General features: G+C 37.9%; 2 protein-coding genes across 5 annotated transcripts; one reads left to right on the plus strand and one right to left on the minus strand.

Annotated features, from left to right (window-relative positions):
• Nucleotides 1-25,328: 25,328 nt before the first annotated feature.
• LOC122031484 (protein root UVB sensitive 6-like) lies at nucleotides 25,329-45,452 on the minus strand. Its single transcript, XM_042590595.1, has 4 exons — nucleotides 45,329-45,452; nucleotides 35,863-36,221; nucleotides 25,628-25,726; nucleotides 25,329-25,504 (listed from the first exon to the last, which is right to left on the minus strand). Exons 1-4 carry the CDS (start codon nucleotides 45,450-45,452, stop codon nucleotides 25,346-25,348), a joined length of 741 nt encoding a protein of 246 aa, XP_042446529.1. The 3' UTR covers nucleotides 25,329-25,345.
• A 4,855-nt stretch (nucleotides 45,453-50,307) lies between these two features.
• Nucleotides 50,308-54,011, plus strand: LOC122032331 (sphingoid long-chain bases kinase 1-like). 4 transcript variants are annotated; one of them, XM_042591611.1, is made up of 5 exons: nucleotides 50,308-50,743; nucleotides 51,332-51,912; nucleotides 52,511-52,604; nucleotides 52,685-52,722; nucleotides 53,771-54,011. In XM_042591611.1, exons 2-5 carry the CDS (start codon nucleotides 51,595-51,597, stop codon nucleotides 53,882-53,884), a joined length of 564 nt encoding a protein of 187 aa, XP_042447545.1. In that variant the 5' UTR covers nucleotides 50,308-50,743; nucleotides 51,332-51,594; the 3' UTR covers nucleotides 53,885-54,011. The 4 variants fall into 4 exon arrangements, 3 of the variants coding, with proteins under 3 accessions (XP_042447545.1, XP_042447544.1, XP_042447543.1); XM_042591610.1 differs by having other exon boundaries at nucleotides 51,339-51,912; XR_006126045.1 differs by having other exon boundaries at nucleotides 50,308-51,912; nucleotides 52,134-52,604.
• The last annotated feature ends 18,078 nt before the right edge of the window (nucleotides 54,012-72,089 follow it).

The raw sequence follows: 72,089 nt of genomic DNA on the forward strand, positions 1-72,089 counted from the left end.
TGGCTATTTGCCACCTCATTTGTGAGTTGGCATTAGGAGGACTAATGATGATGTGCCACATCATCATGTTTAACACATGTGTGTGCCACCTCATGGAGGTTACAAATCTCCTCTTTAATGGCCACATTAAAGATAATGGAGGTTAGAACTCTAAGAGGTGGTCGGCCACTTATTGTGTGGAATGGAATTGATTTTTTCATTCAAGGCATTCATTCCATCTTCTTCCTCTTGCTCTCAATTTTCTTCTCCCTCTCCTTCCTTGGCCGAACACTTCATAGGTGCTAGCACACCTTTGTTTAGTCTTCTCCACCTAGTTTGTTCATGTGGATACTTCTAGAGGATCGTACACTTGACGATCTCGAGATCCGGCGAACCGTTGGACGAGCGGGATTGCGAAGGGCATCACATCAAATCATTCCTCTAGTGTTAGAGCTTTAGGCTAAAGTAAACCATGAAATTTTATTTTGTTTTCTATCCGGTTGGCTTGAGACCTTAAGGGGGAGCATTTAACCATAAATATAACCTCATGAGCGCTAAGTAAAGGTTACCTTCATTTCATCTCACAATGAACTGCACTCTATTTCTAAACATAAATGTGAGATGAAAGGATGATACTAATAATCACTTATGCTTATAGAATTTTGATGAATTATGAAATATATCAATTTTTAGTGATCAAGGCCAACTATGGGGAAATCAAATATTTAATTAATGGACATCTTGCCCATAGATCATAGTTAGATATTTTAAATGTTTTAAAAATAATTCTATATTTTATTTACTGTGGTATAGCTATTTTGAAACATATAATTGCAAAACTAGGTTTCAAATTGATACACAATTATATGTTTTCAAGGTTTTTAAGTTTTCAGCAAAACTTCAAAATACTTAAAATTTTTCATGCATACATATTTTTTCTAGTTGGAGGACATTAAAAAAAATATGTTTTCAAAATTTCATGAATTTTTGAATTTTTTTATAATTTTTTATGCATTTTTGAAGTTGACTTTAGAAGGCTAAAAATTTGAATTGGCAAGTGTCAGTTGACTGCAATAGTTTGCAGTCGACTGGTACCTATTTTCCAGCACCTTCAAAAGCTGGTTTTGGGTATTTTTAAGTCAACATTGATACCATAGTGTACTTGAAATAAAGGTACAATCTTTTTGGTGGTGTCAAAGGGGGAGAAATGGGAAGATTTATGTTAGAAACTTTTATTTCTCTATTTTGTGCAAAACTTGAAAATTGAGTGATAGAGCATATGTTAAGGGGGAGCTTGGATTTACACTTCATGTTTCCATATTTCTTGTAATTTTCAAGTTGTTATTATTTGTGCCTAACTTAAACATATTTCCACACATCAAAAATGGGGAGATTGTTGGTGCAATGGACCTAGGTTTGATTGGTACGATCATGATTTTGATGTGTGTGTTGAAGAGTTTAAGTTAGACTTTCATATGTATTTGATATGTGTTTGAGTCTTGCAAGACTTGGTGAAGCACATGAGGAACTTGATGCGACCAAGTTTGGGAAGCTTATCCAAGGGCTCGGATCCTTGAGTTGGTGGAGGATGGTGTGGAAGACATCCGAGGGACCACCGGATGAGGAGCAATGCAGTGGAGCCGAGGGAAGTAGACTTCAAGGCAACATGAAGGATGACACGAAGAGGAGCCGTGAGCTCGAGTGCATCTGAGGGATGAAGGCCAAGGAAGACGGCTTCAAAGGGCGACTCTGGAAAAGATGAGTATGTGTAATCGGGACCAGTCGACTGATGGAAGTTGCAGTCGATTGGTTCAGTTGACTGCTAAGTCAACTGGGAGCGAACAGAAGTATTCTGTTCGCTTAGCCAGCAGCTATCAGTCGACTGGTACTTTTACCAGCCGACTGGTAAGTGGTCATTGCCGACCGTTGGCAGAAACCCTGCTTTTACCAAGTAGCAGTTGGCTGTGTCCAATGGTTGCACTAGTCGACTTATGAAAGTGCTAGTTGACTGGTGTGTAGGAAATGAGTTGTATTGTGATCAACTCTTTCCTCTCTATATATTGGAAGCTTGGGGCATTGAAGGAGGTCACTGATCTTGTTGAAACACTCCTAGTCTTGGCCTCTAAGCTTCCAAAGCCTAACACTCTTCTTCCAATTCCTACTCTCAATCTTGTAAAGAATAAGAGTGCCTTGTGAGAGATTGTACTCCACTGAGAAGGAGTGAGCTTTAGTCGAAGATTTCTGGGGACTAATCCATTGAAGGATTAAGGGTTCGTCCACTCAAGGATAAGCCGTGGGGTAGGAGCAAGCAATCTCCGAACCACGTAAAAGGAATTGTGTTAGCATTTGGTATTCTTTCTCTACATTAATTTTTTCATTAGTTAGTTGTATTTCCACTTGCGCACTAACCTTGTAGAAAAGAAATCAAGGGGGTAACCTAGCTTATTCAACCCCCTTCTAACCAGTCACGAGATCCCTTACAACTAGTACTTATAACCAGTCCATGTGAGTTTGATAATCTTTTATATTACTGACGACATAGCCATGCACTTATGGGAGCATAACCATGTGACATAGTCAACTTAGTGGGGATTGACACATAGACTATGTCCTAAATCAAGTGGATATAAGATGAGTAAAAGGAATATACACACAAATTACTATAGCTACTGAAGGGTTCAGAAATAGTTCTGAAATCAATTATGATTTTTTTTTTATTAATTGGGGATTATGATATACTACTAGGTGTCACTCATGATCGATTCAAAATTAATAGTTAATTATGAACAACCAATATAAATTGGGAATCTATTGGGCCACACAAACTATGAGCATATTTAAAATACTTAAAATGAGTTTGAGAATTGGATTCTCACATTGAGGAGAGAGAAAGTTTGGTAAGACCAATGAGGAGCAAATATAGAAGGTGTTTGGTGCAGCGGCAATGGTGGGCCATGCCTCTTGTAGGCAATGTTAGATTCATTATGGTTTAATAATAAACCAAAAAAGTTTGGTTTAGTTATGAACCAAGATGATTTAATGATGAACTAAGAGGGTTTGGTTTAGTTGTGAATCAAGATAGTCTGATTTTGAACTAAACTTAATGGTAATGGATCGGGTTGCAATTGATTATTAGGTTTAGGTGATGATTTTCTCCACAAGTCATGATGAGGTGTATAAATATATCCCTCCATGAGGCTGAATGAGGATATGATTTGGATTTTGGAGAAAAACCTAAATTGTTTTAGGAAATTCTCTTCTATTTGTAGGCACAGGTAGATCGGAAAGGGAAAGGGGGGGGGTGATTTGCTTGTAAAATAAAAATAACCTTTCTTAATCTTTTAACTCAGATTAGCAGCATAATTAAATTAAAGCAATTTAACAACTAATTAAATAAAAGAGGTAGAAAATTACTTGGTTATAACTTAGGTGGTTCTTAATCTAAGATAAATGAAAAGCATTAGAAAATCTCCTTTGTTGAAGGCGTTGAAGTCTCTTACACTTGTTGGACGCTCAAAAATAAACTAGGAAATTAATATAGGAGTTGTTGAATATTTCCTAGGTCCATGAGTCTTTTTATAGCCCCTAGAAAATGTTATCCGCGGCTTTAAGACGCCTTCAAAGTGGTTGAAGGCGCCTTCCATTGGATAAATTTTATCTCCCGAGGATAAAACTTTATCATCGGGTAATGGCTAGGGAAGACGCCTTCAAAGGATGGAAGATGCCTTCCATGAAAAATTGTCGGCGCCTTCTAACCCATGGAAGGTACCTTCCACAAGGTAAAATCAGTTCAATAACTAATCTCTTTGTGTAGGTGATTCTTTGGTTAATCAGAGTTGAACTCACCCAAACCCAACTTTGACCTTCTCCTCGAGCAGGCTTCCTCCAAGGCTTCTCGTCCCTTAAACACGACACATATTCTTCTTGTCCACCGGTATACTTTTCCGTAGCATCTAGTCCCTTAGATGCACCGAGCTCGTTGATTTCTTTTATCATGCCATCCTTCTCACTAGCTACATCTTCTATTTGACTTCTTGTGTTCCTAAGCTCCTGCATACTTTGACATAAGGATCAAATACACAAGACCTAACTTAACTTGATTAGCTATATCAAAATTACAACGAGGTACTTACACTATCCTCTTATCTTCCTCCTCTCTTTTCCGTCGGCCAAAGGAGCAATAACCACCGCTGCTCTTGCTGCCCCGGTGACCTGCTATTACTGGTCAACCTTTGGCCATCGTCCTTGATGCCTTTTATTGGCCACCAAGCTATCGGAAAGGACCAACAACTGTCGGACAACAAGAAGACCTTGCTGCCTTCTTGTTGTTACTGCCTAAAACAACCACCACTGACAGCTCTTGGAGCTATCGAACCTTCTGACCAACCAATTGTTGGCCATTGACCATCCTCTGGATGCCAAACAACAAGTAAGGAACTGCTATGCCACTGGAACTACAACCATAAAAGTGGAAAATAACAACTAATAAGTTATTGTCCTCTTACCCCTTGTGTTGGCCAAATAGTTGGCCAAAACATGCTTTGTGCCATTGGGGTGTCCTTTCCATTAGGTACAAAGTCAAGCCGGAGATCTCTCTCTAGGATCGCTTTGTCTCCATTCTTGGCTAGTACTGATCGAAGATGGAGAATTTGTGTCTTATAGAAGCTGTCTTGAAGATATCTCAATGTGGATATTAATAGAGGAAAGCTTCATTAAGCTTGCTCGTTGAGAGGCTAGCTTTGTGAGGCTAGCAAACACTCTCTATAAGATTCGATTATGAACTCATAGGTATTATTGCTAAATGAACACCTTGATCTATGGCTATGTCTAGCGCATGTGTGTATCATGTATGTGTGTGGTGCGTGTGATGTAATAATTTAGTTTATTATTTTACTTTTGCTGTTTGTTTATCAAAATAAAACAATTTAAAATACGTATCTAGAAATCCAATAGTAGTATCAAGCCACTCACACTTCAACATAGATTGTAGATTTATGTTCTCATGTGTAGGTTGTAGTAAATATCATTTATGGAAATTTAAGAATTTTCAGATATAGAAATTATTTCCTAATCTGATATGAAAATTTCCAATTTTGGAGGTTATTTCATAACGTGTTAGGGAAAAAAATCTATCTTTTTTTTTGAAAGAATTTCCTAATTTGTTAGGAAATTTACAATCTTGGAAAGAATTTCCTAATTTGTTAAGAACATTCTAATTTTAGAATATATTCCTAATGTGTTAGGAAAAACCAATTTTATAATTATTTATTAAATTAATTATGAATTTCCTAATTTGGAATGGTTTCCTAATTTGTTAGGAAAAATTAATTTTAAAATTATTTATTAAATTAATTCTAAATTTTTTAACTTAGAAATTATTTCCTAATTTGTTCGGAAATCTAAATTAGAATTTATTTTCTAATGTTTTAGGAAATTTATTAAAAAATATTTCCTAATTTATTAGGAATTCTAATTTTGGAAATTGATTCCTAATTTAATTAAGAATTTACTAACTTAGAAAATTATTTCCTAATCAAATATTGAATTAAATTTGAAAATTATTTACTAATCTAATTAAGGGATCTTGGTTTATGGAAATCAAACCCTTTATAATATTTAATTTCCTAATTGATGACAACTATGCCATGATGGAATTTCATAATTGATGTTATGATGATGCAATGGGTATGCTGTGTTATACCATGTAAATAGCTTACATTTTTTTTTACCTTAAATATTTTTGTAAATACATATTTTTGTACAAAGTCTTTATAAAAAATTTTAAAGTTTACACTTTCTATTAATATGGTAAGAGCCATAATTTAATTCCATGTTTGGATTGTTAGATTTTCTTCAAGCTAAACTTGAAATTAGATATATTCAAATCATTGAGATATGATCTTATGATTACTGGGTCAACTTTAACTTGAAACATTGATTTATTGGACTTTCTCTAAGGTTAATGTGGATAGAAGTGATGTTGGGTGATATATATATATGTTAATGAGTTGACAACCCGATGCTTATGATCAATCAATTGATAGTATAATGTGATAGTTATATATATGCAATATATAACTTGTATAGTCGATACCTACTGTAAGTACCCAATGATAGTTTTAATATGATCAACCAAGTTAAGTAAGTCCTATTATATTTTGATGTCTTATATTTAAGTGTGCAGAAACTTAGGAGCACAGAAAGTCAAGCGAAAGATGTAGAGCACAGGAAGTCGAGTTAAAGACACAGTTAGTAAGAAGGACAACATGAGAGAGAGTCGACAAGCTCAGTGCGTCCAAGGGATGAGGTGTTGTGGAAGAGTACGTTGACAGACGATAAGAAAGCATGCAATGGTTCCGAGGGATGTGAAGTCAGAGCGAAAGGTTACTCGAGAAGGCTAGAAAATGGGTTTGGATGAGCCCTATTCCGGATAGCCGAAATCACTCAAGCGAGCGGAGTCGGAGCGGAAGATCCGGATGAAAAGTCAACTAGATGTTGACTTTGGTCTGAGCACTTGGACCAAGTCCAAGGGCCCGGATGGTTCAGGCGCTCGGATCACCTAGGCACCCCCGGGGCGCCTCGCCCAGCGGGGGCTGTATCGATACCGTCCGGGCGCCTAGAACCCTTCCAGGCACTCGGACCAGAATGTTTATCACAACTCAACGTGTTGCAATCTATTATGACCTGGATAAAATTTTATCCACGCCCAAGTGCTTGGAACCCTTCTAAGCACCCCGATCAAGGCTATAAATGCGACCCTAATCCTAAAAGCTAAACACAACACTTGTAATAAATTCTTTTCCTGTTTAGCTTTGTAATTCAATGTTTCAACTACTGTAAGAGACTTCTCCACCCGAAGGAGACTTTAGTGAGCTTTCAACGTATTGGATTAGTAATCTCCTGAATGTAAACCAAGTAAACATCGGTGCCTCTTTCTCTCTTTAATTAGTTTCTTAATTCCTTTTATGCAAGTGTTAGTTTTAATCAAGCTATAAAGATCGAGAAGGATGTTCATTTTTTGTGCAGGGTAATTCACCCCCTCTTACTAGCCTCCAAGGGACGAATAAGTGGTATCAGAGTGAGGATGCTTCAGAAGGACTAACCGCCGACCAAAACTCAAGAGATGGTCGGACCAAGTATTTATCCACCAAAGTTCGAGGGGGAGTTCGCGATATAGAAAAGAAAGATAGAGGTATTCTTCAAAACGGACTTTGAGTTATTACTAATATTGAAATATGATTTTGTAGCACCAAAGGACAAAGAAGAATGTTAATGGACTAAGAAGGAGCAAGCAAACTTCATAGCAAATGGATGAGTCGAATTCCATCTATTGAGCGTGCTACCTCTGCAAGAAGTCAATAGAATTAGTGCCTACAAATCAGCAAAGGAACTTTAGGAGAAGTTCCTAGAGCTACACGAAGGTGCGTTCGAAGCCAAACTTGAGAGACACAACCTCCTCCAAAACCATATCTGAAACTCTGATTGGAAGAAGGAGAAACCATCACACACCTCCACTCATGAATCAAGGAGCTTATCATCAGACTCGTGAATCTCAGATAAAAGATAACCAATCGAGATTTACTAAAGTACGCACTTAACGCATTTCCTAGGACTCCAGAATGGTCAACCCTAGTAGATGCATATTTCATCTCTAGGGACTTAGAGGTAAGTGATTTGGAGGAATTATTTTCAACATTTGAGATTCACAAATCTAGAAATATAGTTCTAAGAACGAAGACAATGCAAAACACTCCCCTTAAGGAAAAAAATGATGAACAAGAGTTCGAAACATCCCTTGATGATGATGAAACAACATTCATGGTAAGGAAATTTAAAAAGTTATTTAAAACTAATAAGTTTAATCAAGTGCAGGGAAAAAGAAGGAAAAGAAGAGTAAGATGCTACCATTCCAATAAAGAAGGGCGCATGAAAGATAACTATCCAAAACTAAAGAACAAGGATAAGGACAAGGAGAAAAGCAAAGATAAGAGACCAACCCATAAAAGGCACAAGAACCTAAAGGCGACGTGGGTCGAAACTTCATCAGAATCAGAAATCGAAGCCTATGTTGGACTTGCACTGATGGTGAGTTACCGAGAAGATAAAGATGAAGCAAGTTCATTAGAAGTGAGCATTAAGAGTATCAATGAAAGGGTAGCAATGTCAGAGGAAAGCAGCTCTTCAGGGGGAGAGTCATAGATCGACAAGGTAAGTCAGGTACGATCTTTACTTCCAGATAAATTGTTTAAATTTATAAAAATGTTATCAAAAAGTTCTTGCAAATTAGAAATAGGGAATAAAAAATTATTAAAAGAAAATAATAATTTATAAGGAACTCTAACAACATCTTGTCGATTGGATGATTTCGACAAACTAAAAATAGAAAATAAAAATTTAAAAGAACAAATATAAAATTTTTAAAATTTTGCTTGTTCAACTTTTATTCTTTTAAAATTTAGAAATAATTTAGGACTAAATTAATATTTTAGATATCATAAGGGCTAAATTAGAAAGTTATCACCAAAATATATCCCTAAAAAAATTTTAATTAATCTAGTAGGAAGGAACCTATTTTTTATTCCAAAATCATACATGGATTAAATTTTTATGCACGTCTTACATTTGAATTGATTGAATACATTTCTTCTTACTTAAAATTGACTAAATAATTTTTTTGCATAATTTATGTTAAAAATTAATTTGATCCAAATTTTTTTTGAGAAAAAAGATTTCATTACTCATCTATAGAAAAAAATTTTTAATTTTTTTTTACCGTTGTATTATTTTTCTAAAAAATTTTCAACAAAATCCTATTTTTTAATTTAAAACTATGTCAATGAGTTAACTTTTGAAAAACTTATCTTTCTGTGAAATATTATCATTTTCTCTATCTCTGAAAATTTTTAACTGTTAATGAATTTTCTATGAATTATTTATCCAAAAATAAATTTTTAATATTGAAAATTCTTGAAAAGTTATTTTTTAAAAATTTATTTTCTCTACAAAACTACTTGCTATATTACATACTTAGAAATTTTCTCAAAATTTTTCAAACTTAAAATCTATTTTTAAGAATTTCTTTTGAAAATTCAACTATAAGTTATAAAAATCATGATTTTCAAAATCTAAGCTTAATGATTTATTTTTTGGATGTTAGTCACATTATTTTTATCCCTTAAACTCTTTTTACACTCTTTCAAGTTATTTTCATGGAATATCCTATTTTTAATGTGATCAAAGGGGGAGAACTAGAGGTTAAGTCTAGGGGGAGGGTACATTTTTAATCTTTGCATATTTTTCTAAAATACAAAATATGTACTTGCTAGTTTTCTATTATTTATTTTTTGGTTAATCCTAACTTAATTTGGATTGCTTACATCAAAAAGGGGGAGATTGTGAGTACCCCATGGTAGTTTTTGATGCGATCAACTAAGTCAAGTTAGATCCTATTATGTTTTGATGCCCTGTGTTTAAGTGTGCAGAAACTTAGGAGCACAGGAAGTCGAGCAAAAGACATAGATCATAAGAAGTCGAGCGAAAAACATAGCTAGCGAGAAGAATGACACGAGAGAGAGTCAACAGGCTCGGTGCGTTCGAGGGATGAGGTGCGGTAAAAGAGTATGCTGGCGGATGAGAAGGAAGTGCGCGGTGGTTCCGAGGGACGAGAAGTAAGAGCGAAAGGTTGCTCGAGAAGGCTGAAAAATGGGTTCGGGTGAGCCCTATTTTGGATGGCCGAAATCACCCGAGCGAGTAGAGTCAGAGCGGAAGACTTGGACAAAAAGTCAACTAGATGTTGACTTTGGTCCGAGAGCCCAGATCACCTAGGTACCTTCGGGTCGCCTTGCCAAGCGGGGGCCGTATCAACACTGCCAGGCGTCCGAAACCCTTCCGGGTACTCGGACCAGAAAGTTTATTGAAACTCAATGTGTCATGATCCGTTGCAACCTGAATAAAATTTTATCCACGTCCAGGCACCTAAAACATTTTTAGGTGCCTCGATCAGAGCTATAAATATAGTCTTGATCACAGAAGCTAAACACAACACTTGTAATCAATTCTTTTTTTGTTTGGCTTTGTAATTCAGTGTTTCAACTATTGTAAGAGGCTTCTCCACTCGAATGAGACTTTAGTGAGCTTTTAACGACTTGGATTAACAATCTTTTGTTTGCAAACCAAGTAAACCTTAGTGCCTCTTTCTCTCTTTAATTAGTTTCTTAATTCCTTTTATGCAAGTGTTAGTTTTAATTAAGCTGTAAAGATCGAGAAGGGTGTTCATTTTTTATGCAGTGCAATTTACCCCCTCTTGCCGGCCTCCAAGGGACCAACGCCTACCACTAGAGCTAAGAATGACTTGTTGGACTCTTTCCGAGGTTATTCTTATCTATAGTGGATATCAACCCACTTGTAGAAAATCTACTATCTTCTGAATTCAAAGTAAGGGCTCTTGAATTCAACAAGCAAGTGGATCCCTCTTTATCTATGCGAATTGTTTGTATTATATAATTAATTTACCTCTCTTATGTACTTAATTTTATGTTTTTATTTTTAATAGAATCAAAGCGTTTTCTTTAAATTTGCGCTCAATTATGGAAACAACTAAACTAATAGGGCTAAACTTCTTAAAGTGACTTCAAAACTTTAGAGTTGTTCTCAAGGCCATGAAAGAATAACTGACTCCAAAGGACACATGTTTCCATTGTGGTAAGATGGGATATTAGAGAAGAAATGAAAATATTTATCTTGAGTTCACAAAGAAGAGAAAGGCATCTGATGTCTTATCTCCTTCAGATATCTTCGAGATTAAAAGTCATAATATTTCTTCAAACACTTGGGTATTGGATAACGGATATGGCTCACATATATGTAATGACATAAGTTGTCTTAAAGAATAGTAGATGACAAGATGATCAATTATGTCCTATGTGGCATTGTCGCCTAGTCCATATAAGTAAGAAACACATGTTTGAATTACACAAGTGTGGAATTTTGGAATTATTTTAATTGGATTCATTTGATATATGTGCTTCATGCTTAAAAGACAAGATGACTAAGTTACCTTTTATGGGACAAGGTGAGTGAGAGAATGACGTATTGGCCCTTATACATACCAATGTATGTGGACCCATGTCACTCAAGCATGAGGAGGCATAGCTACTTCATTACCTTTATCGATAATCACTCATGATTCGGGTATGTGTATCTATTCAGATACAAGTCTGAAGCCTTTGAAAAGTTTAAAAAAAATTTAGACATGGAGTAGAGAAATAACTTTGCAAAAGTACTAAAAATACTTCGATCCGATTGAGATGATGAATACTTATGTTAAGAATTTTAAGATTATCTCAGAGACAATGTCATATTATCTCAGTGGACTTTGTCTTACACATAATGGTATGTCAGAGACACAAAACCAAACCTATTAGATATGATTAGGTCGATGATGAATCATACAAGTCTTCCCAAATCCTTTTGTGATTACACAATCGAGATAAGTATTTACTTGTTAAACAAACTCCCGAATAAGACAATCTCTACTACTACATATGAGATATGGAATGATAACAAACCTCATCTATCTTATTTGAAGATATGTGATTGTCCTACTTATGTGAAGAGGATTATATCAAACAAGTTGGATGCTAAGTTTAATAAGTGTTTATTTATTAATTACTCTAAGGAAACTAGGGGTTATCAATTCTATCATCTCTTGGAATAAAAGGAGTTTGTTTCAAGACATGTTATATTCCTAGAGAAAGAGTTTCTCTTGCAGGAAAATAGTGGGAGTGAGGTTGAACTTGAGAAAGTTCAAGATACTCCAATAGACACAGAAGAGACACCTAATTAGGAACCTTAGCCGATGACTCATGAATATGAGGTAATAGTTGAACCTATTATTACATTGTCTCTTCGAGAGATGGATTTCTCATAAGTGAATCGAAAGACATGTTACTCATTAAGGATGAGGAGCCTACTAATTATGAAGAAGTTTTAAATAGTTCAGAAAAAGATTCATGGTTAGAAGCCATGAAATCGAAAATGGATTCCATGTATGAAAATCAAGTTTGGAACTTAGTGGACCCACCCGAAGGTATAACACCTATTGGGTACAAGTGGATTTTCAAGAAGAAAATTGACATGATTGATAATTTGATTACCTACAAAGCAAGATTGGTGGTGAAAAGCTATTGTTAAAAATATAGTATTGACTATGACGAAACCTTATCACTAATAGTCATACTTAAATCCATTCGGATACTCCTGGCCATAACAGCTTATCATGATTATGAGATATAGCAAATGGATGTAAAAATAGATTTTCTTAATGGGAATCTATTTAAGGATGTGTATATGATACAACCCTGATAAAATAAAGTATGCAAGCTTAAACAATCTATTTATGAACTCAAGAAAAATCAAGAGTTGGAATATCCATTTTGATAAGGTAATCAAAAAGTTTGATTCTCATAAAAAATCTAGATGAACCTATGTGTACATGAAGGTTAGTGGGAATACGGTCATGTTCCTAGTATTATATGTTGTTAACATATTACTTATAAAAAATGATATGCTCATTTTATAGTCAATTAAAGTTTAGTTTTCTAAGATATTTTCTATGAAAGACATGAGAGAAGCAACCTATATCCTTGGGACTAAGATCTATAGAGATAGTTCAAAAAAGTTATTTATTCTTTCACAATCTACATACCTTGATAAAGTGCTAAAATAGTCTAACATGGAAAAATTTGAGAAAGGTTTTCATCCCATGAGACATGGGATATACCGTTCGAAGTCTATGTGCCCAAGCACACAAGATGAGAGGATTCACATGAGTTAGATTCCATATGTGTCAGTTATATGATTAATCATGTATGCTATGTTATGTATGAGGCCCGAAATATCATACGCTCTAATTGTCATGAGAAGATATCAATCAAATCTAGGTATGGGTCGTTGGGTGACTGTCAAGACAAATTTTACGTGGATATATTGATGCTAGTTTTTAGACGACAAGGATAATTCTACGTCATAGTCTAGATACGTATTCACCTTAAATGGAGGCATAATAAGTTGGAAAGATTTGAAGAAAGAAACCATTACAAATTCTACCAATGAGGCAGAATACATTGTAGCTTTTAAAGCAGCAAAAGAAGCGGTTTGGATAGAAAAGTTCGTCACTGAACTTGGATGGGAGCATTGTTAAAGCAATACTAGTTTACTATGACAATAATGAGACATTACTCAGGCCAAGGAGCCCAAGTCTCACAAACGATCTAAACATGTGTTTCACCACTATCATATGATCAGGGGGATCATAGGTAGGAATAAAATACAAATTGAGAAATTTTCCACCGAAATAAACCTAGTTGATCCTTTGATGAAACCTCTACCTTAAAATGAGTTTGAGAGTGATGTAGAGACCTATGGTATTGGATACTAAGGAAATTGATATTAGGCTAAGTGAGAATATGTTATATTTCAGAGGTGTCATAAGACAATCGCCTTAGATATGATATTATTTATTGAATAAATAAATTTACTATTTGAGTGTACATTCTCAATATATATGATTGGATCTTAAACTCATTTACTAAATATTTATAATATAATTCATAGCATGGGAGAACTTGTGATTGTATCACAACTAGTGATCATCTTTATATGTGTAATTATAAATATATTGAAATATTTCCTAGTCGATAAATTGATGAATCTGGACATCATTGATTCTGAGAGACTAGCATGTGGTATACTCAATTTATCTAAGCATTTGCTCCTTACTATTTAGAGATATTAAGATGTCGAGAGTTAAACGTAGATGCTAGTTAAGGGTAACTAGTTTATTGGATGTGGCCTTCTATGAGATTTCATATGGTTCTTTATATGTCTATAAAGATCTCATTGCAACTTGAGTGCAAACTTCCTTATACTTGAGGTATTCAAGTTATCATGGTCATGGAAGCTTATATTTTGACATCTTAGGCATGCATCTCAGAGGAGGTATGGATCCGGAATGATCATGTATAAGTCGAAGTGTCCGAAGGTGATTAAGTAGCCCACAAAGGATTCATCACTCCTTTTATTAGGAGATGTATACCCTATGAACACTTGTCATAATTATTACTAGTAAGCCTTTAGCCAAAGAAGAATACATCAAGAGGATGGTCTTTCAATGAATTTGAGTAATTTAAATTTGCAGGACAAGGAACTACTACTTGGGCTAGATGTGAGGTAGCCAGCATAGTGAGGACTAAAACATAGACCATTTTATGAACCAAGTGGTATAAGATGAGTGAAAGGAATAGACACACAAATTACTATAGTTGCTAAAGAGCTCATAAATGATTCTGGAATCAACTATGATTTTCTGATTAATTGAGGATCATGAAGTATTACTAGCTGTCACTCATGGTCGATTCATAATAATGGTTAATTATGATCGACCAACATATACTGAGAACCTATTGAGTCACATTCACTATGAGTATATCCGAAAGACTTAAAACAAGTTTGAGAATTAGATTCTCAGATTGAGAGAGACTAAGTTTAGTAGGACCAAATGAGGCACAAATATAGAAGGTGTTTGGAGTAATGGAAACAATGGTGGATCATGTCTCTTGTAGGCAAAGTTAGATTCATTATGGTTTAATAATAAACCAAAAGGGTTAGGTTTAGGTATGAACCAAGATGGTTTAATGATAAACCAAAAAGGTTTGGTTTAGTTGTGAATCAAGATGGTTTAGTTTTGAACCAAACTAAATGGTAATGGATCAAGTTGCAACTAGTTATTGGGTTTGAGAGATGACTTACTCTTTAAGTTATGATGAGGTGTATAAATATATCCCTCTATGAGAAGAGAATGAGGATGTGATATGGATTTTGGAGGAAAACCTAAAATTGTTTTAGGAAATTCTCTTCTCTCCTCTTCTCTTCATCCTCTCTTTTTCGATAGTGAAAGGAGCAACAACTGCTGCTGCCCTTCCTGCCTCGAGGAGTTGCTATTACTAGACAACCTTCGACCTTCTTCCTTGTTGCCTTCCATTGGCCACCAAACTGCCAGAAAGGAGCAATAGCCACTGGACAACAAAAAGCCCTTGCTGCCTTCTTACTGTTGCCACCCAAAATAGCCTCCACCGACAACTCTTGGAAGAGCTGCCAAATCTTTCAGCCAGCCAAGTGTTGGCCGCTAGCCATCCTCCATATACCAAACAGTAGGTAAGGACTTGTTGTGCCATTGGAACAATAGCCACAAAAATGGTAGACAACAACTAATAAATTGCTACCCTCTTCTCCCTTGTGTTGGCCTAATAGTTGGTTGAACCTTACTTTGTGTCGTCGGGTTGCCCTCCCTGCTAGGGACAAAGTCGAGTTGGAGATCTCTCTCTCAGATCGCTTTAATTCAATGCTTAACTAGTGCTGATAAGAGTCAGAGAACTTGTGGCTTAGAGAAGTTGTCTTGACGTGGATATCAATAGAGGTAAGCTTCGTTAAGCTTGCTCATTGATTTCAATATAGGCTAACTTTGTGAGGCTAGCAAAACTCTCTATAAGGTTTGATTACGAGCTCGCAGGTATAATTCCTAAACAAACACTTTTATCTATGGTTATGTCTAATGCATGTGTGTATCTTGTATATGTGTGTAGTATGTGTGATATAATAATTTAGATTATTATTTCTCTTCTGCTGTTTGTTTATCAAAACAAAAAAAATTTAAAATACACATCCGAAAACTCAACACTTCCTTCACTACCAAATAATTTTCTCTCTCATTCATGAGATAGTATTTCATCCTATTTTGTTTAATAGAAAAAAGTGTTGCCATTGAAGAGCGACAAACAGGTTATGTTGAATCCTTCCTGTAAAGACATTTCCCAAGATAAAAAATTGTTCAAATTATATTAAAGTCTAGGATAAGATATTAGGTTTGGTATGGTTGTAGTTGTTGGTGCAGTCGTCCTTAGGTTAATGTTAATCAGTTTGACTAAACTTGAGTTAGCGCAATCTTGAGTTTCGATATTTGGATAATATGTGTGAATGATAAATCAAGTAAATCAAGATTGATAAGAGGCTTGACTGGCAAAGTCCTAACTAGAAGTTAGGAAAATGAGAAATCCTAACTAGAGGTTAGACAAATGGAAGTCCTAGTGGGACTAAGTAAACCTAGTTGGGAACTAGTTTATGCCCAAGGTGGGTTATTTGGGAGTTAAATACTTAGCACAAGTGAAATCCTAGTGGGACTAGGTAAACCTAGTTGAGAACTAGGTTAAGAAGGTAGGTTAGCTGAGAGCTAAACACTTGGCACAAGTGAAGTCTTAGTGAGACTAGGCAAACCTTGTTGGGAACTAGGTTAAGTCTAAGGTGGGTTAGTTGGGAGCTAAGCACTTGGCATAGGTGAAATCCTAGTGGGACTAGGCAAACCTAGTTGGGAACTAGGTTAAGTCGAAGGTGGGTTAGTCGGGAGCTAAGCCCTTGGCACAAGTGAAGTCCTAGTGAGACTAGGCAAATATAGTTGGGAACTAGGTTAAGTCCAAGCTAGGTTAGCTAGGAGCTAAACACTTGGCACGAGTGAAGTCCTAGTGGGACTAGGCAAACCTAGTTGGAAACTAGGTTAAGTCCAAAGTGAATTAGCTGGGAGCTAAACACCTGGCACGAGAGAAATCCTACTTGGGAACTAGGTAATGGAAAGTCTAAGTTGGTCAAGGGTTGATTGAACACTTGGTAAAGAAGTCCTAGTAGCTCAAAGTTAATCATATGCTAGGTAACGGGAAGTCCCAACAAGTTATGGAAGGCTTCGGGTTGGACAAAAGAACCCTAAAAGCAGGTTTAGGGGATTAGGGTTGGGCAATCAATTAGGTTAATTGATTAGTCTAAAACCAATCGATCAAAACTTTCCTTGCAAAATAGAAGGGCAATTGGGTAATTGATTAAGAGCATCTCTAATCGATTGGGTAATCGATTGAGAGGTATTTTTCACAAAAATAGAAGCTTGGTGAATCAATTAGGTAATTGATTCAGCCTGAGAAATCACAAATGAACAGTAGCTTCCCAAATCGATTGGGTAATCGATTGGGAAGGAGCTTCTTCACGGACAAAAGCGTTTTAATCGATTAGCTGATCGATTGGAAGTTATTCAATTAATTCTGATAGGTCTTAATCAATTGGGAAAAGTAAAAAAGAGTCATTGCGAGGTTTAAAAGATTGGTTTCAAACTAATCTGAGGTGGTAATCGATTGGGAACCCTAAATCAGTCGATATAAAGGATATTCACGAAGGATTAAAGCTCAGTTCTTGGCTGCCAATTCTTGAGATCTTAGAGTCAAGTGTTGCTGCACTTTTCAGGCTTCAAGAGGCATTTTCCAAGCAAGATGAAAGCAAGCTAGGCAAGATTCAAGTATTGCAAAATTGTTTTCGATTTCCATTTGTATTTGCTTCTTCTCTTCTTGATGTATTCTCATATTTGTGCTTGTATGAGGTTTCTTTGTCTCCAAGAAGGAGCTATTCATAGTGCATCTGTGAGTGAGGAGAGTGAACCCTTGAATTAGTCACCTTAAAAAGGTGGATACCAAGTAAAGTGAAGGTGTTATGATTGCTTTGAGTTTTGCAGTGAAGAAGTGAAAGAAGCTATTCACCCCTCCCCTCTAGCTTTCAAAGTGACCTAACTTAGGGTTTGGATTTTGATATGGTCAACACTCGGATTATTAATTAATTTAATTGTTTGTTCCTGACTCAAAGCAAAAAGTTTGTCTTATATTAGATTCAAGTTTTGCTTTGGGCTAACTGAGAAAGAGTTTTCAAAATTAGCTTCTAGGTAATGGCGAGACATAGAGGTCTTCTTGAGTATCAAAACAATGACCACTTACTAAAACAAAGTTAATTTAAGAATCTAGAGCTAAATCAACTTTAATCCAATGCCCTAGTCTAACTAATTTAGAATGAAGTGAGTTAGGTTCTTCTAGTTCCACTTGACTAGATGCACTAGGTAGGGTACTCCTTGCCTAGTCTAGACATTCACCTAACCAAGATTTCCTAGAGTACTATCAGCTCAACCCACTATGATACTAAATTGTAGGATCAAACTCGATGCTAGAGAGGGGTTAATAACATTATAAATTTTAAAATGGGAATATAGTAAAACCATTGAACCAAGTAGAGTAGAATAGTGAAAATAAAAATTACAAACTCATTTAATCAAGTAAGACAAGGCAATATATACATGTAATAAATTTAGCTAACAATTTAAATATGCAATCAGTTGATCAATCAAACCATAAGTAGACACACGCAGCAATAATAATAATATGATTCTTATTTCTAAAATTATCTTAGGTAGAAAAAACCTTACAGAAAAAGGATCTAAAAATTAAGAACAATAAAAAAATGACACAACACAACAAAAATAAAACTGTACTCAAGGTGTTGTCGATCAGAAATGAAGCACAATTTGCATCTAGAGAAGTATTGATGAATTGCAACTATTATCCATTCGATAAAGTCAATGAAGCTCTTCGATCACCTGTAATCCCTCCGGTCGACTGGAGAGGGGGGTAAATATGATCTTGACTTGACTTGCTTGGATTACTGATTTGCTTGAATTGCTAATAATGTCACCTCCTAGTCACTTGGAAGCTGCTCTAGTCGCCCATATCATCTGGTCGCCCTAACCTGATATGATCTCCTAGACCCTCAAAAATCCCTTCTTTGAAAGTTATCACTAACTAGTTGCCCCCGAATTCTATCTGGCTACTTGGAACTGTTGAACATGATTCCCTATAGTGGTTACACTTAATGAGTAGGATGAGAAATTTAAAGTTACCTGCACTTATGTTGGGTCTAGACGTTCAACCTCCAGCTGATTGATCTAGACTGAGGTGTCAAGCCATAGCTCTTAATTTCTTCCACTTGGACTTGTTTATATAGCCCTCAACTCTGAACTTGTTAGTATCAACCCTAAGAGCTAATTTTGAGATGATTGACAAGGAACCTATTGTATCATATTTTATTAGTAAAAGATAATATTTATGATTATTATATTTACTTCAGATCTGTACCAATTGAATAAGAATAATAATGTCTTAGGGTAGTAGCTTTTACAACGTATTAATTTATTAAATTGATAATGGGAGGCTATAAATATATATAGAACACTACTCTTAACTATTTCTAGTCAAGCATTAATATATTAGGACGATATTAATACGTTGAGACTAGTATGTAGGTCAACTGATGACTTACTCTCACAAGTCATGGATACAAGATATTAAGTTGACACATGGGTATATATTAGAGAATATGTATTGAATTGACCAACTATGAGAATATTTCATGGATCGTTATATGAGTGTCATAAACATTCTCATAGTAACTATTAGTATAAATATTCCTTAGACTCGAAGTCACTATGATTCCCTACATAATGAGTTGTGTACTTTGATTTTGACAAATATCACCTATAATAAGGTAGACTATAAAATCAATTACCGAGTATGCAATAATTTATGCAGAGGGATGTGAGCAATGTAGATGGAATCTATCCCTTCCATATGACAGAACTAATATCTATGAGCTCCTTAATTAAGTAGGACTACTAAAATGAATGACCACACTCAAATAAGTCAATATAAGATAGTGAGTATATTTGGTTAAGTGAATTTACTTAGAGATCAAGAAACATAAAGATTGATAAGAGGATGACACGATTAATGCCTCATAGATCAATCTAGATATCATAAATAGAAGGATTGAGTTATATAAAATAATAAACACAAAAAGGTTAGGTTAGATCTTGACATTTTTATCACTTGGATAGCAATAATGCATTGCTAAATGCCACTCATTGCTCATGTATCTAAAATGATTTTAGGAATACTGCCAACATTACAAAAACCTATTGGGTCACACATAAATAGCATGTTGACTTGAAGATTGATTTATTTTAGTTTGACTAAAATTGTATGTGTTTGAGACTTAATTCTAAAATTGGTTTAGGATCTTATTAAGTCCCAACCTAACTATAGAGCCCACTAAGATAAACACTAATAGTCATCGGAGAAGATGAAGAGTCATCGAAGACGATGAAAAGTTCATCGGATAAGTTGAAGAGTTAGTGTTTTCTCCTCTTTTAATATTACCTTAAATAGCCATAAAGATGCCAAGAAGGTGAAGAGGTGTATGTGTCTCTTGGATTGCCATGGTATATATCATTTCTGGCAAGATGATGAGTCACATGTGACTATTCATTCTTATTCTTCTATTTTCATGTGAAGAGAGAGAGAGAGAGAGAGAGCGCACTATAATTTCTGAAGTTCTTAGAGAAGAACTTAGGGACTTGCTTGTGTGGATATTGTAGAGGCGCAAATATTCTGATCATGCATAGATCTGCTGAAGCATCAGTGCTGCAAGGATTATTCCGTTCATATAACAAAGGTAATAATTTGATTAAAACGTGTATTCTACATTCGGTTGGATCTCTGGAGAGATCCTTTTTCCATTGTGTATATATGTTATTTTTCGTAAAAGATCCCTACACAACTAACTCCACCTGGACTTGATTCACCTAGAACCCAACTAGGACTTTTGTCTACCGAGCCTTAACTACTTGGGCTTGATTTACCTAGCCTCCAATAGAAATTTATCTATCAAGCCTTAACCACTTGAACTTAATTCACTGAGTCTCCATTTAAGAATTTATCTGGCAATCCTTAATCACTTAAACTTAATTCACCTAGCCTCCAGTTAGGATTTTTTTTGTTAGGCCTCCAACCAAGACTTAACTCATGCCTAACTTAATTAAGACTTTAATTACCTAGATCTACTAGGACTTAGTCACTTCCTTTTACATAAACAGGACTTTACCACGTGTTAAGTAACTTGCACTTGCATACTTGACATAACTGGTTAGATCACAACTAACCTAACTTTAACATTCATCATACATAAAAATTCTGGGTTAAATGTTGTGCACCCAACACCAACAAAGAACAAATGCAACTTTAGTCAAAATTTGATCATACGATTATAACTTTTGGGTTGAGCATGATAAAGAGGCTAAATGAGAATGCATGGTTCTTAATGAGATTGTGGTTTTATGTTGTGCAAGGGAACTTTACCGAAGGTGTTACAACCTTTGCCTTTCCTCTCAAAGGACACAAGGACACTCAACTAGGCATGATCATCTACAGTGATCAAGAGAGAGAATATAGGATATTGCTCAAGGAATGTTTCTTAAGGAAGAACAACATCCATTAATCGACTATATCATACTCACCTCAATCTAACAATGTTGTGGAACATGAGAACTATACATTAAGGAGATGATAAACACTATGTTGATAATGTTGTTGTAATTTATACCAATGATCAAACCTAAGTTTTGATAAATAAAAAATGGATTAAAGTTAGGTGCGGTGTGTTCTAACCTTCTACCAAGTGTGTAGGACTTGATGGGTTTAACACTAGGCTGAAATTCAGCTAGGTCTAGAGAACCTGATAGCTGGTGTAGAAGTCCAGATAAGTCAAGGAGTGATCCGATATCTGGTGGGAAGTCTGGCTGGGTTTGCAAGACCTGACAACTAGCTGAGATCCAGTTGGGTCTGCCGACTTGACAACTGGTGGGAAGATCTGATGGACTAAAAGGGAGGCAAGTGATTCTGCGTGGTAAGGTAAGTCACTAGAGGAGAGTGTTTTAGTAAGAATGAGTCCCAATTCAGGACTTTAGGCGTTGGTCCAGTTTAAGTCCATTTTAGATGCCTAAACTGAGACCATGACTAGATCTTAATCTCAGACAGACAGGATCTAATTAATAATGCTTATAAATTATGCTAACTCTGTTTTATAGGGTATAGTTTGGACTAACACTTTTTTACAGGGTAAAAATATATTTTAAGCCACAGATGAATATTGTTAGAGGTGCGCTAGATAGACTAAAGGTGCCCTTGTGCATTGGCTAAAGGCACCCTTGAGTGTTGGCCAAAGACCGCTCGCTGAAAGGCACGGAGGTGCCTCCCATGTGGTCGGACACACTCTGGAGCATGGCACGGAAGGGCCTTGAAGCACCTGGAAGGTTCCCTAGAGCGAATAAAGAGTGCAGTCTATGGAGCTTATCAATACCAAAATTTTCAAGATTATTTTTTGCTATTGGAAGCACCCTCATTGAGCTTGGAGGCGCCCTCAATGCTCAATAAAAGGACTACTTGTCTAAGCATTCAACACAACTTCTATATGCTATCTTTCGAGTTTCCGGCTGCTCTAACTTCATCCTCCCACTATGTTGTGATGCTGCTACACTCTACTACTGCTGAGAAGTTGTCTGACACCGAACTCGATTTGATATTCTTTACGTGTTGGGTAATAAAATTATCAATTAAGTTTTTAATTATTACATAAAGGAAAGTGTAGATTGTTACACTTGTCCTTAATTTACTATTGTATTCGATTATCTCTTTTGGTGGTTCTGGAAGAGGTTTATAATGGATTTCCTATTGATATGGTCCGATGGATCGTGGGTCTTAGAGTAGGAGTCACCGAAGGTTTCGAATCAAGTAACTCCTCATGTTCTTTTCATTTTTGTTTCTGCTTTATTCCACCATACACTTTGATTTTAAAATGAAAAAGATAGTTTTTTTAAAAGACATATGATTCACCTTCCTCTCACGTGCACACCAATCTTACAAATAAGTTATGGTATTATCCTAAAAATTGGGGGGGGGGGGGGGTTCCTCGTGGCAAACCACAAGCATTAGTGAGATAAAAATTAAAAAAAATCTCCAAGTCAGTGAAAGGTCATGAACATTCTAATGGAGCTAATAAATATGAGAGTGATTTAATAATTCTGAGAGTATTTGGCTAAGGTGCAAATACATAGTTTAGGTCCGAAAGAATTAATTTCATAAAATGCATCAATATGTGTCAATAGATATGATACATTATAATATCTAAGAAGTTATGAGAAGGGCATTAGTGTAAAATGATAAGTCTTGAAATAATTGTCAAAAACTTAATAGCCTTAAAGTAGTAGATACCTAGTGATGAAATTTTCTTTAAATATGAAGACTTATGTCAATCCACTAGTTAAAAATGTTTGTTGAGAGATTAAATATACTGCATGTCTAAAAGAATGAGTGTAAAACACAATATGTAAATTGAGTAGTGACAATCCAACTATACTGACAGGAGATTTTAAGATTATGGTTTAAAAGGGACAACTAAACTATAAAATTCGATGAGTAATTGCTCTAACTCATTCTTAGGTACAAAAAGATGTGACCTACAAAATGGAAAGAGGGTGAGCAAAAACTCTTAATGATTCTTATATTATATTTATATTATATTGCAGAAGACATAATGGACTATTACAGGATACTCTTATTAGGAGATATCTCCTATATAATTGTGAAGTGAGGGTTGCACTTCAAATATGTAATTACTTATTAATCTCAAGTATTGTTCATGGTCAAAATAAATACAACAGAGAACCAGTAGAAGCCTAGGGGCTATTGTGTGGACTTGATTGTTTTGGTTTATACTACGGTTGAACATTTCAAAACATAGTTTATTGGATAACACTACAAAAAATAAGGCATTTTGGGACAAAATTGGGGACGAATTTTAAAAAAAAAAATCGTTGCAAAAATTTTTGGGACAAAATTTGGGACGAAAATGTTTTCGTCCCAAAATAGTTGATGGCAACTTTTGGAACGAATTATGGATTGTTGCAAATTTGGGAACAAATTTGGGGACGAATTTGGCGACGAATAAAATTTTCGTCCCCAAATTCGTTACAAAAAAGTATACGAATTTGCAACGAAAATTATTTTTGTTGCAAACTTAGGAACGAATTTGGGGACGAATTCACATAAAGTTTCCGCCAAATTTGTCTCTATTTTTGCAACAAATTTAGGGACGAATTCGGTGACAAATTATATTTTGTTGCCAAGTTTGTCCCTAATATTGCAACGAATTTGGGGACAAATTCGGTGACAAAATTTTTTTTGTTGTCATTTTTGTTCCTAAGTTTGCAACGAATAATAAATTTGTTGCAAAACTGGCAACGAATTTGAGATAAATTTTCGTCCCAGAATTCGTCCCAAATTCTGGGATGAAATTTGGGACGAATTTTGTGGATTCGTCCCAGAATCTGGGACGAATTCTGGGACGAAATAATTTTGTCTCATATTAAAATAGAATTGGGACAAATCATTTTCGTTGCCAAATTCGTCCCTATATCAAATATTTTTTTCCAGCTTCACTTTATTTCTACAATACAATCCAAATACATAAAAACCAAATTCAAATAACAAATAATATGCATTCAACACATCCTAATTTAACATTCAACACATCCTAATTTAACATTCAACACATCAACTCATAATTCAAGAAATATAAAGATTTCAACAAAGTTTACAAGATCCATCTTGTTCAAGCTGCTAGAAAATATGATACAAAGTTCAACAACCCAATGTTTTATAAGTCCATCATCCATCCAACAACACTAAGAATACATATAGTCATCTTCGTGTGCCACAAAATCTTTGATCTCCATCAAATCTCCTTTGCCTACATAACAACAAACAAATAAACTAGATAATGTGTAACAAGAAAGATTATAAATATTATACGATATGACCATGTAAAAAGAATAATTGGAAACAAAATATAAATGTGAAATTCCTTAAACATTCTAATAAAAGCCCTAATTCTAAAAAAAGTCATATTTACCAACGATATGAATCATCCATGTCATAGCAACGGTAAATAAAATTATAAGAATTATTTTGAAGCTAAGTACATGTATCGTAACTATGATACAACCTAATATAATTGGCACATCATATAGAGAGAAAGAGAGAGAGATCTTGTGAAGTATGGTATTAGGGTTCAAATTTTCTCACTTAGTTAACTTTATTTTTCATTTTAATTTGCTGAATTTATAATTTTGTCTTTGGTTGGTATTTAATGTAAACTAAAGGATGTTTAAAATAATTGTTCCTTTCATTGTGTTAACTAGTTGACAATTTCATATGAATAACTTTGGCACATTTTTAACAACTCTTTGCAAAATATTAAGGTAGGAGGATGCATCGTTATCTAGTAAAGAATTTTAGAATAGTGTGATGTAATTCTAGATGAAATATAGAACTTTTATGTATCTATATAGTTTTGAGACTGTACATAGATCAAATTCAGAACTTTTATGCATCATTATCATTGAAGACAAAACAAGAAAGAGCAACTTATCAAAAAGAAGGAGCACAATTAAACAACTATTTAAAGCCAACTTTAACATAATTATTTAAACTTAACTTTATATAATTAAACAACTATAACATAATTATTTAAGTCAAGATCATTACATAAGCAATAAGTGAATTCAACATAGACTACTAATTTTTCTGGGAAAAAAAAAAGAATTTACCTTGAGTATCCAATTGATGGCAACAGCACCTGATGCAGCTGTATTTTTGGATACTCCTACAGAGTTTAACAGTGTCCGTGTTGTGAAAACACCCATGGCTCCACCAAAGAAATGCTGAACAACAAAAAGAAACACTAGTGAGGAACTCAAAACAAAAAAGAAATAACAATTTCCTTCATTGCTATAAGAATAAAGTAACAAATGGATTCACACTACTTCAGATAAACTAGTATTTACCTTCAAAGCCCTCCATCTCATATATGGGACATAAGAAGGTGTCACACTGTCAGGAAAACCTTCAGGCACTACATACGATCTTACGAATGACATCAACTCCTGCGTGTGAATGCGTATTTTAGCAATTCAGCATGGATCTACAATAGCCATCTTAAATACACAAAATATAAGTCGTCACTTGCCTTAGGAGTCACAGGAAAAAAATCAACAATACGTTCAGGAATTTAAGCATAAATAACTTATCTTGATCATCACAGAGGTACGTAGGTGAACAAGATGATCCACATTATAGGGGGCAAAAATGAACTAGGACAGCATGGTGAAAGACTAAGGGCAAGCTTCCTCATTTCACAGGATGCATATTGTTCAATATCCGATTTTAGTTTCTACAAAGCCAAGATATTGTTTTGACAAACATTTCTAGGGAAAGCAACCTTGAAAACATCTTCAGTATAATGATTTATGATCTGTCATCTTCCTTAACCTACTGAAGGCAGAGTCTTTCTTTAGAACATCAGAGAACAAGAGACAGTGCCATATAAAAGACATATATAGTCTTGCTTCGTTTCACCAAAAGAGATTGTAAAATACTGGAAAAATGACGAATATTAATAAGGGAATTTTCCAGAATTTTTAGATAATTGGAGATACCTAATCCATTGTAGTTGTGGAAAGGGTTAGGGTTAGTGAGTTAACTCTAATTGAATAATGAAATTATGATTTGGTTTAGTTAATGAAGGCATGATAGAATTAACTAAATTAAATATGGACACAGGACTTTGACGCGAGACGAGTATCTCGGAGTCAGGATTTGGACCATTTTATCGGAGGCGGGTACTTTTGACTTATTGTCTTTGATATGCTTAGTAATGAAAATAATATGTTGCGTTAATTGTGTTCCCTATTTACTTCGGTTAGTCACTGCCCAATACATGTTACCTGTTTGATTGATTGTTTGATTGCATCTCGTATTGGTCTTGTACCTGATCTATCATGCTCATGGGTAGTGATATAACCACGTTTCACATGTTCAGGACCTAGGTTTGATACCTTATTGATCAGTATATCTTGATATGATTCATTCGCTTTTGTGCACATTATGATATGTCCAGAGGTTGGATTAGTATATTACCATGTTTAGTGACATGCACCATTTGCATGATCGCATCGTGCGCGATAGATTGCTCCATTATTGTGAGCACATTGCGGCCATCATTCGGTGCTCCGTTGCGCTCATGGGTAGCGAGATATAGCGTGGTAGCACGTCGCTTGACTCTTCGTGCTCGTTGATCCGCTGGGTAGTGTGGCCAGTGTAGCACGTTAGAGATCCCTCCCGCACGTCACAGTAGGGAGTTGAGAGCATTGCGCTCCCCATTTATGATTTGGGGTAGAGTACGTATGTACTCCGATAGCATCCGTCCACTCGATCACTCATCGGGAGTAGTGTTGCTGAGTGCACGGTTGTCACCCTACCCACTCGGTCCCCTGTTGTTGTGAGTCGGTGGGCGCGAGGGTGACCATGACATTGGCATCATATGCATGATGCATTTCTTTTGTGTTTGTGTTTGTTGCACTTATATGCTGACATTGCTTGGATACCTTGATTGACATGCATATGGTCTTCTATACCTTTCTGACTTTTACCGGGTCCTGGTTAGTACAGATTCTCTCCTGTCTTCTTCGGTTTGTAGTTACCTTTATCTTTATCAGGAGACTGTACGCATGATTAGTGCTAGGTGTTATTTCTTTACTTTGCATATCAATTGTACCTGCTGAGTGTTGGACTCACCCCGCCTCCATTGTTGTTATTTTCAGGTTGATGCTGTCAGGAGGGAGTTCCAGTCGCTAGTCCCCACAGCACGTAGTGCTAGTCCTCTGCTGGGTTGAGTTGTTATTTTATTTTAGTTTTTTTTTATTCTCTATCAGACTTTGTTTTAGTCTTGTTTTGGATTTTTCATATGGATATTGTATGGAATCCTTTCGTTTGATGGACCTTTGATATGATTTGGATTTTATTCTACTATATGCCTGCCTGGACGGCAGAAGAGGTGGGTTCGTCGGTTTTGAGCTTTACGAGTGTAGTGGAGTAGGGTGGATTTCGAGTCAGAGTTTTATTGTTTTGTTTACTATTTTATTAACTGCGTGGTTGTGACAGCCAGAGGCTGAATACTTATATAAACTGCGTGGTGATTGATTTTATTTACTGTTTTTATTCCAGCCGCCTGTGGCTGAGGTATTTATGTATGTAGAAAGTTTCAGATTGTCCGTCGTACAGGGGAGATGCTGCCGAAATTTCTTCGGACAGGGACTCCTCTGGGGCGTGACAATTTAGTGGTATCAGAGCACAGTTATACGATCTTTTGTTTCGTATTTTGGATTTTCGGGATTTATCTGATACCAATTTATTGGTATCAGAGCAGGTTATGGATACCTGCTTTTGGTTTCTGGAGATTTATCGGATACCGGTTGTTGGTATTCTGGATATTTGGGTTAGCCAGGTTTGCGAGTCAAACTTGGCATTATCGGATTTTCGATATGGTTATGTTTCGGATTTCTGTTTCGGATTTATTTGGATTTCCGACGATATGTACGTTCGGAATTTTGAGGTCAAATTGGGGACTGGACAGCGACGGAACATCTCCAGACAGCAAATAGGTATGTTGTTATTTTATGTTGGTTATATTGGTATTGATATCTGTAATTTAATTTAACAGATATGAGACGATCTACTCGTATTGCTGCGAGACGTGGTGCTGGACGACCACGTGCGAGGACCACGGGATCTCTGGATATGCCAGAGATGCCCACTGTTAGTGAGCCTGTCAGTCAGGGACAGACTCAGGATGCAGCGGGAGCATCGGGCTCTCAAATCCCGATAGCTCCTGTAGAGATACCTACTTTGGACACACCGACGGTATCCACTCCTACCTTATTTACAGTACCATCAGGGGTACCATTGGTGTACCCGACATTTGCTCCCAGCACTCTCACCGTATTCGGATGTCACCACCACTTGGATCTGTGTATCCTATACCGATGCTTTGTGCCCCGGTCCTCAGAGGCAGATTGCACCACATGCGGTACCTTTTCCTGTACCATTCCACCACTTTTATTCCCAGGCGGTACCACCACGGCCTATGCTCCGTATATCTGACCTGGAGTTCTTCCTCCGGTTTATTCCGGTACCACCAGTAGTATTCGCTCCATGTTTCCATCGGTTCCTGCGGTACCGTCACACGGATCATCGATATTGTGCATTTGCACGAGCTAGGATTCCAATCGCCGAGTCGATGAAGACTCGTTTCACTCTTTTCCGCGGAGATCTCGATCCGAGTATGGCTTTGTCGTGGATAGAGACTATGGAGCGGACTTTCTTTTATATGGCTTGCTCGTGGGAGAAAGCAGTATGCCTATCATTTACGGATGAAGCAAATGCGTGGATTTCTCATTGTTTATTATTGGCTTAGCGTCTACATGGACCGAGTTCGAGAGGCTTTTGAGAGCCGTTTCTTTCCACCCTATCGGATGGCTCTCGAGCAGATTTTATGAGTCGAGGCGAATAATCGCCCTGTGACCGAGTATATCTTGAATTCCTCCGGTTGGCTCGTTTTGTCGAGTTAGTTGCGGAGGAGAACTCGCATGATGCAGTTTATTCAGGATTGGATGGTTATCTGCATGTATAAACTTGCCGGATTAGGGATTACATCTTACTCGATGCATTGAATCGAGCTTTGATGATAGAGTTAGCTCACAGCATATCCGACAGGAAAGAAAGCATACTGGGCGACTGTCCGAGATCCACGTGACAGGCGCAGAGCGACCTCAGAGGCGCGATGACGGTTAGGTCGAGGTACTTGGGCGCCTCGTAAGGCCTCTAAATCGGCGGTCTTCTTCGTGACGCCCGGTTTTTCCAAGAAGCAACCACCTTCCGGTGATACTCGTGTTTCCGATGTGGTTCGAGACCACATCACTTACTGCACTGAGCAATCGGTTTGTTTTATTGCAACCGCCTGGGCACCAGAGCCGAGATTGTCGGTGAAGGCTCGGCACACCACGGCTCTGAGGGTCGAGGCGAGAGGGGTCTAGTCGGTCAATGTCTCGACGAGGAGGGCGGAGATTCACACCCTCACAGCGTCGGCAGGGAGCAGCTCCGCGGCATTTGGCATGCTTGGGCGAGTACTCGGTGCCTGTAGCACCCAGTTATGCACGGACCTTATTATCCGACTCGGGCGATGTCGAACTCGAGACATCGGCGAGTCAGTCACCATCCTCTCGGTCTTCTCGGCTCATTATCCGGACCACTGGCGACCGCCTGCCCGCAGCCCTCCTCCTCCTCGCCGAGAGGCCGGACGAGTTCATGCTATTACAGAGAGGATGCTCAGGGCCGACGGATCCGTTTTCCGTGACGATTTTCATTTATGCATTCTTCACCGATATTTTGATTGATCTTGGTAGTTCGCATTCTTTTATATCCGTACCTTTATGCGGAGATTGGTAGATTACCCTCTCAGTTAGGTTCGCGATTATTGACTCTCTTTACCGTCCGGTGATACTTTAGACGTCACCAGAGATCGAGAGGTTGCCGTTAGACTTTGGCAACATGGTACTTACGGTAGATCTTCTAGTATTGGAGATGGTCGAGTTTGATATCATTCTTGGCATGGATTGGTGTCTCAATATATCATGCTACCGTTGATTGCCGACGAGGGTGGTCACCTTCCAGCCTTCGAACCAACCCTCGTGGAGTTTCACTGCATCGAGGAGGCATCTCGATTATTTCGCGATTCCAGGAGTTGGCTCTCACTGTCATGGTTTTCTGTTATCGTTGATCGATGCGACGAGAGGATAGTAGTTCAGCCTCTCGACGCGTTCTGTGTCTCGGAGTACCCGGATGTATTTCGGAGGAGCTGCAGTTTGCCTCGGAAGGCGTGGAGTTCGCTATTGAGTGATTCCGGAACCGCAGCCGACATCAAGCTCCGTATCGTATGGCACCAAAAGAGTTGAACGAGTGAAGGTTCAACTCCGTGAGCTTTAGACAGAGGATTCATTCGCCCTAGCGTTTCACCATGGGGTTCTCCAATTCTATTTGTCAAGAAGAAAGGCGGCACCATGAGGTTATGTATTGACTACGGGGAATTCAGTGACCATCGAAATAAATATCCATTACCACGGATCGAGGATTTGTTTGATCAGCTCAGAGGTACTTCAGTGTATTCTAAGATTGATCTGCGATCCGGATATCATCAGGAGAGTCGAGATTCCGATATCCAGAAGATGACTTTCCGTACCGGATACGGTCATTATGAGTTTTTGGTAATGCCATTTGGGCTTACCAATGCTCCAGCCGTGTTTATGGATTTGATGAACCGCATCTTTCTGGAGTATCTGGATCAGTTTGTTATCGTTTTCATTGATGACATATTGGTCTACTCTCGTTCCGAGGAGGAGCATGCACAGCATCTTATCTTCGCATCTTGGAGATTCTTCGACGACATCAACTGTACGTGAAGTTCAGCAAGTGTGCATTCGCTATCCTCAGTTGGGTTTTTGGGACACGTGGTTTCTAGAGGTATTTCGGTTGATCCTCGAAGATCGAGGTCATCACCGGTTGGGAGCAAGAAGTCGCCTTCAGAGATCCCAGCATTTAGGATTGGCTGGATATTACCGACGTTTTGTTGAGGGTTTCTCGCGTATTGCTATGCCACTGACACGTCTTACCCGGAAAGGCGTGAAATTCATATGGTCCGAGGATTGCGAGACCAGCTTTCAGGAGCTGAAGCGGAGATTAGTGTCGGCTCCAGTTTTGGTTTTACCTTCTGGAGAGGATGGATTTGTACTTTACACCGACGCGTCTCTACAGGGTTTGGGCGCTGTTCTGATGCAGCACGGCAGAGTAGTCTCTTATGCTTCTCGTCAGTTGAAGGAGCATGAGAAGAACTACCCAGTTCATGACTTGGAGTTAGCTGCCATCATCTTTGCTCTGAAGTTATGGCGACATCATTTATACGGTATCACATTTGAGATTCTCACTGATCATAAGAGTCTCAAATACATTTTTACTCAGAAGGAGCTTAATCTCCGACAGAGGAGATGGATGGAGTTCCTGAAGGACTACGATTGTACCATTAGCTACCACCCGGGGAAAGCTAATGTGGTTGCAGATGCACTCAGCAGGAAGTCCAGAGGGACTTTGGCTTGCCACCGGACTTCAGTCACGGACTTGATTCAGAGTTTCTCGGAGTTAGATCTTGAGGAGCAGGGACCGACAGAGCAGGGTATTCTTGTTACCATGGTTGCTCAGTCGTCGATCAGGACGAGGATCCGAGAGGCACAGGCCAGTGATCAGCATTTGCAGTTTATTAGCAGTCAGATAGCTTCCGGGCAGCAGACCGAGTTCACACGAGACGAGGAGGGTGTTATATACTTCCGAGGCAGATTATGCGTACCTCAGTCTCATCCGGTCTTACAGGAGCTATTACAGGAGGCACACCGTTCTCGATTTGCGATCCATCCAGGTGGGACCCGTATGTATCGAGACTTGAGGCGTTCCTATTGGTGGAACAGTATGAAGAAAGACATCGCGGATTTCGTAGCTAGATGTCTTGTCTGTCAGCAGGTGAAGGCTGAACACCAGAGACCTGCAGGGTTACTTCAGCGGATTCCTATTCCTGAGTGGAAGTGGGATCACATTACCATGGACTTTGTGGTAGGGTTGCCGAGGACACGACGAGGCCATGACGCGATTTGGGTAATCGTTGATCGATTAACCAAATCCGCGCACTTCTTAGCGATTCGGAGGACTGATCCCCTGGATCGATTGGCAGATCTGTATTGTCGGGAGATTATCAGACTACATGGTGTTCCGTTGAGTATCATTTCGGATAGAGATCCACGGTTTACGTCTCGTTTCTGGCAGAGTCTGCAGCAGGCCTTGGGCACACAGCTCCGTTTCAGTACAACTTTCCATCCACAGACAGATGGACAGTCAGAGCGGACCATTCAGACTTTAGAGGACCTGCTGAGGTCATGTGTTATGGATTTCGGAGGCAGTTGGGAGGACCATCTGCCATTAGTAGAGTTTGCCTACAACAACAGCTTCCATTCGGCTATCCAGATGGCACCGTTCGAGGCGTTGTATGGTAGACCTTGTCGGACACCCGTCCTTTGGGATGAGGTTGGAGAGGCTCAGTTGTTGGGACCTCATAGAGTTCAGCAGGATGCAGAGTTGGTCCGTACTATCAGACGGAGGATGTCAGAGGCGCAGGATCGTCAGAAGAGTTATGCTGATCGGAGACGCAGACCACTAGAGTTCTCTGTTGGCGACCATGTATTTCTACGAGTTTCACCCACGAAAGGGGTGAAGAGATTTGGCCTCAGAGGTAAGCTAGCTCCGCGGTACATTGGTCCCTTCGAGATCTTGGAGAGGATCGGAGCAGTAGCTTACCGACTGGCACTACCACCGTCCCTGTCAGGCGTGCACGATGTATTTCATGTATCCATGCTGAGGAGATATGTACCCGATCCGACGCATGTGCTGGCAGATATCCCAGTTCCAGTTCAGCCTGACATTACATATGAGGAGGTTCCGGTACGGATTCTCGACCGGAAAGAGCGTCAGTTGCGGAACAAGACTATCCGGCTGGTTAAAGTCGGATGGCAGCATCACTCGGACGAGGAGGCTACTTGGGAGCTCGAGGATACTATCCGAGCTCGATATCCCCATCTTTTCACTTGAGGTATGTGATTTATTTACCGTTCAGCATTTATACACTATGTATGTTGTTTGTACTTGCTGATGGTAGATATTGAAATTTGGGGACCAAATTTTTATTAGTGGGGGAGAATGTAAAATACTGGAAAAATGACGAATATTAATAAGGGAATTTTCCAGAATTTTTAGATAATTGGAGATACCTAATCCATTGTAGTTGTGGAAAGGGTTAGGGTTAGTGAGTTAACTCTAATTGAATAATGAAATTATGATTTGGTTTAGTTAATGAAGGCATGATAGAATTAACTAAATTAAATATGGACACAGGACTTTGACGCGAGACGAGTATCTCTTACTTTTGACTTATTGTCTTTGATATGCTTAGTAATGAAAATAATATGTTGCATTAATTGTGTTCCCTATTTACTTCGGTTAGTCACTGCCCAATACATGTTACCTGTTTGATTGATTGTTTGATTGCATCTCGTATTGGTCTTGTACCTGATCTATCATGCTCATGGGTAGTGATATAACCACGTTTCACATGTTCAGGACCTAGGTTTGATACCTTATTGATCAGTATATCTTGATATGATTCATTCGCTTTTGTGCACATTATGATATGTCCAGAGGTTGGATTAGTATATTACCATGTTTAGTGACATGCACCATTTGCATGATCGCATGCTGTGCGATAGATTGCTCCATTATTGTCGAGCACATTGCCAGTTTCATCACTGTTCGGTGCTCCGTTGTGACGCTCATGGGTAGCGAGATATAGCGTGGTAGCACGTCGGTTTGACTCTTCCGCTCGTTGATCCGCTCGGGGTAGTGTGTGTGCAGAGCACGTTAGAGATCCCTCACGAGTTGAGAGCATTCGCTCCCCATTTATGATTTGGGGTAGAAGTATGTGTCAGCATCCGTCCACTCGATCACTCATGAGTAGTGGCGGCTGGAGCGTGCCACTTGTCCTGTCTTGTGACTGGCGTCAGGGGTGACCATGACATTGGCATCATATGCATGATGCATTTTTTGTGTTTGTGTTTGTTGCACTTATATGCTGCACATTGCTTGGATACCTTGATTGACATGCATACAGGTCTTCTATACCTTTCTACCGGGTCCTTGTTAGTACAGATTCTCTCCTGTCTTCTTTGGTTTGTAGTTACCTTTATCTTTATCGAGACGCATGATTAGTGCTAGGTGTTATTTCTTTACTTTGCATATCAATTGTACTGCTGAGTGTTGGACTCACCCGCCTCCATTGTTGTTATTTTCAGTTGATGTTGTCGGAGGGAGTTCCAGTCGCTAGTCCCCACAGCACGTAGTGCTAGTCCTCTGCTGGGTTGAGTTGTTATTTTATTTTAGTTTTTTTTTATTCTCTATCAGACTTTGTTTTAGTCTTGTTTTGGATTTTTCATATGGATATTGTATGGAATCCTTTCGTTTGATGGACCTTTGATATGATTTGGATTTTATTCTACTATATGCCTGCCTGGACGGCAGAAGAGGTGGGTTCGTCGGTTTTGAGCTTTACGAGTGTAGTGGAGTAGGGTGGATTTCGAGTCAGAGTTTTATTGTTTTGTTTACTATTTTATTAACTGCGTGGTCGTGGCAGCCAGAGGCTGAATACTTATATAAACTGCGTGGTGATTGATTTTATTTACTGTTTTTATTCCAGCCGCCTGTGGCTGAGGTATTTATGTATGTAGAAAGTTTCAGATTGTCCGTCGTACAGGGGAGATGCTGCCGAAATTTCTTCGGACAGGGACTCCTCTGGGGCGTGACAGAGCAGGGCCGGTCAGCTTCCTCCTTTCTCCCAAGTCCGATTTCTCTGTGCCCTTCTTCCTCTCTGCCGCGTCTTGGCACAGCGCCGATCGCCTCTCCCTCCGCCCGGAGCAGCGCTGCCGCCGGCCTTCCTCAGCCCTAGAGCTTTCCCTCCGATCGTCGAGCAGAGCTTCTGCCCTAGCCGAGCGCCTTCGATTACTGCCGCCGGCACCTCTTTCATTCCGAGCAGTGCAGATTTGATCTAGGGCTCGAGTTCGGTGGCACATCTCTCCCCTTTTGTCAATTCAGTCACGTACGTTTACTGTGATAGTGCTGAATTGGGATTACCGGTGGCCGGATTTGGAGGTAGATTTTCCTTGTATATTTGGATTTAGTAGTAGGGTGTTATCCTTGCTAAATCTGCCAACCAAACTGAGTTGTGCAGGGATATCGTCACTTCCGGCCAGATTCGAGGAAAAACTGTAGCTTGTTGCTGGAATCAATACTGTCCCACTGTTTCTTGGTGAGTTTTGGATAGAAGTAAGAGCATTGTTATTAGAATAAATATAGATTACATGGTTAGGTATCAAGTTCATGTATTAATCTGACACAATTTGATTGTAGAAAGTTTCAGATTGTCCGTCGTACAGGGGAGATGCTGCCGAAATTTCTTCGGACAGGGACTCCTCTGGGGCGTGACAGAGATTAAAATCAATGCAGAGACGAATTGAAGCAAAAGAATGCTCAGAGATGTCACCTCCAAGGGATCCACGGGGCTCTGCATCGGGACGGCGCGCAGAGACGGTCCCTTCCGCGCCTTAGTTCCGGGCGGGCATTCCACGTCGTCCAGCACATAACTCCACCTCCTCCCGTCGATCTCCTCGCAGCAGAGGACCCTGAGCGCGGCGAGGGTGAGGTCGAGGCTAGGGTCGACTGTCGCCCCGAACTTGACCTCGGTCTGGATCCGGTCGTCCCGCAGCGGCAGAGCGGTGGGTGAGGCGAGGGTGGCGACAAGTTGGCGCAGACGGCGTCGCGGACGATGTCGCGGGCCTCGAGGCTGGGCGAGGGCTTCAATGGAACCGGAGCCATGGTCAGATCGAGGCGGCGGATTGGGCGCTAGAAGAGTGAGGAAGGGGGGATTTAGAGGGCGAGAGTAGAGGGGTCGCCTCGGTTGTGTCACCGGCGATTTTGGGGACGAATTCCTGGATTCGTCCCTGATTTTGGGACGAATCCTGGATTCGTCCCAGGTTTAAGAAAAATTAAAATTAAAATAAAATCATTCGGAAGGCCTAAATATTGATCTAACGATCTCGGAATTTCATGAAACAAGTTTCTTTGGGTTCCTAATTTTCTCATGATCTTAAAAATATCCTCATCCATAATTTTAATCTCATATATTTAGTGTAGTGATTTTTTAACCCGAATTTGACCTAATTCAGGTAAAAAAAAAATACGAAACTCAATATATTATTTTAAAATTAAGGATGATGATATATTTATGATTAAGGGGAAGTTAGAAACTTATAGACTCTTGTTTCATAAAATTCTGACATCTGTAGACTAATATTTTAAGTTTTAAACACATATTCAAACATGCCTTAAACGCTAACATATTTAATTAATACTAAACTATCTATGTTTCACTAAATATGGACCTAACGATCTCGGAATTTCATGAAACAAGTTTCTACGGGTTCCTAATTTTCTTGTGATCTTAAAAATATCCTCATCCATAATTTTAACATATTATATTAAGTGCGGTAAATTTTTTATTACGAATTAGGTCATATTCATGTTAAAAAATCACCACACTCAATATATTAGGTTAAAATTTAGATTTAGGATATTTTTAAGATCACGAGAAAATTAGAAACCCATAGAAACTTGTTTCATGAAATTCGGAGATCGTTAAGTCCATATTTAGGCCTTCCGAATGATTTTTATTTTAATTTTAATTTTTTTTAAATCTGGGACGAATCCAGGATTTGTCCCAAATTTTGGGACGAATTCCTGGATTCGTCCCTGATTTTGGGACGAATCCAGGTTTCGTCCCAGATTTAAGAAAAATTAAAATTAAAATAAAAGTCATTCGGAAGGCCTAAATATGGACCTAACAATCTCGGAATTTCATGAAACAAGTTTCTTTGGGTTCCTAATTTTCTCATGATCCTAAAAATATCCTCATCCATAATTTTAATATATTATATTCAGTGCGGTAAATTTTTTATTACGAATTAGGTCATATTCATGTTAAAAAATCACCACACTCAATATATTAGGTTAAAATTTAGATTTAGGATATTTTTAAGATCATGAGAAAATTAGGAACCCAAAGAAACTTGTTTCATGAAATTCCGAGATCGTTAGGTCCATATTTAGTGAAACATAGATATTTTAATTTTAATTAATATTTTAGCGTTTAACGCATGTTCGAATACGGATTCGTCCCTGATTTTGGGACGAATCCAGGATTCGTCCCTGATTTTGGGACGAATCCAGGATTCGTCCCAAAGTTTGGGACGAATCATGGATTCGTCCCAGATTTAAGAAAAATTAAAATAAAAATAAAAGTCATTCGGAAGGCCTAAATATTGATCTAACGATCTCGGAATTTCATGAAATAAGTTTCTTTGGGTTCCTAATTTTCTCATGATCTTAAAAATATCCTCATCCATAATTTTAATCTCATATATTTAGTGTGGTGATTTTTTAACCCGAATTTGACCTAATTCAGGTAAAAAAAAACACGAAACTCAATATATTATTTTAAAATTAAGGATGAGAATATATTTATGATTAAGGGGAAGTTAGAAACTTATAAACTCTTGTTTCATGAAATTCTGACTTCTGTAGACCTATATTTTAAGTTTTAAACACATATTCAAACATGCCTTAAACGCTAACATAGCTTAATTAATACTAAACTATCTATGTTTCACTAAATATGGACCTAACGATCTCGGAATTTCATGAAACAAGTTTCTACGGGTTCTAATTTTCTCATGATCTTAAAAATATCCTCATCCATAATTTTAACATATTATATTAAGTGCGGTAAATTTTTTATTATGAATTAGGTCATATTCATGTTAAAAAATCACCACACTCAATATATTAGGTTAAAAATTAGATTTAGGATATTTTTAAGATCACGAGAAAATTAGGAACCTATAGAAACTTGTTTCATGAAATTCGGAGATCGTTAGGTCCATATTTAGCCCTTCCGAATGATTTTTATTTTCTTTTTAATTTTTCTTAAATCTGGGACGAATCCAGGATTCTTCCCTGATTTTGGGACGAATTTTGGGACGAATCCTGGATTCGTCCCAGATTTAAGAAAAATTAAAAAGAAAATAAAAATCATTCAGAAGGCCTAAATATGGACCTAACGATCTCCGAATTTCATGAAATAAGTTTGTATGGGTTCCTAATTTTCTCGTGATCTTAAAAATATCCTCATCCATAATTTTAATATATTATATTCAGTTCGGTAAATTTTTTATTATGAATTAGGTCATATTCATGTTAAAAAATCACCATACTCAATATATTAGGTTAAAATTTAGATTTAGAATATTTTTAAGATCATGAGAAAATTAGGAACCCAAAGAAACTTATTTCATAAAATTCAGAGATTGTTAGGTCCATATTTAGGCCTTCCGAATGATTTTTATTTTTATTTTAATTTTTCTTAAATCTGGGACGAATCCAGGATTCGTCCCAAATTTTGGGATGAATTTCTGGATTCGTCCCTGATTTTGGGACGAATCCAGGATTTGTCCCAAATTTTGGGACGAATCCTGGATTCGTCCCAGATTTAAGAAAAATTAAAATTAAAATAAAAATTATTCGGAAGGCCTAAATATGGACCTGACGATCTCGGAATTTCATGAAACAAGTTTTTTTGGGTTTCTAATTTTCTCATGATCTTAAAAATATCCTCATCCATAATTTTAATCTCATATATTTAGTGTGGTGATTTTTTAACCCGAATTTGACCTAATTCAGGTAAAAAAAAACACGAAACTCAATATATTATTTTAAAATTAAGGATGAGGATATATTTATGATTAAGGGGAAGTTAGAAACTTATAAACTCTTGTTTCATGAAATTCTGACTTCTGTAGACCTATATTTTAAGTTTTAAACACATATTCAAACATGCCTTAAACGCTAACATAGCTTAATTAATACTAAACTATCTATGTTTCACTAAATATGGACCTAACGATCTCGGAATTTCATGAAACAAGTTTCTACGGGTTCTAATTTTCTCATGATCTTAAAAATATCCTCATCCATAATTTTAACATATTATATTAAGTGCGGTAAATTTTTTATTACGAATTAGGTCATATTCATGTTAAAAAATCACCACACTCAATATATTAGGTTAAAATTTAGATTTAGGATATTTTTAAGATCACGAGAAAATTAAGAACCCATAGAAACTTGTTTCATGAAATTCGGAGATCGTTAGGTCCATATTTAGCCCTTCCGAAATATTTTTATTTTCTTTTTAATTTTTCTTAAATCTGGGACGAATCCAGGATTCGTCCCAAAGTTCGTCCCAAAATTTGGGACGAATCCTGGATTCGTCCCAGATTTAAGAAAAATAAAAAATAAAATAAAAATCATTCGGAAGGCCTAATATGGACCTAACGATCTCGGAATTTTATGAAACAAGTTTTTTTGGGTTTCTAATTTTCTCGTGATCTTAAAAATATCCTCATCCATAATTTTAATATATTATATTCAGTGCGGTAAATTTTTTATTACGAATTAGGTCATATTCATGTTAAAAAATCACCACACTCAATATATTAAGTTAAAATTTAGATTTAGGATATTTTTAAGATCATGAAAAAATTAGGAACCCATAGAAACTTGTTTCATAAAATTCCGAGATCGTTAGGTACATATTTAGGCCTTCCGAATGATTTTTATTTTATTTTTTATTTTTCTTAAATTTGGGACGAATCTTGGATTCGTCCCTAAATCTGGGACGAATCCAGAAGTTCATCCCAGAATTTGGGACGAATCCAGGATTCGTCCCAGAATTTGGGACGAATCCAGGATTCGTCCCAAATTTAAGAAAAATAAAAAATAAAAGAAAATTTATTTTGGAAGGCTTAAATATGGACCTAACGATCTCGGAATTCTATGAAACAAGTTTCTATGGATTTCTAATTTTCTCATGATCTTAGAAATATCTTCATCCATAATTTTAACATACTATATAAAAGCGGTGAATTTTTTATTATGAATTAGGTCAACTTCGGGTTAAAAAATCACCCTACTAAATATATGAGGTTAAAATTATGGATGGAGATATTTTTAAGATCATGAGAAAATTAGAAACTCATAGAAACTTGTTTCATAAAATTCTGAGATCGTTAGACCCATATTTAGGCCTTCCAAATGATTTGTCTTTTATTTTTTATTTTTCTTAAATCTGGGATGAATCCTGGATTCGTCCCAAAATCTGGGACGAATCCTAGATTCGTCCCAAAATCTGGGACGAATCCTGGATTCGTCCCAAAATCTGGGACGAATCCTGGATTCGTTCCAAAATCTGGGACGAATTCTAGATTCGTCCCAGATTTTGGGACGAATTTTGCAACGAAAATAATATTCGTTGGAAATATGCGACGAAAATGTTTGTTGCAGATTTCGTTTCTAATTTGGATCAAATTTTTTTTTTGTTGCCAAAATTGTTGCGATTTTGGGACGAAAATTTTTTGTCCCAAACTTTCGTCCCTAAATTATTATTTTTTTGTAGTGTAACCAAGTAAATTTGATTGTATTCCACTATAGAAGATTCAAAGTCATAAATTACCTCTCTCGGTTGAAACTCTTATTTGAGACTTGAAACTTATTTATAATTTTTATTTATGTAGGAGATGGTTGAAAAATTAATTTTCGTAATCAATAAATTAAATAGAGATAGGATAACTATTTTGTGAGTAGATCGTCGTAAACTAATATTTTAAGTGAATGAGAAATTAATATTTAAAATTATTTGAGTAATGAAGGATTGATTTAATATGATTAAATAAAAATTTTAGCTCGCACATGAGTTGAGTCATATGTGAAAACACGGACGCTAACTTGTTATGCATGAATGATGCATGAATGTTCTGCAGGAAACCATCCAGGAATGTGAAATAAAAATTAATTTTTAAAATTTGACTACAGAAGAATTCATTAATAAATATATTAATTGACTAATTAAAAGATTATTTTATTAATAAAAAGATTAATCCATTCAAGGTTGTAATATTAATTTATCATTTGATTAATTAAATTAAAATTTGATTAATTTAATTTATTAAATAATTATTCATGTCTTTTCACTACTTAAGAGTGCTCTTCATCTTTTTGATAATCTTTAATCCCTAAAAACAATAAGGAACAACTCTAGTCAATTTTAAGTTATAAAATCTTATGTTGAGCGTTTTTTTTTTTTTAAGACTTCTAAAGTTCTAAAGTTCACCCTAAATGCTAGGTACAATGGTAACATGCTTCCACAATTAATTTTAAGACATCTAAAATTCACCTTAAATGCTACAATGGTAACATGCTTCCACAATTAATTTTAAAACATCTAAAGTTCACCTTAAATACTAGGTACAATGGTAACATGCTTTCACAATTAATTTTAAGACATCTAAAGTTCATCTTAAATGCTAGGTACAATGATAACATGCTTCCACAGTTATGACATACTGTAAATTAATTTTTTATGGTGGAAAGAACATCCTAGATGGATGATTACAGAATGATTCGTAGTTTATACTTTTTGATTAATTCTGATGATTTATAAAAAATTTTAGTGGAGTCTAAAATTAATATATTTGAAAAGTTGAATATTTAGATTATAAAAAAAAACCGCCTTACGTGCTTAGACAGGATAATATTATTTTAAGAAAAAAAATTAGCTTCATATGTATCTTAAAACTTTTATTTGTAGATATAAGGGGTGTGTTAATCAAAAAGTAACTTGGCGATTGGTAGAATTAAATTGATAATAATAAAAAAAATATATATGTTTATTATTTAAAAAATATCTTGATAATCAAATAGATTTATAAAAAATATAAATGAGATAAAATCCATCTCACCGTATTAAACTCTATTGAGTCAGACCACCTATTTATTGTTGACATGATTGACGGAACTGATATCCACCTCTCAATTCCCGTACAATAACTTCTAAATAAATCATGGATGCAGCCATACCCTATCTACTACTGTCTTCATGAGCTTGACCCGTCATGTCACACGTTTAGCATTGACCTTGACTTGTAAACACTCATTATATTCGGAAACTGCACTTGTTTCAATTCCATTCATGTTCAACGCCGCCACCTTGCTCAACGCTTTCCTGAATTATTGTACTATCATTAGTTTTTGTGTTTGGTAAACATCACAATTGATTTAATTTGGACGCAGACATTCTCGTTATCCAGTTTTGAGGAAACTACGGGGCATGTCATCGACGCCAAATTACACGAGTCCGAGATGCAAATAATCAACTATTCCCCAGAAGGTCATTGATTCGTTAGCATCAGTGGTTAGGCATCAGAATATAATCCCCATGTCCAGGACTCAATTTCAGTATAGACTAGAAAAATATTACCAAAAAGAGTTTCGACTATCTAACAAGATTGATTCATTTCTGATGCCGATGGACATGGCTCAACCGCATACTCCCCGTAGATCCAAATTTGAGAGAACTCCTACTTTCCTGCACCTGACTTAAGCTTTAGAAAAATCACTTCCTAAAACTCCATCTATCACTTCAAAATTTTCAACTTATAACCAACCTAAACCTAATGAGTCTCACAAAAACTAAAATATTTATTAGTCCTCACTCTAAGATCCATAGAAGCCAACACAACTTCTTGGCTAGATTTGTTAACCAAACGAAACAGTACTTTCTCATTAGGTCCTCATCGTTTAGAAGAGATCATTGATGTTGATAAGGATTTAACCATCTTTTCAAATGAGCAATTAAATACTTTAAATCTCTAAAAATTATATAACCAAGGGATTTTACATTTCTCTACTTCTATGTATAGACATCACAGGCAAAAATATCTTCATCTTCCTGACGGAGTAGTCGTTAAACTTAGTTTAATGATTGAAGAAGCCATGAAAACCCTAGATATGTGAAAACATAATTATACATCTGAGACTTATTGTGTTTGGTGTATGATGCGGTGATAAAGGGAGGCAACTAAGTGTCGATAAAACGACGGAGATAGCAACAGATGTGGAGGTCAAAGTCAAGGAGGTTAACGGTAGAGAAGTCGAGCGGATCTCTCCTATAGTGGTCGATCGGGCGTGTATTGCCCGGCCGACAAAGGGTCGGTCCAAGCAAAGTGCCTGTTTAGTCAAGATCACTAGACGGTCATCATGAAGCGAAGGAGCATGCAGACGACCGGAGCATTAGCTCAGTCGGGTGAAAACAAACCATCGAGACTTGTTAGCACACAGAGAAGTAGCCAAGTCCGTCCAAGCAGAGGAGTACTTAGTCAAGCGGCTATCCTGCTTGGCTGAGTAGATGGATCACTGATGTATCCTTCTAGGAGATAGCGTCGTTGATACAAGACATGCTCAATAGGTGGATCGTACGATAGAAGTTTCTACTGTCTTGTCAGGGATATGCATGCCCTGTTAAGATATGGTGTCATAGGTACTTTCCTGATAGGTCATTTCATAGGACAAATGGAAGAACGTGTCCATGACCAATTGAAGAATGTGTCTATGTCTCAAGAAGCGTGCACATCGCCCACCAGGGCACTATATAAAGGGGAGTCCATACACCGGTAGAGGTACACATTATTCACTATTCATGCTAGTGTCTACTCTTGCTTCATATTTTTCCTCTTCCCGGTGGCTGACTTGAGTGTCAGAGTGCCAACGCTGGGGACCCCTTCCCTGGCTTGACATTGACATTTCTTGTGCTTGCAGAGCAGAGCGAGGTCTACACCCAGTCAACATGACAGCCACATCCCTAGTCAGCCATCTCCACGATTTTCAAATAAGATCATATTGGCGCCATCTGTGGGAACATAGCCTGCATCTGAAATGTGAAGATGAAGGATGCTGGATGATTCACCATGGTGACTTTGACAAAGGAGATTGATATGCTAATACAAGCTTGAGTGGCAAAAATGGTGGAGCAACGGCCATAGGCACTGGCTGAGCGCTAGGAACAAGAGTCTGCAACCTCAGTAGAGGGTCATCAAGGCAGATATGGAGACTGAGCAGATCATGTACTCATTCGGGGACAGAGTAAGAAGCTGACCGACTCGTACAGATACGCGCCCAATGCGTCGATCCCCTTCCATCGGGCACTATTCCATACTCCATCAAAGGAGCTAGGCTGAGCAGATAGGGAACGAGAATCCTCTTCGGACGATGCACCCGTTAGAGATCCGTGAAAAGGGAAAGCACCAAGGAATGATGATTCGCCTGAGCGGATCAATCAATAATTCTCTTGAGGGATCTTGGATGACCCTCTGCCAAAGCACTACACCCCTTGACGATCAGGGAGTACAATGGAATGACCGATCCTAATGACCATTTGACTAAGTTTGATAGCACGGCCACACTTCATCAGTATACCGACGGGGTGAAGTGTCGGGTCTTTAGTGTCGGGTCTTCCTCATGATCCTCTCCGGATCGGCGTAACACTGGTTCAAGAGATTATCGAGTGGATCAATTCATAGCTTCAAAAACTTTTGAGCAACATTCTTACATAACTTCATCAGCAACTACCACTATTAGAAGACGAGCGTTAACCAATTCGCATTAAAGCATGGACCCAAGGAGGCATTGAGGGCCTACATCAAGCGCTTCAACCAGGTGGACTAGGGGCTTACTGAAGGAGAGTTCTTCTACTCATTCATCTGAAGGCTGCCAAAGGACTTCGACCATCTGTGGAGTACATAAACGTGGAAGAGGCCCAAGCAGCAAGAAGAAAGGAGGCGCCTACCGAGCCTGCAGTAGCGCCTGAACGGCGACCACCTAGTAGCCATCAACCGCCCAAGGGGCTCTGATCAGGAGGAGCACAGCAACACCAAGAGACAAAAACACACACCGTGTAGCATGTGGAAGTTAGTCGCCCAAAAGCTGTAAAAGGAAAATCATGGACGCCACTGTTTTGCTCCTTCCACCAGTCAATGACACGCAACACGCGCGACTGCTACGACCTGATGCCAATAGCGAGCAGACTAGCTCCACGAGGATATCACAGTCGATCACCATCTCTTGATCGATGGCATAGGCGCCGATCAGCCAGGTGAAGGGATGAAGAAAGAACGACGATCGAACCATGCCATCGTCGGGCCCAAAGAAGAAATAGCACAAGTCCCGCCCGAGCTTTTGCTGAACCGAGCCAACCCTCAGCTTGAGAAGAAGAGAACCAAAATAATGCCGCTTGAAGAGAGATTGGAATGATCGCCAGTGGGCCGACTAGCGGTGACTCAAACCTAGCAAGGAAGTTGCATGCTCAGCGACTAGAAATACATGCTGTTGGATGCAGTAGGGAGAAGGTCGATGGGCTTGAGATTAGCTTCGACCCCGAGACTTAGAAGGAGTGAAAATTTCTCACGACGATGTCTTGATCATCCAGGCGATAATCGCTAACTATACCCTTTACCGAACTTTTGTTGATACAGGTAGCTCGGTGAATATAATATTCAAGGAGGAGTTTGATCAGTTGTAAATTGACCGAAGGGAGTTGTAGCCAATGACGACTCCACTTTACGGGTTCACAAGCAATGAAGTATTGCCGATCGACTAGGCTCGGCTAGCTATATTACTCAAAGAGGAGCTACTCAAGAGAACAAGGACCACAAACTTCATTATGGAGGGCGTATCATCTGCCTACAATGTTATATTAGGCCGATCTATCCTTAATGAGTTTTGAGTGGTGGTGTTCACTTTCTACCAGAAAATCAAGTTTTCAGTGGACAACGAGGTGGGTGAAGTTAAAGGCGACCAGTTGGCCGCTCGGTGATGCTATGTCAAGATAGTCAAGTCCGAAGCAAGAGCTGCGCGGAAGGCCCTGCGCTTGGAAGTGAACTCTATCAAGGAACAACCTCCCGCACTGGTCTATGAGGAAAAGGAGGAAGTCCATATTCATCCTAGCCGATCGGAGGCCACAACCTTCATGGCCTCCGACCTAACAAAGGAAAAGAAGGCAGAGCTGGTCACCTGCCTTAGATGAAATTACGATTTGTTCGCATGGTCGACCCACGAGCTCTTGGGCATCTCACCAAGTGTAGCCCAGCACGAGCTTCACGTCCGACTGAGCTAGAACAGTGGAAGAGGGACTTCAGTGTGGAGCAGAACTAGATCATCCAAGTGGAGATAGAAAAACTTTTGGAAGTCGGTCACATCCGTGATGTTTAGTTTCTGAGCTAGTTTGCCAACGTCATGCTGGTATCCAAGCTGGGTAACAAATGGTGAATCTGAATCGACTTCTGTGACATGAACAAGTCTTGCCCAAAAGACTTCTATCCTCTTCCCAGGATAGATCAGATGGTGGACTCCACAGTGAGTTGCGATCTGATCTACGTGCTCGATGCGTTCCAAGGTTACCACCAAGTGCTGCTCTCCAGAGAGGATCAAGAGAAGGTCAGCTTCATCACTGTCGATGGAACTTACTGCTACAACGTCATGCTGTTCAGATTGGAGAATGTCGGTGCCACTTACTAGAGGCTGATTAACAAGGTTTCCTGATGGTAGATCGGTTGTAACATGGAGATATATCTTGATGACATATTAATAAAATCCTTCCAAGCTTCTGTTCTTTGTGTAAACATCGAAGAATCTTGCTGAACCCTGAGGGCGTATGGAATAAAGCTAATCCAAACAAGTGCTTATTCAGAGTAAAGAGTGGCTGCTTCCTCCGATACATCATCACCAAACGGGGAATTGAGGCGAATCCGAGCAAGGTGAAGGCATTACAAGACATGCCCTCGCCCCGCAACTTGAAGGATGCCTCAATGGTTGACTGGACGGATTACTGCCCTATCATGATTCATCTCTAAATTGTCCAATCAGAGTCATCCATTCTTCAAGATCTTACGCCGAGTGACTAAGTTCCAGTGGGATGAGGATGCGACAAGGCACTTGAAGAGCTAAAGAAGTATCAGACCTCCTTGCCTATATTGGCTAAGCCCATCACTGGCGACCCGCTATGGATTTACTTGTCATCCACCGAGTATGCTATTGGCTTAGTGTTGGTAAGGTAAAATGGCCATGAGCAACAACCTCTATATTTCCTAAGTCATATTAAAAGATGCAGAGTCCTGCTACACCAGTCTTGAAAAATTGGGTTACGCGCTAGTACTCACCGCTCGGAGACTCTGTCTGTACTTTCTATCACATCTGATCATCATGATAACCAACAATGCCTTGGGAAGAGTCTTCTTTAACCTAGAAGTATCCAAACGGCTGATCAAATAGACAACTGAGCTGGGCGAGTTTGATATACAATATCAGTTCCAGACGATGATCAAGGCCTAGGCCTTAGCTGATTTTATCATTGATGTCCAGAACGTTGAGCTGGACGTGACTTGGAAAATATATGTAGATGAATTGTTCACTCGATAAGGTAGTGGGATCGTCATTCTCTTAATTTTGTCATGAGAGGATAGGATGCAATTGTCCATGCGGTTAGATTATCAAGCTACAAATAATGAAGTCGAGTACGAGACCCTAATAGCCGACTTGTAGGCAGTTCGGCATGTCGGAGTGGCAAAAGTCCTCATCCACTTGGATTCTTAGTTGGCCGCTCAGTAATTATTGGGGACGTTCGAAATAAGCAGCTCCCAAGTCAGGCTATATGCAGAAGCTTTGGAGAAGTTGAAGGCAAGCTTTCAAGAAGTTGTTATACAGAAGATCCCCCGATCAGATAACTAGGCGGAAGACAAGCTGGCTAAGTTAGCCAGTTCATTATCGCTGGTCATGATAAGTTAGCCGATCAAGCGAGTATCACTAGTGTCCCACATCGATAGGATGGAAGGAATAACCTTTCCAAGCGACTGGAGGACCCTATTGATATATTTTCTCCGATCGAGTAACGCTCCAACTGATCAGGAAGGAGCTCGCCTGTTGAAGAAGAGGGCTGGGCGGTTCACTCTGGTTGAAGACCAGCTATATAAAAGAGTTTTCTCAAGGGCGTTGTTCAAGTGTGTCAGAATTGAGGACGTCAAATACATCCTTCAAGAAGTGCATCAAGCTCTTGTGGAAGTCATTCGGGCGGCTGATCTCTGGCCCGAAAGATCCTGTTGGCGGGATATTTTTGCTCTACATTGAAAGATGATGCCACTCGGGCAGTGGCCACTTACTTGTTCTGTCAAAAATATCATAACATCTAGCACTGACCGACCAAGAAGATGAAGGCATCTATGATGTCTTGGTCGTTTGACCAATGAAGCATGGATATCATTGGTCCCTTTCCAATGGTTGTTGGAGCAATCCCAATGGTCCGTGCAACTATGTGTTTTGGTGTTTGAGAAAAGGGTTTAAGTTAGGTTCACCCTTGTTATTTTATATATGTATGTGAGTGTGTAGGTTTGTAGGATACACATATGACTCAGGTTGATGGCTTCGGCTCCGGTGAAGGATGGAGCATCCGAGGGACCATGGACAAGGCAGTAAGGACAAGAGTCGAAGGAAGCGACTTCGAGGCATACGTAAAGGATGACATTGGGATGAGCCGTGGGCTTGGGTGCATCCGAGGGATGAGAGCCAAAGGAAGTAGGCTTGAAGGTAAGAAGTCAAAGCTACAACGAAAAGTCAAATGAGTCGTAAGGGTGAGGTCCGAGTGCTGAGAGATTGTACTCGAGTACTAGTCGACTGGTGATTTCATCAGTCGACTGGTTTAGTCGACTGGGCAATCGATTGGGAATGAATATAATGCTTCTTTTCTCTCAACCAGTGTGGAGCAGTCAACTGGTACTTTTACCAATCGACTGGTATCGAGCCGTTGAGATGTAACAGTCGAATTTCCACAGAGGGCAGTTGACTGATGGTTTTGGCAGTCGACTAGTAGGCGGGGTTTTCCAACCCGCGGCCTATATAACCAAGGCTTGGGAGCTTTGTTATAGTTGATGAAATAGAGTTGGTTAACCCCTATTAGTAGTCTACCAGTGCCCTAGCCTGTAAAGAGTTCTTGTGAGAGTTGTGGTGAGGTTTCTCCACCCACAAGGAGCTATGTGAGCTAGTCGGAGGTCTTCCGGGGAGTAATCCATCAACGGATAGGGATCGTCTACCTTACGGACAACCGTGAAGTAGGAGCCTGATCTCCGAACCATGTAAATCGGCGTGTCGATTTGTTTGCATTCTTTCCTTTAGTATTTAGCTTTCCTATTTGTGTTTGTATTATTATATTTCTTCTTGCACAACTAACAAATATGTAGGAAGTGATTATTTGGGGGTGTCGTCTATCCAACCCCCCTTCTAGCCGGCCATCGATCCCCTACAAGTGGTATCAGAGTGAGGACACACTTCACTGGACTAACCGCTAAGAAGAGCAATGCTTAAGAAGATGACTGGCTTGATAGAACCGTCGAAGTTCGAAGGAGGAAGCTTATGGGACATCACCTTTTGGATGGTGAAGATGAAGAACTTCCTCAAGACGGATTGGAACATGATGATGGTCGTCGAGGAACCATTTGAACTCCCGAAGGACAAGAAAGGGAAGAAGCTCCGACCACGACATTGGACGGAAGAGCAAACCACATGGTCAAAGGAAAACGATAAGGTAATATCAATTTTGGTAGATATTTTGCCTTCTAATGTGATGAGTCATGTAGGTAAATATGAGAATGCTCACGAATTGTGGAGTAAAGTGAAGAAAGTTCTAGGAGAAGAACTTTTGCCTACACATCACTACAAGAAAAATCCTCATAGACATCAGTGGAACAACAGCGGTTTTAAGCAAAAATCGATGTCTTTGAGTATTTTACACCGATTTTTCTAAAAACCGGTGTCTATAAGCGCAGATTTTTGCTCATAGACATCAGTTTTTTAAGCCGATGTCTATGAGCGCCTTTTTTTCATTAATAAACACCGATATTAACAGCGATTTTTAAAACCCGGTGTCTATATAAAATAAAATAATTTAATTTTTCCACCAATACTTAGCCGAAAATTGCAACACTTCACTCTTCCCTCCAAACCTAAACCTATATCGCGTCGTCCACCATATACCGTCGCAACGCCGCCGCCACTTTCCTCCTCGCCACTGACCGTCCGACTATCTCTCTCAGCCTCATCTCCCTCTTCCCCTTCCTAGATGGATGCCCCTTCCTCTCCTGATCATGATCAACACACGACGCCCTTGCTTCTCCGTCCAACCACACCGCATCTCCTCCAACTCCTCCCTTTGGGTGAGAAGAGGAGCCCTTCTTCACATTCTGATAATTTTTCCTTCATTCATCTCCGGTCCAGCATTCACTGCCACCGCTGGAGTCCTCCAAAGTACTCAGACTAGTTTATGTGTTTATTATTGTGCTCGATCTGCTTTTGGTTGCTTTGTTGTGGATGCCCCCTCTCGAGCTCCGTATTAGATTTCACCCGATCGGCTCCGTTGCATTGAGCTATGGCACCAGGTGCGTCTCTTTTCTTTGTTTTGTCTGCGGCTAAGATGTTGTCTTGAAAGTTGGTATTGATGTTGTTTCTTTTACTCCGAGTTCGTTCTTCCAGAGGGATTCAATTTTTGTTTGTTTGTTCATTGGATCCTTTGAGAAATTAAATTTGGGTAGTGTATTTGCTGTGGAGTTGAAGGTTTCGTTCTGTGAAGAGATTAATAATGAATGGATTGGCATTTCGTTGTTCCGATAGGGGCAAAAAAATATCTTTTTTAGGTGTAGTGTATAATAGTAGGTTTAGGGTGACCTTGAACTGTTTTAATAGGGAGCCTTTCTTTGTTTACTAGTTTTTTCTCCCCCTCTAGCTCCAACAACGATTTGGTTTGCTGGTGATATTGCTCTGGGCGGAGAATTTTTCTTGTTGAAGAAGTAGAGAATGAGACAAATATTTGGGCATTAGCTTTTTCTCAGAGATATTTTGCTTCTTTTACTCATATTTGTGCTCCATTACTTCTAGTATAATTTGGTGAGAGTAACTCATTGATGGCTGATCATTTCAGTGAATCTTCTATTATCTTTTATTTTTCTGTTTGAGGAATTCTTTTTAAGTTTGTAGGTCATGAATATAAGCTATGTCTGGGCAAACCAGAAAGTAGGCACTGCTCCATGTTAATGCTCTGAGTGATGCTGAAAGAAGCACGAGTTGTGTCACCACTCAGACTTGTAAGAATGGTCATAGACGATTACCTTTTGTGGTCACTAGAGTAGATCTGGAAAAGGGTCGCCAATAGTGTCAGAATCCATCTGTGATTCTGGCACGAGGTAAATTAGCAAGAAAATGACATCTGCTTATAAGAACTGCAGGAAGACCTATGTCAAAATTTGAAAACCTTCCTTTCCTGAAAAAAGAGGCTAAGGTAAAATCTTTGCAGCAAACAGATGCTCATGTGACCAGTGACCATCCTTTGAAGCTTAAAGAGCACAGATTAGATATTGGAGATGAAAATTATGATTTGTTGGGATATGAAGTTTACTCTGGGAAACTTGTTCTAGATAATAAAAACAAAGGCACAACTACTGATGAACAAATTGGATCAAGGATTGGAAACTCTGATAGTATTGATGCAAAGCTTTCAAGCAAAGCCCTAGCTTGGGGTTCCCATGTGCTACATGTTGGCGATGTCATATCAGTGAGTTTAACAAGTTTTTCTTTTATGGAAAAGATTCTCTCATGCTTTCTGTAAAATCCCACTTTTTTTTTTTTTGATAATTTTGGTCCACTTCTGCCAGGTTGCATATACTGCTTGTTTATGATATTTTACTGTTCATGCATACCCTCTCAGAAGAAGATCATGTGATCTTTCTTGTTTTGTGAAGCCTAAAAAATATCAAAAAGATTTCTGTTTTGTAGCATCTAATCCATAGGAAGCCGTAAGGTGGGTCCAGAGCTTTGCAGATCTCCAATGCTACATAAACTGCTTGCCACATCTAATAGTATCTTGCAAGAAGCAGTCTACAAATGTAGTGACATCTGACCCTCTGTATGTCATTCCATATATAAAATGCAAAAGTCAACCAAAGATATTAGTGATTTTGAATCCTCGTTCTGGGCATGGTCGTTCAAGTAAAGTATTCCATAATAAAGTTGAGCCAATATTTAAGGTGTGACAGGTCTTCTACATTCTTGACTAGAAAATAGTAGAAACTAAAAAATTGCTTCAATTATTGAAAATCTAACACTATTATAAATGTTTAGGCTTGTTTATTCACTGAGAAACTTATTGACAGCTTGTAGGCTTCGAAATGGAAGTGGTTAAAACAGAATATGCTGGTCATGCAAGAGAACTTGCTTCCACTATAGAAATCAACACCTACCCTAATGGTATGCTAGCATAGGTTGTTTGGCTTTGATTTACACTTGAAAATGAAAAGCTTACTATCTTACTGCTGAAAATGTCTCAGGAATAGTATGTGTTGGAGGAGATGGCATTGTGAATGAGGTACATTGATTTTGCTTTCCGCTATTTACTCATCTTGTTTTGTGCATTGTATTTGTTTGGGTAAGTTAAAGTTGATTAAGAAAATCATTAGATGCAATAATAGAAATTCCTTGATATGTGTGCATAATAACTAGTGCCAAAGGCCAAAAAAGTTTTGCAAAATGTCAGCCATCTTCTTCCACTTCATTCTAGCACTTTTTCACCTGCAGCTCCTCATTACTCGACAATTGTACATATATTTCCTTTAACCTGATTGATTATTTCTTTTTAGTGATCACCATCTTATGAGTTTGTCACTAAATTGACCAATTTAAATGGACAACTACTATGCAGAGCTAACTTTATGCCATCCTGGAATCTTATCAACTTTGTGCTAACACTTTTTCCTCATTTGTAGAATTATTGCATCTCCCTTACTCTTTGTAAAATTTTATTTTCTCTCTTCCTTTATAAGTTAGTTTAGGTGGTATGCCTCTCACAGAAATTCTTTTATTCACTTTCTGTACATATTTTATTTTTATAATTTGTACAATAAGCACAACATGATTTGCTAAAAATTAATATTTTTTATACTTGTCTACCCTGCCAGAACTTTGATAGAAACCATGAAATTACAACATTGTTGAAGGCAATACATTGGGTTGTGAAAATTGACAGTTGAATATCTGGTGCATTGATATATCTTTCTTATTTTTTCTGTTGTAGATTTCGAATATTATAGGACAGGAGCTGAACTTACATTTTAGCATCTTCCTATGAGCATTTTGAAGTTGATCAATGATGTTGCAATTATTTTGTGACTGCGTGATCTATATTAATAGGTCTTCTTTACGTCTCAACATTTTTTGGTATTAGATCAATTATGAACTCTATATGAACTTTGACACCAACTCTCAATGATGCCAATAACCTACTGGCTTCCTATGGTTCTTTTTCTTAGTCTGTTTATCATCTGCCCGATAGTTCACCTTTCCTGTGATGTTATATAATTCTATAGACCAAGCATTAACTATTTGAAATTTGATAATTAGCTTACATGATCATGCAGGTACTTAATGGTCTTTTGAGCAGAGATAAACAAAAGGATGCACTTTCTATTCCAATTGGCATTATTCCTGCTGATTTAGAGAAATTCACTATTCTAGACTATTTTGGGGGTTAGGGATCCCCCAAAATATCTATTACCTTTTGATGTTGTAAAAAAAATATTTGTATATTTTATGGATACTGTTGTAAGAAGAATATTTGTGTAATTTGTGGATACGGACTTGATGTGTACAATATCTATTATCTTTTTATGTTGTAAGAATAATATTTATGTGTTGGTTACATGGATATTGACTTGTTTGTATAATATCGATTTTTCACTGTTTCGAAAATCAAATCCGTGTCGTTAAACAATACTGATATTACATCGGTTTTCCACCCTTGCTAAAACCGGTGTCATTAACTAATATTACATCAGTTTTACACCGTTGCTGAAACAGTGTCGTTAAGTGATACTACACTAGTTTATAACTGATTCGAAAATCGGTGTCGTTAAGTGATACTACATCGATTATAACCCGATGCCTAAAATGGCAGACCTTTTACATTGCCTTCATAGACATCGGTCGATTTTGTAATAGATAGCGGTGGAAAACTGATGTCTATGAGGGTTTTTCTTGTAGTGCATGAAGAGGTAGAGCCCAAGGAGATGAGTTCAATTGCTCAAGTAGAGGAGGAGCAACCGGAAGGTGACGAGCGCTCAAATTTCGAGGAGGAGAAGAAGGATGAGGAAGCATTATCAACATCCTCAAGGGTTGAAGAAGAGTCCAAGACAAGTGAAGAAGAGGTCTTGAAGGTCAACTTAGTGAGTGTCTCCACCAAAGTCAAGTCAAAGGATCACATTGTGTGCTTCGGGTGCAATGAGAAGGGACACTACAAGAGTAGATGTCCTATGGGTAAGAAAGAGGTATCTCCTAAACTCAATTCAATTTCTTTAGAATCTAATTTGAGTTGTAGGAAGAAGAAGGAGAAGAAGCACATTAGGTGCTTCACGTGTGGAGAAATGAGACACTAACACACAAAATGGCCAAGGAAGGGAGAGCTCAAGAAGTTGGCACAATTGAAGAAATGGGAGAAAGAGAAGAAGAGGAGCTCAAGTCAAGGGGGAGCTTCAAGGGTAAGGGAGGTATACCCTAACTTGAATCGTAATTCAAATTCTTATATTCCCATGCATGCTAGGAAAAATAATGATAATTATTATGTAGTAATGAAAAATTTCGGATTTAGATATCATGATAGAAGTAGGGTTAATGTAGATCAAAATCCTAAGGTATCCATTCATGATAACTCTAGAAATGGTAGACCTATGGAGACCAAAGGCATTAATCCCAAGAAGAGGAGACATAAGAAGGGGAGACATATGCCTAGAAAGGGTAGGTCTAGGAATGTCCATGGTGGACATTTTGACACTAGGGTTAGGAACCTAGAAAGGGAAAATCAAGCTTTGAAATCAAAGCTTGATAAGTTGGAGAAAACCCTAGAAAGATTCAAGGTTGGATCTAAGGGTTTAGGTATGATGTTGGATAGCCAAAGACCCAACAATGATAGATCGGGTCTAGGATACCGATCTAGTATCTCCAAAGCTAAGGGAAAGTCTTATGCTAGGGTTGCATATGACTATAGCAAGGAGAAGCCAATAAATGGCAAGAGAAAGACATTTAATAGTAAGAAGAAATTAACTAAGGACAAGGTGTCCAAGGTTAAGAAAGTTAGGTTTGTAGGCCAAGTGTCACCGGAGGTGCACCGATGTGGCCTAGCTATTGTAGATGAGTCACTGAGGGAGGTAGCTAAGGTTAAGAGCTCTAGGAGGTACTCTAAGAGTCAAGTTGGGACCCATGGCAAATGGATCTCAAGTGGGTACTACTTGGAAGTCTAGGTTGGGTCATGGAATGTGCCAAGTGATTTGGAGACGAACTTGTTAGGATGTATACTAAAAGCCTAGCTTTTGGTATAAACATTTATCTAGAAATAAGAATCACATTGGTCAAATATCTACATTTATGATAAATATAGTTGTTCAATTAATTTATATTGTAGATAACATGGTGTGTGGTGTCACACACAGAGGATCATGTTATTAGTACCTTATAAATTATAAACAGTAACTCACGATCAAGATGGAAAGGAACAAACCATTGGAAGATCATAGTGTAATTAAGTATTAGTTTGTCTTAACAATATAATTACACTAGTACACTTAGAGTGTATTGAGTAGGATCATTAGAGATCGTCTCTTTTATACTGACTTTATAAAGGGACAAAGACCTCAGTTATTATGGAAGTGTGTGCTCTTAATCCTAATATAATAACAAGCACATATATTTGATATTTATTTCTTTAATTTATCAATGGGTGAGATTTAGTTCGATAAATCAATAAGCCCGATAAGTTGGGAAATGATATCACTTATAGCGTGTGTTGTTGATTATAGAAGGAAACTATGTCCTAGTAATCTAGGTTAATAATGTCCCCAAGAGGAGCTCATAAGGATTGTCATGTTAAATCCTGCAGATGGACTTACTCCAACATGATGATAAGGTTGAGTGATACTACTCTTGGACTAAGATATTAATTAAATGAGTTGTTAGTAACTCACTTAATTAGTGGACATTCGACATCTTAAACACAGGGAGACTGACACACTCATAATAAGAAGGGGCCCAAAATGTAATTTGGGATTGGTGCGGTAGTTCAATAATAGTTTTTTAATGGAATGAATTATTATTGATGAAATTAAGTTGTGTGTTCGGGGTGAATACGGGATGCTTAATTTCATTAGGAGACCAAAACCAATTCCTCCTCCCGGTCCCTATCGTAACCTCTTGTATATAGAGATTTATACTCACCACATACCCACCTTCTTACCCATCCAATGGGGCCGGCCAAGCTAGCTTGGAACCCAAGCTAGGGCCGGCCAAGACCAAGTGGATGAGCCAAGTTGGTGGTCGGCCAAAGCTTGGGTCCCAAGCTTAGGTGGCCGACCACTAGAATATTAAAAAGGATTTTTATTAAAATTATTTCTTATGTGGATATCAAGGTTTTAAAAAGAGAGTTTAAAAATTTCCTTTTATAGCTTTCTACAAAAGATTAAGAGAAGAGATTAATCTCTTTCCTTATTTGTAGATTAAAAGGATGGTTTTAATTTTTGGTAAAAATTTTCTTTATTTGTAAATCATCTACATGTTTAAAAGAGAGTTTAAAATTTGAAATCTTTCCTTATTTGTTGATTAAAAGGTGGATTTTAAATTTTAAGAAAATTTTCCTTTTTAATCATGTTTATGATTTAAAAGAGAGTTTAAAAAAATTAAATATTCTCTTTTATAAGTTTCTACAAAAGATTAAGAAAAGATTTGATATCTTTCCTTATTTGTAGATTAAAAGAGATTTCAATTTTTACAAGATAACTTTCTTTTTATCCACATGTTTAAAAGAAAGATTTTAATTTATAAAATTTCCTTTTTATTAACCAATCATGAAGGGATGAAAATTATTGGAGAATTTGTTTATAAATTTCCGGAGACAAATTAGGAAGTTTTAATTAATTAAAACTCTCCTTGTTTGTAGCTTTAATATGGCCGGCAAAATAAATTGGAGAAGAGAAAATTATTTTTAATTAAATAAATTTTCCTTTTCATGGCAAAAGAATTAAGGAAGTTTTTTATTTAAATTTCCTTATTTGCCAAGACCAAGAATTATAAAAGAGGGGGTAGAGATGCCTTCATAATGAACGACTCTATTCTATTTTCTCTCTCTTTTCTTCCTTGGTGTGGCCGGCCCTTCTCCTTTTCTCTCTTCCTCTTGTGTGGCCGAAATGCTTTATCTGTTGGAGCTTGGAGGAGGTGGCCGGATCTAGCTTGAGGAAGAAGGAGAGAAAGCTTGAGTCCCTTGGAGCTTGGTTGATGAAAAAAGTTCTTCATCCTTTAGAAGATATGCTTGGCCGAAACTTGAAGGAAGGAAGAAGAAGGTGCCTTGGTGGTCCTCGTCTCAGAAGATCGTTGCCTACACAACGTCCGAGATTAGAAGAGGAATACGGTAGAAGATCAAGAGGTCATTATCTACTAAGTAAGGTATAACTAATATTGTTTTCCGCATCATGTTAGTTTTATCTCCATGTAAAAATACCAAATACAAGAGGCATGCGATTCTAGTATTTCGAATTAGTTTTCGATATTGTGTTCTTTTATTTTTCTTTTCCTTGTGATTTGATTGTTCCTTTTGGTTGACCTAAAGTTATTTAAGGAAATTAAATATTAGCTTTCCTTAAAAGGCTTTGTCTAGGTGGTGGTGGTTGTTCCCATATCCAAGAAGGCCATGTGCCTCGCCATGCAGTCCTGGAAGCCAATTTTGGAAATTAATATTTAATGGAATTAATAACCTATGTGATTTGGATCGAACGTGTTAAGTTCCACAGGAGATCCAAGTCTAAACCTAAAAGAACAAATAAATTAAACTTAGGATCAAACATGTTAAGTTCCGCAGGCGATCCGAGTTTAATTTAAAAGAACACATGGTAGCTAGGAAAAGGTTCAGACCTTTGTACAAAATTTTTATACAGTGGAACCATTAGGTTTTCCGAGTAGCAACCAATAATTGGTATCAGAGCTAGGGTTTTGCCTCTGTGTATTTGGTATTAGTTTAATTATGCACATGTCATATATAATTTAGGCAAGATAATAGTAGGATATGCTAACTTTGTGGATGCAGGATCCAACTATTATGGCTTATAGATATTGTGTGTGTGATTGGACCCTTGGACATGTCAAGGGCATTTTATTGTGTGTGCACGATTGTATTATAAAATACAGTAGGAGCTGTATTTAGTTTTATTAGGATTTTATTTTTTGATCTAGATACATGTACATTCCTTCGAGGAATATAGGATCGAAAAATGTAAAATTCTATTTATGTCGCGGATCGAATCTTGCAAGGCGTGGAACCTTTGGAGGATCAGAAGCGCAGCAGAATAAGGAGTAAGATGGATGCCACAACTAGACCCGGAGGCGGTGGCCAAAGATGGCAGCAGCTAGGGTTGGCGACACACGGAGGACATCAATAGATAAAAGCCATAATAGTTGAAAATTAGTTTTTCTATTTATTGCTTTTTATGCTGTGCTGTGTGTGCTTGTTAGTATGCATGTTAAGTAGGCTAGCATAGTCAAAATTCCTCACTTTAAATAACTAAGTGGGATAGGGATTTATTTTTTAATAAATTCCACGGTCTCCATTACTGGTTTATAAGTGATGCAACAAGCTTGCGCGTTGGCTCTAAGTGCCTTCCTCCATATCGGATGAGCTTGTTTGCGGATCACTAGATTAAACTTCTATTTTGGATGACTATAGGAAGTTAATTAAGAGCGTGTGATCTTCTCCATCGGAAGGGGCACAATCTTATTAATGGACTTAGTGTCAAGTAATGGTATACACTTAGGCACATCTAATAGTATTCTCCCCATCGGAGTCACTGCTATTATTTGTGTGACCAAAGAAAACCAACTATTAATTTGTCAAATAAATTGGTTGAAAAGATAATAAAATTAAAAACTCCTCTTACAAATGTTTGATTTTGTATACGTCCACACTATCGTGGCATACAAAATTCATAGTGTTTGAGGTAATTTTATTTTGTCATAAAGATTTATTGACAAGATAATTAATGGGTAAAATCCTCCTCTTACAAATGTTTAAATTTTGTATATATCCACACTATCGTGGCATGCAAAATTCACGGTGTTTGAGGTGTTGGTGAATTTAAATAATATTGTTTGAGGAATCAATGTTATTTTAAATTCAAAAGTTTTGACCAAATATTTGATCAAAGACAGATCAACTATTAATTTTATTCGTCATAAAGTAAAGTTGACGAGATAATAAAATTAATGGATAAAATCTCCTCTTTGTTTTTGTATACGTCCACACTATCGTGGCATACAAAATTCATGGGGATTTAAGGAATTGATCTTGACCAAATATTTTTGTGATTATTAGGATTTAAAATGTTTGTCAATTCCCTAGTTGTTATACTATAGAAAAGACTTAGTAGTCCCAATTGTAATGATTGGAAATAGGACTTGGACATTAAGGTAGACTGTGTTCTTAGAACTAAGAACAATATAGGTGTATTTAATTCATTAGTTGAAGCATGTTTAGTGGTGTTATCTACCAGAACCTGGAGTGTAGATACAGATGTCATTAATCATGTCCGTAATTCATTGCAGGGTTCCAGGAAACCCGACAACTAAATGAAAATAAAAAACACCGTCCACATGGACACTGCTGTAAAAGTGGTAGCTGTTGCAGTGGGAGATGTTTATCCTTTGATACGAATAAAACATGAATTTTTGAATAATTGTCTTTACGTACGAAGTTTAGAAAGTACTAGTTTTCAGTTTCTAAACTATTCAAAGAACTTGATATTCTACCTCTTTTAATAACAAAGTTGTTATCAAGAAAAAGAGGAAAGTTATCTGTTCTGGTACGTTGGTTGACAATTTATAAATCCAATAACTCCCACGATACAACAAATGGAAATTAGTAACACATCTTCTAATTTTAAGAGAAAGCAACCTTTGGAAATGAACCATTTATATCTTTGGCATCTAAGGCTAGGTTATATTAATTTGAGTAGGATTCATTGGTAGCTGATGAACTTTTGGGTTCATTAGTAGAGGAAATCTTTCCAACCTGCGAGTCTTACTTGGAAGGAAAAATAATCAAGAAGCTTTTAAGTCTAAGGGGTATGGAGCCAAAGATATGTTGGAATTGGTTCATTCTGATTTGTGATCCTATGACTATCCAGACAAGAGGTAGTATCGTATATTTCGTCTATTTTATAGACAACTATTCAAGATACAAATACATTTACTTAATGTGCCGCAAGACTAAGTGCTTTGATTAGTTCAAAGAGTACAAGGCTGATGTGGAGAAACGTTAAAGTAAAAGTATCAAGTCACTATAGTAAGATCATAGTGGCAAGTACCTCTTGGGACAATTTAGGAGTTACTTATCAAAAGTAGGGATTCAATCCCAACTAACTGCACCTGGTACACCCCAACAGAATGGTGTAGTAGAAAGAAGGTATATGACTCTTATAGAAATAATTAGATTGATGATGAGTTATTCAGAAAATTACCAAGTTCGTTTTAAGGATATACTCTGAAAAGAAAGTGAACATAGTATCTTCCAAAGTTAGAACTCTCTACTCATATAGAATTGCTGAATAGGCGTAAGCCTATTTTGAAGTATATTCGGATTCGGGTAGTCCAGCACATATGCTGAAGAGAGACAATGATAAGTTGGATAGGAATTCACTTGTTTGTGGGTTATCCTAGAGAAACAAAAGTAGGTTTATAGTCTTAAAAATCAGAAGGTCATTGTTAGCATCAATGACTGATTTTTAGAAGAGGACTATATAATGAACCACAAGCCCATAAGTAAATTTGTTCTTAATAAAGGACACGTCTAATCTAGTACCAACTGTACAAGATGAAATATCACAAGAAACTGCAACATGTATCACAATTGATACACAATTATAGACAGTGCCTAATCGTAGTAGGAGGGTTGTCAAACAACCTAAAAGATTCATGTTTTGGGAGAGTCTTTTGGACTTGATCCCAAATGAACATGAGCTCGATCCCGGACATATGATGAAGCACTCCAAGATAAAGATGCGCATCTTGAAAAAGAGTAATGGATAACAGAATTAGAATATATGTATTCTAATAAAATCTGGAAGCTTGTAGAACTACGAGATGGTGTAAAAGCCATTGGGTGTAAAAATGTCTATAATAGGAAAAGAGGGATAGACAAGAAGGTAGAAACTTTCAAAGCAAGACTTGTTGAAAAACGAAACCTTTTCACCGGTAGCCATGCTTAAGTCTATCCGGATTCTTTTATCTATTTAGTAAGTGGATGTCAAGACTGCATTCCTTAATGGAAGTCTTGAAGAAAGCATCCATATAAAGCAACCAGAAGGGTTCATTGCAAAGGGCAAAGAGCATCTTGTATGCAAGCTCAATCAGTCTATGGACTGAGGCAAAGCTTCAAGGTCTTGGAACATCCGGTTCATCAAAGTAATCCGATTTATTTAGTAACCCTATAATTTATTTAGTAACTGATACTTCTTGTGTATCAAAAGTGTGATAACGCATTATTTACTATTGTAGTTGGAAACAATATATCCAGTGTAAGGTATGGGATGGTTGTTCAAACAATTCGATAGGACTTGGGAGAATGTATATATTCTTGGGATCATAATAAGGGATCGTAAGAAAATAATATTTTACTTATCCCAAGCTTCTATATCGAAAAAACCCTTTCGCTTTTAAGCATGCAAAACTCTAAGAAAGGTTTCTTACCTTTTAGCATGGAGTAACTTTATTTAAAGAAATGTCTCTAGACATCAAAGAGATAGAGGAGAAATAGCAGTTCTTTATGGTGCCTAGGCTCGGAAGCCTAATATGCGGAACTAGATCTGTTTTGCAGGGCATAGTTAGCATATCAAAGTACCTCCAAGGACATTGGATGCGATAAAGCATATATTAAAAGTACCTTAGAGGCACTAGAGATTATATTCCCATACTACTGTCCCTGGTGCTATTGGTTCTCGGATAGGGATAATAGTAAGTCAACCTCGGGGTTTTGTGTTTACTTTAGGAGGTAAAGTCATAATTATGGAAGAGTGATAAGTATAGGTGTTTTTGGACTCCACCATTGAAAGGTATGGAAACCTACTCGAGGTAGTCATAAAATGCAATGACTTAATAACCTCAAGATAGACTAAGATATGATTTGGTTTGTCCAAAATTATTACAATTTATTGTAATAATAGTGGTGTAGTAACAAACTCAAGAAACCATAAGTCTATAAAGGCAAGTAAATACACAATAGTAGTACCCAATACAAGAAAATAAGCGAGGAGAAGTTATGTGCAGATTGCATCAAGTAATAACCTAGAAGATCCTTTCACTAAAGCCCTTAAGGCAAGAGCTTTTGATGGGCATGTTGAAAGTTTGGGAATCAGATGTATGGTAACAGTTATGGCAGCTTAGTCTTTTAGTATAAGTGGGAGATTGTTAGGATGTATACTAAAAGCCTAGCTTTTGGTATAAACATTTATCTAGAAATAAGAATCACATTGGTTAAATGTCTACATTTATGATAAATGTAGTTGCTCAATTAATTTATATTGTAGATAACATGGTGTGTGGTGTTACACACAGAGGATCATGTTATCAGTACCTTATAAATTATAAACAGTAACTCACGATCAAGATGGAAATGAACAAACCATTGGAAGATCGTAGTGTAATTAAATATTAGTTTGTCTTAACTATATAATTACACTAGTACACTTAGAGTGTATTGAGTAGGACCATTAGAGGTCGTTTCTTTTATACTGACTTTATAAAGGGACAAAGACCTCAGTTATTATGGAAGTGTGTGCTCTTAATCCTAATATAATAACAAGCACATATATTTGATATTTATTTCTTTAATTTATCAATGGGTGAGATTTAGTTCGATAAATCAATAAGCCCGATAAGTTGGGAAATGATATCACTTATAGTGTGTGTTGTTTATTATAGAAGGAAACTGTGTCCTAGTAATCTAGGTTGATAATGTCCCCAAAAGGAGCTCATAAGGATTGTCATGTTAAACCCTGCAAGTGGACTTAGTCCGACATGACGATAAGGTTGAGTGGTACTACTCTTGGACTAAGATATTAATTAAATGAGTTGTCAGTAACTCACTTAATTAGTGGACATTCGACATCTTAAACACAGGGAGATTAACACACTCATAATAAGAAGGAGCCCAAAATGTAATTGGGATTGGTGCGGTAGTTCAATAATAGTTCTTTAGTGGAATGAATTATTATTGATGAAATTAAGTTATGTGTTCGGGGCGAACACGGGATGCTTAATTTCATCAGGAGACCAAAACCAATTCCTCCTCTCGGTCCCTATCGTAGCCTCTTGTATATAGAGATTTATACCCCCACATACCTACCTTCTTACCCATCCAATGGGGCTAGCCAAGCTAGCTTGGAACCCAAGCTAAGGCTGGCCAAGACCAAGTGGATGAGCCAAGTTGGTGGTCGGCCAAAGCTTGGGTCCCAAGCTTAGGTGGCCGACCACTAGAATATTAAAAAAGATTTTTATTAAAATTATTTCTTATGTGGATATCAAGGTTTTAAAAAGAGAGTTTAAAAATTAAAAATTTCCTTTTATAGCTTTCTACAAAAGATTAAGAGAAGAGATTAATCTCTTTCCTTATTTGTAGATTAAAAGGATGGTTTTAATTTTTGGTAAAAACTTTCTTTATTTGTAAATCATCTTCGTGTTTAAAAGAGAGTTTAAAATTTGAAATCTTTCCTTATTTGTTGATTAAAAGGTGGATTTTAAATTTTAAGAAAACTTTTCTTTTTAGCCATGTTTATGATTTAAAAGAGAGTTTAAAAAATTAAATATTCTCTTTTATAAGTTTCTACAAAAGATTAAGAAAAAATTTGATATCTTTCCTTATTTGTAGATTAAAAGAGATTTTAATTTTAACAAGATAACTTTCTTTTTATCCACATGTTTAAAAGAAAGATTTTAATTTATAAAATTTTCTTTTTATTAACCAATCATGAAGGGATGAAAATTATTGGAGAAATTTTTTATAAATTTCCGGAGACAAATTATGAAGTTTTAATTAATTAAAACTCTCCTTGTTTGTAGCTTTAATATGGCCGGCCAAATAAATTGGAGAAGAGAAAATTATTTTTAATTAAATAAATTTTCCTTTTCATGGCAAAAGAATTAAGGAAGTTTTTTATTTAAATTTCCTTATTTGCCAAGACCAAGGATTATAAAAGAGGGGGTAGAGGTACCTTCATAACGAACGACTCTATTCTATTTTCTCCCTCTTTTCTTCCTTGGTGTGGCCGGCCCTTCTCCTTTTCTCTCTTTCTCTTGTGTGGTCGAAATCCTTTATCTCTTGGAGCTTGGAGGAGGTGGCCGGATCTAGCTTGAGGAAGAAGGAGAGAAAGCTTGCGTCCCTTGGAGCTTGGTTGGTGAAAAAAGTTCTTCATCCTTTAGAAGATATGCTTGGCCGAAACATGAAGGAAGGAAGAAGAAGGTGCCTTGGTGGTCCTCGTCTCGGAAGATCGTTGCCCACACAATGTCCGAGATTAGAAGAGGAATACGGTAGAAGATCAAGAGGTCATTATCTACTAAGTAAGGTATAACTAATATTGTTTTCCGCATCATGTTAGTTTTATCTCCATGTAAAAATACCAAATACAAGAGGCATGCGATTCTAGTATTTCGAATTAGTTTTCGATGTTGTGTTCTTTTATTTTTCTTTTCCTTGTGATTTGATTGTTCCTTTTGGTTGACCTAAAGTTATTTAAGGAAATTAAATATTAGCTTTCCTTAAAAGACTTTGTCTAGGCGGTGGTGGTTGTTCCCATATCCAAGAAGGCCATGTGCCTCGCCATGAAGTCCTGGAAGCCAATTTTGGAAATTAATATTTAATGGAATTAATAACCTATGTGATTTGGATCGAACGTGTTAAGTTCCGCAGGAGATCCAAGTCTAAACCTAAAAGAACAAATAAATTAAACTTAGGATCAAACGTGTTAAGTTTCGCAGGCGATCCGAGTTTAATTTAAAAGAACACATGGTAGCTAGGAAAAGGTTCAGACCTTTGTACAAAATTTTTGTACAGTGGAACCATTAAGTTTTCCGAGTAGCAACCAACAGGACTTGAGTCTCAAACCTAGGGATTTGGCACAATTGAGTTGTGTTTCATGCAAGGAAATATGACATTTGGGTCATATTGCATGATAATTAGTTTTGGATGTATAAATGCCATATAAACCAATGCTAAGGATGCATTGTGGATTAGTATGAGCAAATGCATCAAGAGGAAGCGACAACTAGGACTTTAGGTTAATGTTCAATTGAACCATTTAGCTAGTTTTGGATTTTGTGTCAATCTTAGGATTTGTGATAAATATATTTATATATATATTTTTCCTAAGTAGATATTGATAAAATAGAGCTCTCCATAAAATTTGAGAATTTTTAGAGATCTGTGGTGTATTTCTGAAGTTGATCAAAAAAAGTTGATTTTTTCAGAAATAGGGTACCAGTCGACTAGTGTAGTTACCAGTCGACTGGTAATAGTGTTTTTCAGCACAGAATGTCTCTGTGAGCTCATTTTAATAAGGACAGTCGACTGATACCAGTCTGAAATTATTTTCAACACTGGATTTTGATCGGGTCAGCTCGTATATGTGTATGAGATCCATGGGGAATAAATACACGAGTTTAGGGTCAATTTGATGATTAAGTCTTCAACAATTGGGATTGTTGTGAGCTTTTTGATATTAGGCAAAGGGGGAGAAGTAAGATTTAGTTGGGAAAACCTTAAGTACCTTTGCGTAGGGGGAGCCTTGTGATAGGTTCTTAAATCTGTGGGAAGATCATAGCTTATTGGGGAGCATAGGTGTAGGGGGAGCCTTGGGATAGGTTCTAATGCATGTTTTTATTTTTCATTCGGCGGCCTAAGTCCAAGTGTGTAGCCTTGGCAACGTAAGTCCATTCGGCGGTGTAAGTCCAAGTGTATAGCTTTGGCAACGTAAGTCCATTGTTTTTAGCATATTGTTTTGCTATTATGTTTTCCCTAACTTAAACGTATTGCCAAACATCAAAAAGGGGGAGATTGTTGGAGCAATCCCAATGGTCCGTGTGACTATGTGTTTTGGTGTTTGGGCAAAGAGTTTAAGTTAGGTTCACCCTTGTTATTTTATATGTGTATGTGAGTGTGTAGGTTTGCAGTATACACATATGACTCAGGTTGATGACATTGGGTTCAGTGAAGGATGGACATCCGAGGGACCGTGGACAAGGTAGTAAGGACAAGGGCCAAGGGAAGTGCCTTCGAGGCATACGCGAAGAATGGCATTGGGATGAGCCGCGAGCTTGGGTGCATCCGAGGGATGAGAGCCAAAGGAAGTAGACTTGAAGGCAAGAAGTCAAAGTAACAACGAAAAGTCAAGTGAGTCGTAAGGGTGAGGGTCCGAGTGCTGAGAGATTGTACTCGGGTGCTAGTCGACTGGTGATTTCATTAGTCGATTGGTTTAGTCGACTGGGCAATCGATTGGGAGCGAATAGAATGCTTTTATTCTCTCAGCCAGTGCGGAGCAGTCGACTAGTACTTTTACTAGTCGACTGGTATCGAGCCGTTGGGATGTAACGGTCGAATTTCCACAGAGGACAGTCGACTGATGGTTTTGACAATCGACTGGTAGCCTGGGATTTCCAACCCGCGACCTATATAACCAAGACTTGGGAGCTTGGTTATAGTTGACGAAATGGAGGTGGTTAACCCCTATTAGTAGTCTATCAATGCCTTAGCTTGTAAAGAGTTCTTGTGAGAGTTGTTGTGAGATTTCTCCACCCACTAGGAGCTACGTGAGCTAGCCGGAGGTCTTCTGGGGAGTAATCCACCGACGGATAGGGATCGTCCACCTTACGGATAGCCATGGAGTAGGAGTCTTATCTTTGAACCACGTAAATCGACGTGTCAGTTTGTTTACATTCTTTCCTTTAGTATTTATCTTTCGTATTTGTGTTTGTATTATTGTATTTCCGCTTGCGCAACTAACAAATACGTAAGAAGCGATTATTTGGGGGTGTCGTCTATCCAACCCCTCCTTCTGGCCGACCACCGATCCCCTATAATGGTGATCGGTCAATGTAGATTTCCACTTGTCGTAGTAGATTACTTCTCAAAATGGGTGGAGGCCGAGCCGCTAGACAAGATAACCGAACACATGGTCATCAAATTTACATGGCAAAATAACCTATGTTCGTTTGGCATCCCTTGTCGATTCGTCTCGGATAACGGGAGACAATTCACAGGACGAAAGCTTAAGGAGTGGTGTGAGGGCTACTGTATTACGTAGATTTTCACCTCAGTGGACTACCCTCAGATCAACGGCCAGGCGGAAGTCACCAACCAGGAGATCCTTAGGGGGTTATGGGCTTGGCTCGACTATGTTGGAGGCAGCTAGGTCGATGAACTCCCTGGTGTCTTGTGGGCCCATCGCCCCTCACCAAGAGAGGTGACCGGTGTCATGTCGTTCCAGCTAGTGTATGGAGGTGAAGCAGTGGTTTCAGTGGAAGTCAGAGTAGAGTCCTATTGGGTGCAGCTCTCCGACGATGGAAATGCCAAGCAAAGGCTCATGGAGCTCGACGTGTTGGATGAAGCGCGGGATAAGGCCGCTGTCTAGCTGATGGCGTATAGGCAATGGATGAAGCAGAACTACAATCGGAAGGTGATCGCAAGGTCATTCCATGTTAATGACCTAGTGTGGAAATGAGTGAAGCAGTCGGCGACATTGCCAAGTTGGAGGCTCTATGGGGAGGACCTTTTAAAGTCATTCAGAAGCTCTGCTTTGGTGCCTACTACCTGCAGGACTAGGACGGGAGAAAGCTCGGGTGGCCCTGAAGCGCGAACCATCTCCATCCCTATAGGGTCAGGTGAGAGATGCGTGGTTAAATCCAGATGTACTTGTATAAGTGTTTGTCTTATGGATGCAGGAAGACAATGAATAAAAATCTCAAGTGTTCGAGACTCTTGTGTCGTTCGGCCAAGTTAAAAGTTAAGCAAAAACTATAAGCACTTGTCTTCTTCAATAGTTGAGCGGTGACTATAAACCTTAGTCTACATCAATAGTCGAGCAACGACTATAAACCTTAATCGTGGTCAATAGTCAAACGGTGACTATAAACCCTAGTCTTTGTCAATAGTCGAGCGACGACTATAAACCCTTGTCTTCGTCAACAGTCAATTGGTGACTATAAACCCTAGTGTACATCAACAGTTAAGCAACGACTATAAACCCTAGTCTACGTCAACAGTCGAGCGACGACTATAAACCCTAGTCTTCATCAATAGTCGAGCGGTGACTATAAATCTTACTCTTCGTCAACAGTCGAACGACGACTATAAACCCTAGTCTTCGTCAATAGTCAAGCGGGGACTATAAACCCTTGTCTTCATTAATAGTTGAACGACGACTAAAAACCCTAGTCTTCGTCAACGGTCGAACGATGACTATAAACCCTAGTCTTCGTCAACAGTAGAGTTGTGACTATAAACCCTAGTCTCCATTAATAGTCGAGCGGCGACTACAAACTTTAGTCTTCATCAATAGTCGAATGATGACTATAAACCCTAGTCTTTATTAACAGTCGAGTGGTGACTATAAACCCTAGTCTTCATTAATAGTCGAGCGATGATTATAAACCCTAGGCTTTGTCAGTAGCCAAGCAACGAGTATAAACCCTAGTCTATGCCTTTAATAGCTGAGCAGCAGCTATAAACTCAAGTCTAGCATCAACAGCCGAGTGACGACTATAAACCCAAGTCTACGCATCAATAGCCAGGTGGCGGCTATAAACACAAGTCTATACGCTACACCGACGAGCAGGAAAGAGGGTGTTAGTATTAGCCCTAATACCAATTATGAGATGATTGTAAAGGGCTCATTTTGTATCATATATCACTATTAATAAAAAGTCAAACGTTATGGTTATTATATTTATTGTAGTTCAGTGCCGATTGAATAAATATAATAATGTCCTTGGGTAGTATGTTCTTATCTATAATATCAATTGGTTGAATTGATAGTGAGATATTGTAGAGAACAGTACTCTTAACTATTCCTAGTCGAGCATTAATATACAAGGACAATATTAATGTGTTAAGACTAGCATGTAGGCCAACGGATGACTTGATCTCACAAGTCATGGATATGAGATATCAGGTTGACACATGAGTATATATTAGAGAATATATACTGAATGACTCGCCATGAGAATATTTCATGGATCATCGTATGAGTGTCATAAACATTCTCATGTGACTATTGGTATGAATATTCCTTAGACCTGAAGTCATTACGGATCCCTATATAAGGAGTTGTATACTTTGGTATCGTCAAACGTCACTCATAACAGGGTGGACTATAAAGTCGATCACTGGGTATGCAATGAATTATGCGGAGGGATGTGAGTGATGTAGATGGGATCTATCCCTTCCACATGACGGAAGCGATATCTGTGAGCCCCTTGATTAGTAGGACACCAGAAAGCATGGTCATGCGTAAATAAGTCGATATGAGATATTGACTTGGAGATCAAGAAACACAAAGATTGATAAGAGGATGACACAGTCTATGCCTCATTGATCAATCTAGATATTAAGCATAGAGGGACCAAGTCATACAATATGATAGCCATGAAAAGGTTAGGTCGGATCACGACTTTCTCGTTACTTGGGTAGCAATGATGCTTTGCTAGATGTCACTCATTGTTTATGTATCACAAATGTTGATTTGGATACATTGCCAATCTTATGAGAGCCTATAGGGTCACACATAAAGAACAAGTTGATATGGAGAGAGGTTCATATGATGGATCATTGGATTAAGTGTAATCTGAATTGGGCTTGTTGAGTTAGACTCAAGTGGATCCAATCGTTGGATTGAGTCGAATTGCATGGGAATCAATGGGTTAGACTCATTGGGTGAACTTGAGTTCACCAAGGAAGTTGAATGGTCAAAATTTAACTATTGAATTGAATAGTTAATTTTGAGTCATTGGATTAGAAGATGAAAGGTCAAAACTCTTGGTATTCCATGAGATGGATATAAATATCATTTTGAATGATATTTTTGATAAGATTTCCATTAGATGAGAAGGTGAAAAGTTTCTTTTGCTTCTTCTTCTTCCTCATTCTCTTCTTGGCCGAAACACATCAAGGGTTGCTAGCACAACCTTGTGTGTTTTTCTTCTCCATCTTGTTGAGTTTGTGAGACAAACGAAGGCAAAGCTTGTTCGTGTGGATACCGTAGAGGCGTGAACGCTTGATTGTGCTATGATTCGAGCTGTCGGGAGATCGTGAGCATTCTTCAAAGGCATAACTCTATCATTTCTTTAGATCTAACTTAGTATAAGATTATGTTTCCCTTCGCATGGATCTTCTGGAGGAAATAGGTTTTTTCTGCTGCGCGTTTGTGTGTTTAGCAACCTATTCCCTTACAGTGGTATTAGAGCCACTTACGAAGGGATATGCTAAGTTATTAGAATTTTTATATATGATATAGAAATTGCATGATAGAGTTTTCTATGATTGGCAAAATTGTGAGTTTCGGCCACACTTGACTCTCGGCCAGATTATGGGTCTTGGCCAGACTATGAGTCTTGGCTAAATTCTGAGTTTCGGCCAAATCTTGACTCTTGACCGAAAGATGGTATGTGACCAACAAGGTCTCAGATAGAGTTGTTTTGTTTGGAACAAAACGAAGTTGGTGTGTGACCAATAAGTTCTCGGCTAGAGATGTTTTGTTTAGAACAAAACATAGTTAGTATTGTGGGTAGTAGGGTCTCGGGTAGGGCAACAACTCATAAACGAGTATGCAATGTGTTGCGGCTCATAATTAGTTGTTCCAATCATAGTAAATTTTATGTCATTAGTATATTGTGAATATAAATGACATGGTGCATGGTTATGACCCTTTGACCCCAATGTGATTGGATGTATGTAATGTTGTAATTCATAATACGGTCTGCGTGGCATGCCTTCTTCTTTTCATTCTAGTTGTAAAATAGACTACACTCGAATGTAACTCGAGTTTTTTTAGATTTTGTAATGTATAAAATTAGAAAGAGATAGTCTTCTGGACGACGGGTGAAAAGGAAGGAAGGACAACAACACACGACAACCAAGGAAGCGCTTGAAGAAGCTGCTTGGACCTAGGTTGACTTATCGCTCTTCTCATTGGCTTGAGAAGATCGTAGTTTATGGGGCCATAACCATGTCACATTTAAACTTGTGTATATATGTTGATATATGCCATGATATGCCATGATGTATGTGATGCATGTGTAGCTATCGTAATTAGGTCATTTACATATGCCTACCAAAGTTTGATACTCACTACTACCTCGATCATCTGTAGTTAGGTTTGCTAAAGCAAAGTGATTCATTTTATCTTGGTAGAGTGCGGCAGGACAATTATGATGTCCGACTATTGACCTTTGGGTATGACTTAACTAAGTTACCTCAATTGGGTTGAGAACTTAAAGGCATAACCCATAAGATGTAAATCATATTATACTAGTCTTGGGCGATTAGCCAAAGCTAACTCAAAATGAATTATAATATGGATTTTATAAGATGGGAAAACGAACAAACAATGTTGTTCACCTAAGGATACAAGAGTTACATAGGATGCAATTGGTGAACGTTGTCTACCT

Source organism: Zingiber officinale, chromosome 11A (genome assembly GCF_018446385.1).
Source record: "Zingiber officinale cultivar Zhangliang chromosome 11A, Zo_v1.1, whole genome shotgun sequence".
In the NCBI taxonomy this organism is placed as follows: Eukaryota; Viridiplantae; Streptophyta; class Magnoliopsida; order Zingiberales; family Zingiberaceae; genus Zingiber; species Zingiber officinale.

Excerpts from the sequence above, each read along its gene's own strand:
- LOC122031484 (XM_042590595.1), bottom strand. The coding sequence starts at position 45,452 with ATGGTTCGATCGTCGTTCTTTCTTCATCCCTTCACCTGGCTGATCGGC. Across the intron at positions 25,727-35,862 it reads GCCCCGTGGATCCCTTGGAG|GAGTTGATGTCATTCGTAAG; the intron begins GTGACATCTCTG and ends ATTCACACGCAG. Across the intron at positions 25,505-25,627 it reads TGAGATGGAGGGCTTTGAAG|CATTTCTTTGGTGGAGCCAT; the intron begins GTAAATACTAGT and ends TTTGTTGTTCAG.
- LOC122032331 (XM_042591609.1), top strand. The coding sequence starts at position 51,595 with ATGTCAAAATTTGAAAACCTTCCTTTCCTGAAAAAAGAGGCTAAGGTA. Across the intron at positions 51,913-52,510 it reads ATGTTGGCGATGTCATATCA|CTTGTAGGCTTCGAAATGGA; the intron begins GTGAGTTTAACA and ends ACTTATTGACAG. Across the intron at positions 52,723-53,770 it reads GAGATGGCATTGTGAATGAG|GTACTTAATGGTCTTTTGAG; the intron begins GTACATTGATTT and ends ATGATCATGCAG.